We start from the raw sequence: 72,089 nt of genomic DNA on the forward strand, positions 1-72,089 counted from the left end.
AAAAAAACAAACAAATCAGAAATGAAGTTTGGCACACACATATTTTGAGTATGAATTCCCGATTCAGACGCACAACAGCGCAGAAAGATATTTAACCCGCCCAAACCGCATTGATTAAACACTATTTGTGACCGTGCATCACAAAACAAACAAAAAGTCGCACCCCTTGATTTTGCCTAAGGGGAATCGGGTCAACAAATGAATCGGGTCAACCTAGTCAATTTTGAGTTTTTTTTTAAATATTTTCTGAAACAGCTATTCTTCTTCTACAATATACTTAAGTTTGGAATCGTAAACGGAACAGGAAACTGGGTTTTCAGCAATTTTTCTACAACTCTTCGTGGTAGAGTATAGTGTGATCAGCTATATCTCGGAGGCCCATTTTCATTTCTTGAACATTTTTTTGCACACTCTTCACTTTCAACTCTAACTTTTGAAAGGATAACGCTACAACAGGAGTACTCCCCTAAAAGTCGACATTAATCATGGACAGATAGTGTTAGATTTATAATGTGAAGCTAATACTTTGATATTCCTTCATTGTTGTTGCTATGATATTTTACATCTTTTCTTTTCTTTTTTGGTCCCATTCTTCGTACAGCTATCAATGTTTGGATAAGATTAAGCGCTTGAATATACCCTGTACTTCCTGATTTTTTATGCTGGAAAATTGATTTTTTTTCCCATTATCATTGCATCAAAGTGAACTTCAAGAAGTGACCATTTTTCCTTCAAGACGTGCTCACTAACTTGACAATATACACTGAATTCCACATGATAGGTAGCTTGAAAGTACAACTACTTGCCATTGACTTTAGATTTCCTCAAAGGTCCCCGATTCAGAAATTACACCGATTTGTTTTAGGGGGAACTTACTTTTTGTTTAGTGTCTAGAATACAGAAAAGACAGGTCTCATCGCCCTGAATACGGCTTGTTACACAATACGGCTTGTGAATTTCAACAAGTGACCATTTTGCCTTCAAGACGCGCTCACTGCAGGGGCGGCGCGGCCGTGGGGGCCTTGGGGGCTCGGGCCCCCACACTTTTTGTGCACCATACAAAGGAATACATAAGGTGTCATCACTTTGGGCCCCCACACTTTTTCACTTTTTTCAACCGCGAAGTACGTTAGAAGCACTAAAATGGGAGGGGGGAGAATGAGCTGAGCACCTTTTTTTTTTGCTTGTCAGCTGAAGAAACCCGGAAGTGGACGAGGAGAGATGAGCTGAGGACCTTTTTTTTTTGCTTGTTAGCCCATGAAACCCGGAAGTGGGCCCCGACACTTTTGAAAACAGTGCGCCGGCCCTGCACTGAAGCGTGACCCGACAGTTACCCGACAAGTTTACAACTACTTGCCCCTGTGTTTAGATTTCCTCAAATTTCTTACTTCAGAAATTAAAGCGAATTGTTTCAGGGGAAACTTATTTTTTGTTTAGTGTTTATTTTTTTGTGTGTTTTATAATACTGTTGTCATTGTAATCACGTCAACATTCTTATATCATGTTGCTTCGGATTCAACATGAAGCGTACGATTCTGATAAGAAAAGACTTACTTAAATTTGATATTTGATACTCCTAGTAACAAGGCCTACTCATGATTTATTTCCGATATCATGACATAATGTGGATGCATGACACAGCTACACTGTAAAAACATCGGTGTTAGATTTAACACCACGGGTGTTAAATCTAACACCGATCAAACTTCAATAAAGGACCACACCCACAGGTGTTAAAAATGCACTGTGATGGTGTTGAAAAGTGTTCACCTGACACTTCGTGGTGTTAATTTGACACTGTACCTGGTGTTATTTTGACACTGTACTGGTGTTAATTCAAAAATGACACTACATGGTGTTGATTTGATATTTGTTGGTGTTAATATCAATGGTTTAACACCCGTCCAGCTTCAATAAGAGACCACACCAGCTGGTGTTACTTTGGTGTAAATTTATTTTCACATTTTTTCAAAAATCTAGTATTTTAATGTAAAATTCTTGATCGTCTTGTTTAAATTAAAAATCAACAAGAAGTGCAGTTACTAAGAAACTCTTCAAATAACAGTTTAAAATTTGGAAATGACACCCGGAGGTGTTAATTTAACACCATAAATGAGTTCCGAAAATTTAACACCAGCTCGGTGTTCACTACTTAACACCGGACTTTTTGTAGTGTATAATTATGATTAAGAGGTCTAGATAAAGACTAAGGGCGCCGCGTGACAGCTGTGGACATCATAACCCTTTGGATATTCCCTTCGCTGCCTTGAATAAAGAATAAGCGCGCCGCGTTTAGAACAGAATACCTGTTGACATACGGAAGACAGTGCTATTCTTTGTATAGCGGTTAGTTTCGATTCAGAAGTATAGGAATATAAAAACGAGACCAAATTGGTTTAAAAATCATTTATTATGACTAAGCTACTCATTTGGAAATGCTATCATAGCTTGATAAGCATATCTATGCCCGACAAACAAAATGACACCAAATAGGTTTTGCCACCTCAGGTGGTACCAACAACCCATTTTTTTCGGGCTTGGCCATGGACTAATTGTACGTTCCAATGCGACTAATAAACATCGTCCCTGGCATGATCGCTCAGTGATAATCATGATGGCTAGAACTATTTCAAAGGTAGCAAAAGGTAAATGCCCCTATCACGAGTGAAGGCAAGGCGCGTCTGCATGAGAAATATGTATGCGCGTGGCTTGAATATATTACAACTGTACGCAAGCAACATAATACATGTATGTACACCACGCAATTGTTGGCGGGCGTGTCCGCCAGACTACAGCTACAATGTATACCTAACTCTCAGTGAGTATAGAGACCGGAGATCAGTAACTGCAGTAGCTGATATATTATAGTTAAACTGAACCGTTGAATGATTCATACATGTCAATAATTTCCTTTCATAATTTTCTTTCTACACGTTTCTTAATGATGTGACACACACTAGCGTAATACGCAAAGTAGGTAAAGCATGTAACAACAGATAACACAATATAACACTTTCAGATCGCTCGTTTATCGGAAGAGATTGTACAAATTGTACGCTGAGAAGCAAATAAACGGCGGGCTTGCTTTTACCGGTGTATCAAACTGTTCAAGACATGAGCATTTAACCATTTCACTATGGCAAAGAATATGTAGATTGCGTTTGGCTTTTATTTCGTGAAATAAAAAAGAGAAGCTGTGTATAAATGCATGTGTACATATCATATATACAAGCAAATATTCAGGTAATATATATGAAGAATATTGTTATAGCTTAAAGAAAGTATAATAACTATGTGTACAATCAATACTTACCGACTGATTAGGTTTAAGTTGGATGAGACAGGAAGAGTGACAGGTTAGGGCCTATAAAAAGAAATGACGCTCAGTCTGTGTTGCAGAGGTAGATAGTTTATCTGCCGGGTGTGTGATCATAACTAAAGCGAGTGATTCGGCCTAAACAAATTCCTCCTTACGAATTATGAAGTTAGGAAAAAGGATTTAACATTACATGTTTTCCTTGGAGCACATCCCCGAGAAGGACCCCTTTGAAAATCAGCCCTAGTCATGGCTGAAAGAGTATTTTTTTTTTGCCATGACTAGAGAATGAATAAAAGATAAAATAGGGGAGAAAAACAATACGAGGCTTACTTGCAAAAAAATAAATAAATAGATAAATAAATAGTACCCCCCCCAATCCCGGACAGACAATGAAAAGGGTAAAGAATTTAGAACAATGCATGTCAGGAACATGTTACGTATAGAGAGAAAGAGCTGGCTAAGATAGAAAGGACTTGTTTTTATTTCAAATATAAGACAAGCAAAGAACGGTTGATGGATGGATGGATGCGTTACTATTCTTTCATGAATAACTCAACAAACAATTACACACACACACACACACACACACACACACACACAAAGATAATACGCATGTAGTCGTGTGTGACAAAGAGGAGGTCGTGTTATTTTTTTCACATTTCTGAAATTCGAAAAGTACAGACGTGTTTACCGCTGAAATGCTCCGGCTTTTGTTGTCGTTGCTGCTGCTGTTGTTGTTTTTGTTGTTGTTGGGTTTTTTTTTTTTTGGTGGTGGAAAGCTTCAACACTACTATTCATCTGTGTTTTTAAGAAGTATTTTTTAAAGAAATGATGAAGCAGGCAGGTACCAATCGACTGATTGGTTGATTCCTTACTCGTGATCAGGCAGCTATGTTTTGCTAACACGTAAATTTGCTATAATGACCGGTCATATTTGAAGTAGGCCTAGTACTAGTAGTCAGTTGGCCAAGATCCGATAAAGCGATATTGTTACCACTGAGGTGGCAAGTTTTGGTTATGCTTTTAAAATTGGCATGTATCTGTAGACAACATTTTGACTATGAGAGCATTTCCAGAGTTGCAACTTAGTCATAGTCATCGGCCATTGATACCAAGAGGCTCTAACCGTTTTTGACGCTCTCTGACCCAAGGAGGCACATTCTGTCCATTTTATATTCTCCATAATATTTGACCAATTACGCTGAAACTTGTCATAACAAATCTAAAACGAAAAATGTTCCACAAAATGGGATCATCGAAATTTCACTGGGACACCAAATGGGGACGCACTTTGTGAGAATATTATGAAAAACAAATGGAATAGACTACAATTAAATGCAACTAATCAGTTTCAAGTCATATGTGTGGAATCTGAGACAAAATTGTTTCAGTTTGTGTTTTTATTTCATATAAAGAAAGATTAACGAGTACAATTTGAGCCTTATTCTTACCTTTCCCGTTTATTTTGAAGATCTAATCTTACAAGAAACTTGTTATAAAAATTAATCGTCACACAGCACAAGATTGCGCTATACATTTTTCAAACAAAAAATGGTTTTATATAGATTAAGATGGTTGAAATGTTGTTCTAAAAAAGAGATAAAGCTCTATTATTACAATTGGGAATCACAATTTTATACAGAATTTATATTTTATTTCAAAAATTCAATTAAAAAACAAAAACAAACAAACAAACATCACTATAATCCATCATAAGCCAAAACAAAGATTGGTATCCCCCATCAGAATGGAGCTTTTACATTGTTAGAACATAATATAGACCTATAAGTTTGAATAGGTCATGGTTTCTGTCGAGTAATTATGAGGGTAACTGGCTAATGAGCAGCCCTGACTATTAAGGGAGCACGCAGGATCATTTCTAAGGGGCGTTAATAGTTCAGAAATGTATTGGGTTTTTTTTCCTGCTGTGTCTGCCTTTCAGGGGCCTCATTGTTTTCTGCTTCACTTCGTATGGCGCATCCTGGTGAATTACTGCTTTACATACTAAAAAGAGGAAAGAGAAATACATCTTTTTTATAAATATTCTAGGTTTATTTGAGATTATTTAAGATTTTATTCGCCTTCGTCAATAATGTGTTTATTCACGTGGTTTGTGTAGGATAATATGCGTGAGTGTGGGGGGGGGGGGTGGGTGGGTGGGTAAATAAGCGCATTGCACCGTTTAATCTTGAATATTGTGTTTAGTATCCTATACAGTTTCATACAATCAACAATGTATTTTGTCACTTTATGTGAAGTTTATTCTATTTTAGGAATACAATCATATATCTCATTTTCATATTAACGACTTTATGGGACTAACGAATCTTGTATCGTTTTCAGATTTGTGTGGAATAACGAACTAAGGTCCCTAAAAAGGAGATTTGAGGGACATTCAGAACTGCAAAGAGACCATAGTACCTTACTTTCGTTTCTATTTGTTTGACACTTCAATACCGCATGTCATTATAGACATCGATCTCCGTTTGGTGTATAGTCTTTTCTTTATCAAATTTCCGTATTTGTTAATTAAAACAGAATTAAAAGAAATTTGATATCACGTAACATATTTTAATCTCAAGTAAGTCATAAGTGGCTTAGGTTTCATACTTTGAATTTCACTTAGAACAGCTGTGGTACTCACATTGACGGGAAAATATGGGATTATAGTATGCGATTGTAGTAACGATCAAATCCCCGGGATAAGTGGCGTTATGTCGGCACATCCAGATTATACTGCAAAAATATATTTATTACGTAGGTGGTAATGTTGGGATGTGGTTATTGATTTCCTTGTGATGTGAATTCTGTTTTAACCAAATTCGTTGTTAAGGGAATGCACTGCCTGTTCTCTAGACACAACATTCAACTCTAACGTCTTGGTAAACAATCTGAAAAAAAAACCCCACAGTGAATTGCAGCAAGCTTTTGCTGGTCACAGAGATCAATATTTTCACACGTAAGTGGTTATAAGCGTCCTGACCTTTTCTTTTAAATAAAAAGAGCTACCATGCATTCAACTTTCGTAAAAGTCCTTCGTTGCCTTGAGTAAAGGCTTAGAGCTCCATTCGAAGTTGCGTTTTTAAACGCACTTACAGGGCTCACACTTGTAAATATAACGGAATGTCCCGGACCGCTTCACAAAATCGTACCAAAGAAACTAAAATAAATGAAAAAAAAAAACAAACAAATCAGAAATGAAGTTTGGCACACACATATTTTGAGTATGAATTCCCGATTCAGACGCACAACAGCGCAGAAAGATATTTAACCCGCCCAAACCGCATTGATTAAACACTATTTGTGACCGTGCATCACAAAACAAACAAAAAGTCGCACCCCTTGATTTTGCCTAAGGGAATCGGGTCAACAAATGAATCGGGTCAACCTAGTCAATTTTGAGTTTTTTTTTAAATATTTTCTGAAACAGCTATTCTTCTTCTACAATATACTTAAGTTTGGAATCGTAAACGGAACAGGAAACTGGGTTTTCAGCAATTTTTCTACAACTCTTCGTGGTAGAGTATAGTGTGATCAGCTATATCTCGGAGGCCCATTTTCATTTCTTGAACATTTTTTTGCACACTCTTCACTTTCAACTCTAACTTTTGAAAGGATAACGCTACAACAGGAGTACTCCCCTAAAAGTCGACATTAATCATGGACAGATAGTGTTAGATTTATAATGTGAAGCTAATACTTTGATATTCCTTCATTGTTGTTGCTATGATATTTTACATCTTTTCTTTCTTTTTTGGTCCCATTCTTCGTACAGCTATCAATGTTTGGATAAGATTAAGCGCTTGAATATACCCTGTACTTCCTGATTTTTTATGCTGGAAAATTGATTTTTTTTCCCATTATCATTGCATCAAAGTGAACTTCAAGAAGTGACCATTTTTCCTTCAAGACGTGCTCACTAACTTGACAATATACACTGAATTCCACATGATAGGTAGCTTGAAAGTACAACTACTTGCCATTGACTTTAGATTTCCTCAAAGGTCCCCGATTCAGAAATTACACCGATTTGTTTTAGGGGGAACTTACTTTTTGTTTAGTGTCTAGAATACAGAAAAGACAGGTCTCATCGCCCTGAATACGGCTTGTTACACAATACGGCTTGTGAATTTCAACAAGTGACCATTTTGCCTTCAAGACGCGCTCACTGCAGGGGCGGCGCGGCCGTGGGGGCCTTGGGGCTCGGGCCCCCACACTTTTTGTGCACCATACAAAGGAATACATAAGGTGTCATCACTTTGGGCCCCCACACTTTTTCACTTTTTTCAACCGCGAAGTACGTTAGAAGCACTAAAATGGGAGGGGGGAGAATGAGCTGAGCACCTTTTTTTTTTGCTTGTCAGCTGAAGAAACCCGGAAGTGGACGAGGAGAGATGAGCTGAGGACCTTTTTTTTTTTTTTTTTTTTTTTTTTTTGCTTGTTAGCCCATGAAACCCGGAAGTGGGCCCCGACACTTTTGAAAACAGTGCGCCGGCCCTGCACTGAAGCGTGACCCGACAGTTACCCGACAAGTTTACAACTACTTGCCCCTGTGTTTAGATTTCCTCAAATTTCTTACTTCAGAAATTAAAGCGAATTGTTTCAGGGGAAACTTATTTTTTGTTTAGTGTTTATTTTTTTGTGTGTTTTATAATACTGTTGTCATTGTAATCACGTCAACATTCTTATATCATGTTGCTTCGGATTCAACATGAAGCGTACGATTCTGATAAGAAAAGACTTACTTAAATTTGATATTTGATACTCCTAGTAACAAGGCCTACTCATGATTTATTTCCGATATCATGACATAATGTGGATGCATGACACAGCTACACTGTAAAAACATCGGTGTTAGATTTAACACCACGGGTGTTAAATCTAACACCGATCAAACTTCAATAAAGGACCACACCCACAGGTGTTAAAAATGCACTGTGATGGTGTTGAAAAGTGTTCACCTGACACTTCGTGGTGTTAATTTGACACTGTACCTGGTGTTATTTTGACACTGTACTGGTGTTAATTCAAAAATGACACTACATGGTGTTGATTTGATATTTGTTGGTGTTAATATCAATGGTTTAACACCCGTCCAGCTTCAATAAGAGACCACACCAGCTGGTGTTACTTTGGTGTAAATTTATTTTCACATTTTTCAAAAATCTAGTATTTTAATGTAAAATTCTTGATCGTCTTGTTTAAATTAAAAATCAACAAGAAGTGCAGTTACTAAGAAACTCTTCAAATAACAGTTTAAAATTTGGAAATGACACCCGGAGGTGTTAATTTAACACCATAAATGAGTTCCGAAAATTTAACACCAGCTCGGTGTTCACTATTTAACACCGGACTTTTTGTAGTGTATAATTATGATTAAGAGGTCTAGATAAAGACTAAGGGCGCCGCGTGACAGCTGTGGACATCATAACCCTTTGGATATTCCCTTCGCTGCCTTGAATAAAGAATAAGCGCGCCGCGTTTAGAACAGAATACCTGTTGACATACGGAAGACAGTGCTATTCTTTGTATAGCGGTCAGTTTCGATTCAGAAGTATAGGAATATAAAAACGAGACCAAATTGGTTAAAAAATCATTTATTATGACTAAGCTACTCATTTGGAAATGCTATCATAGCTTGATAAGCATATCTATGCCCGACAAACAAAATGACACCAAATAGGTTTTGCCACCTCAGGTGGTACCAACAACCCATTTTTTCGGGTCTTGGCCCATGGACTAATTGTACGTTCGAATGCGACTAATAAACATCGTCCCTGGCATGATCGCTCAGTGATAATCATGATGGCTAGAACTATTTCAAAGGTAGCAAAAGGTAAATGCCCCTATCACGAGTGAAGGCAAGGCGCGTCTGCATGAGAAATATGTATGCGCGTGGCTTGAATATATTACAACTGTACGCAAGCAACATAATACATGTATGCACACCACGCATTGTTGGCGGGCGTGTCCGCCAGACTACAGCTACAATGTATACCTAACTCTCAGTGAGTATAGAGACACGGAGATCAGTAACTGCAGTAGTTGATATATTATAGTTAAACTGAACCGTTGAATGATTCATACATGTCAATAATTTCCTTTCATAATTTTCTTTCTACACGTTTCTTAATGATGTGACACACACTAGCGTAATACGCAAAGTAGGTAAAGCATGTAACAACAGATAACACAATATAACACTTTCAGATCGCTCGTTTATCGGAAGAGATTGTACAAATTGTACGCTGAGAAGCAAATAAACGGCGGGCTTGCTTTTACCGGTGTATCAAACTGTTCAAGACATGAGCATTTAACCATTTCACTATGGCAAAGAATATGTAGATTGCGTTTGGCTTTTATTTCGTGAAATAAAAAAGAGAAGCTGTGTATAAATGCATGTGTACATATCATATATACAAGCAAATATTCAGGTAATATATATGAAGAATATTGTTATAGCTTAAAGAAAGTATAATAACTATGTGTACAATCAATACTTACCGACTGATTAGGTTTAAGTTGGATGAGACAGGAAGAGTGACAGGTTAGGGCCTATAAAAAGAAATGACGCTCAGTCTGTGTTGCAGAGGTAGATAGTTTATCTGCCGGGTGTTGATCATAACTAAAGCGAGTGATTCGGCCTAAACAAATTCCTCCTTACGAATTAAGAAGTTAGGAAAAAGGATTTAACATTACATGTTTTCCTTGGAGCACATCCCCGAGAAGGACCCCTTTGAAAATCAGCCCTAGTCATGGCTGAAAGAGTATTTTTTTTTTGCCATGACTAGAGAATGAATAAAAGATAAAATAGGGGAGAAAAACAATACGAGGCTTACTTGCAAAAAAATAAATAAATAGATAAATAAATAGTACCCCCCCCCCCCCATCCCGGACAGACAATGAAAAGGGTAAAGAATTTAGAACAATGCATGTCAGGAACATGTTACGTATAGAGAGAAAGAGCTGGCTAAGATAGAAAGGACTTGTTTTTATTTCAAATATAAGACAAGCAAAGAACGGTTGATGGATGGATGGATGCGTTACTATTCTTTCATGAATAACTCAACAAACAATTACACACACACACACACACACACACACACACACACACACACACACACACAAATAGATATACGCATGTAGTCTTGTGTGACAAAGAGGAGGTCGTGTTATTTTTTTCACATTTCTGAAATTCGAAAAGTACAGACGTGTTTACCGCTGAAATGCTCCGGCTTTTGTTGTCGTTGCTGCTGCTGTTGTTGTTTTTGTTGTTGTTGGGTTTTTTTTTGGTGGTGGAAAGCTTCAACACTACTATTCATCTGTGTTTTTGAGAAGTATTTTTTTAAAGAAATGATGAAGCAGGCAGGTACCAATCGACTGATTGGTTGATTCCTTACTCGTGATCAGGCAGCTATGTTTTGCTAACACGTAAATTTGCTATAATGACCGGTCATAAGTAGGCCTAGTACTAGTAGTCAGTTGGCCAAGATCCGATAAAGCGATATTGTTACCACTGAGGTGGCAAGTTTTGGTTATGCTTTTAAAATTGGCATGTATCTGTAGACAACATTTTGACTATGAGAGCATTTCCAGAGTTGCAACTTAGTCATAGTCATCGGCCATTGATACCAAGAGGCTCTAACCGTTTTTGACGCTCTCTGACCCAAGGAGGCACATTCTGTCCATTTTATATTCTCCATAATATTTGACCAATTACGCTGAAACTTGTCATAACAAATCTAAAACGAAAAATGTTCCACAAAATGGGATCATCGAAATTTCACTGGGACACCAAATGGGGACGCACTTTGTGAGAATATTATGAAAAACAAATGGAATAGACTACAATTAAATGCAACTAATCAGTTTCAAGTCATATGTGTGGAATCTGAGACAAAATTGTTTCAGTTTGTGTTTTTATTTCATATAAAGAAAGATTAACGAGTACAATTTGAGCCTTATTCTTACCTTTCCCGTTTATTTGAAGATCTAATCTTACAAGAAACTTGTTATAAAAATTAATCGTCACACAGCACAAGATTGCGCTATACATTTTTCAAACAAAAAATGGTTTTATATAGATTAAGATGGTTGAAATGTTGTTCTAAAAAAGAGATAAAGCTCTATTATTACAATTGGGAATCACAATTTTATACAGAATTTATATTTTATTTCAAAAATTCAATTAAAAAACAAAAACAAACAAACAAACATCACTATAATCCATCATAAGCCAAAACAAAGATTGGTATCCCCCATCAGAATGGAGCTTTTACATTGTTAGAACATAATATAGACCTATAAGTTTTGAATAGGTCATGGTTTCTGTCGAGTAATTATGAGGGGTAACTGGCTAATGAGCAGCCCTGACTATTAAGGGAGCACGCAGGATCATTTCTAAGGGCGTTAATAGTTCAGAAATGTATTGGGTTTTTTTTTCCTGCTGTGTCTGCCTTTCAGGGGCCTCATTGTTTCTGCTTCACTTCGTATGGCGCATCCTGGTGAATTACTGCTTTACATACTAAAAAGAGGAAAGAGAAATACATCTTTTTTATAAATATTCTAGGTTTATTTGAGATTATTTAAGATTTTATTCGCCTTCGTCAATAATGTGTTTATTCACGTGGGTTTTTGTAGGATAATATGCGTGAGTGTGGGGGGGGGGGGTGGATGGGTGGGTAAATAAGCGCATTGCACCGTTTAATCTTGAATATTGTGTTTAGTATCCTATACAGTTTCATACTATCAACAATGTATTTTGTCACTTTATGTGAAGTTTATTCTATTTTAGGAAATACAATCATATATCTCATTTTCATATTAACGACTTTATGGGACTAACGAATCTTGTATCGTTTTCAGATTTGTGTGGAATAACGAACTAAGGTCCCTAAAAAGGAGATTTGAGGGACATTCAGAACTGCAAAGAGACCATAGTACCTTACTTTCGTTTCTATTTGTTTGACACTTCAATACTGCATGTCATTAAAGACATCGATCTCCGTTTGGTGTATAGTCTTTTCTTTATCAAATTTCCGTATTTGTTAATTAAACAGAATTAAAAGAAATTTGATATCACGTAACATATTTTAATCTCAAGTAAGTCATAAGTGGCTTAGGTTTCATACTTTGAATTTCACTAAGAACAGCTGTGGTACTCACATTGACGGGAAAATATGGGATTATAGTATGCGATTGTAGTAACGATCAAATCCCCGGGATAAGTGGCGTTATGTCGGCACATCCAGATTATACTGCAAAAATATATTTATTACGTAGGTGGTAATGTTGGGATGTGGTTATTGATTTCCTTGTGATGTGAATTCTGTTTTAACCAAATTCGTTGTTAAGGGAATGCACTGCCTGTTCTCTAGACACAACATTCAACTCTAACGTCTTGGTAAACAATCTGAAAAAAAACCCCACAGTGAATTGCAGCAAGCTTTTGCTGATCACAGAGATCAATATTTTCACACGTAAGTGGTTATAAGCGTCCTGACCTTTTCTTTTAAATAAAAAGAGCTACCATGCATTCAACTTTCGTAAAAGTCCTTCGTTGCCTTGAGTAAAGGCTTAGAGCTCCATTCGAAGTTGCGTTTTTAAACGCACTTACAGGGCTCACACTTGTAAATATAACGGAATGTCCCGGACCGCTTCACAAAATCGTACCAAAGAAACTAAAATAAATGAAAAAAACAAACAAATCAGAAATGAAGTTTGGCACACACATATTTTGAGTATGAATTCCCGATTCAGACGCACAACAGCACAGAAAGATATTTAACCCGCCCAAACCGCATTGATTAAACACTATTTGTGACCGTGCATCACAAAACAAACAAAAAGTCGCACCCCTTGATTTTGCCTAAGGGGAATCGGGTCAACAAATGAATCGGGTCAACCTAGTCAATTTTGAGTTTTTTTTTAAATATTTTCTGAAACAGCTATTCTTCTTCTACAATATACTTAAGTTTGGAATCGTAAACGGAACAGGAAACTGGGTTTTCAGCAATTTTTCTACAACTCTTCGTGGTAGAGTATAGTGTGATCAGCTATATCTCGGAGGCCCATTTTCATTTCTTGAACATTTTTTTGCACACTCTTCACTTTCAACTCTAACTTTTGAAAGGATAACGCTACAACAGGAGTACTCCCCTAAAAGTCGACATTAATCATGGACAGATAGTGTTAGATTTATAATGTGAAGCTAATACTTTGATATTCCTTCATTGTTGTTGCTATGATATTTTACATCTTTTCTTTTCTTTTTTGGTCCCATTCTTCGTACAGCTATCAATGTTTGGATAAGATTAAGCGCTTGAATATACCCTGTACTTCCTGATTTTTTATGCTGGAAAATTGATTTTTTTCCCATTATCATTGCATCAAAGTGAACTTCAAGAAGTGACCATTTTTCCTTCAAGACGTGCTCACTAACTTGACAATATACACTGAATTCCACATGATAGGTAGCTTGAAAGTACAACTACTTGCCATTGACTTTAGATTTCCTCAAAGGTCCCCGATTCAGAAATTACACCGATTTGTTTTAGGGGGAACTTACTTTTTGTTTAGTGTCTAGAATACAGAAAAGACAGGTCTCATCGCCCTGAATACGGCTTGTTACACAATACGGCTTGTGAATTTCAACAAGTGACCATTTTGCCTTCAAGCCGCGCTCACTGCAGGGGCGGCGCGGCCGTGGGGGCCTTGGGGGCTCGGGCCCCCACACTTTTTGTGCACCATACAAAGGAATACATAAGGTGTCATCACTTTGGGCCCCCACACTTTTTCACTTTTTTCAACCGCGAAGTACGTTAGAAGCACTAAAATGGGAGGGGAGAGAATGAGCTGAGGACCTTTTTTTTTTTGCTTGTCAGCTGAAGAAACCCGGAAGTGGACGAGGAGAGATGAGCTGAGGACCTTTTTTTTTTGCTTGTTAGACCATGAAACCCGGAAGTGGGCCCCCACACTTTTGAAAACAGTGCGCCGGCCCTGCACTGAAGCGTGACCCGACAGTTACCCGACAAGTTTACAACTACTTGCCCCTGTGTTTAGATTTCCTCAAATTTCTTACTTCAGAAATTAAAGCGAATTGTTTCAGGGGAAACTTATTTTTTGTTTAGTGTTTATTTTTTTGTGTGTTTTATAATACTGTTGTCATTGTAATCACGTCAACATTCTTATATCATGTTGCTTCGGATTCAACATGAAGCGTACGATTCTGATAAGAAAAGACTTACTTAAATTTGATATTTGATACTCCTAGTAACAAGGCCTACTCATGATTTATTTCCGATATCATGACATAATGTGGATGCATGACACAGCTGCACTGTAAAAACATCGGTGTTAGATTTAACACCACGGGTGTTAAATCTAACACCGATCAAACTTCAATAAAGGACCACACCCACAGGTGTTAAAAATGCACTGTGATGGTGTTGAAAAGTGTTCACCTGACACTTCGTGGTGTTAATTTGACACTGTACCTGGTGTTATTTTGACACTGTACTGGTGTTAATTCACAAATGACACTACATGGTGTTGATTTGATATTTGTTGGTGTTAATATCAATGGTTTAACACCCGTCCAGCTTCAATAAGAGACCACACCAGCTGGTGTTACTTTGGTGTAAATTTATTTTCACATTTTTTCAAAAATCTAGTACTTTAATGTAAAATTCTTGATCGTCTTGTTTAAATTAAAAATCAACAAGAAGTGCAGTTACTAAGAAACTCTTCAAATAACAGTTTAAAATTTGGAAATGACACCCGGAGGTGTTAATTTAACACCATAAATGAGTTCCGAAAATTTAACACCAGCTCGGTGTTCACTATTTAACACCGGACTTTTTGTAGTGTATAATTATGATTAAGAGGTTAAAACAACATATACATTGCGTTGTATGTTGTATTAAAAAAAGGGGGAGGATCAGGCCGTTGAATGAATCCTAACTCGATCGCGAACCTGTCACTACGTATTATAATCACATGTGTTCGCCGCACAGCATGTTTAACTTGTTTTAAATGCATGCGTGATGACTGCATCAAGTTTGAAGTACGCCTACTTGTGTTGATATCGTCTAAATCCTCTGGACAAGCATGTTGCCTTTATTGCTCTGTTTCTATGTTGAGCAAGCCTCGCGCACGCTTTGTTTGGGTGGTTATATTTTATACCGTTTTTTTTTTCGGAAATCTACGCGTACTTATTATAATGCCTTGGTGAAAGAGATCTATAGAGATTGTAAAGTGAGCATATCATCCGGACCCAAGGTCGAGATCAGGCTTTGGGAAATGGCTCAGTTAAGTTTAATATCAGTAAACAGATTTCGAAAATACCTACGAAACAATAATAGTGATGATTATTTAATATCTCTAAAAATACCCCCACACACAACAGTGTTTACACACAATGTATACACACAATCTCATAAGAAAAGATTTATTTCGGGTTGTAGTCCCACTAAATACACGGATATTCATTTGCTTCTATATACTAAAAGAACTATAGGTTACGACAGAAAACAGGGCTGAAATTAGAATGGGAAAAGGAAATAGGCAACGTAATTGACATATTTGACATAACTGCGCGTTTATGGGGAGAACAATTACCTGTTCTGTTTTACAGCCTGGTTTTCTCACTGCTGTCTGGCCTGACACCGTGAGCTGTAGAAAGGGCTTTTTACACTTGTAAAATTTTGCTTAGCCCCGGACCAACGGTGGGGCTAAGGGGGGGGGGGGGGCCTTAGCCCCACCGTTGGTACGGGACTATCCTTAGCCCACTTTCTGTTTACACTCGTTTTTGCCAAAGTGGGCTAGCCCCACCGATAGTACGGTACTATCTGGCCCTGCAAAATAGCAGGGGTTAGCACCGCAATTGCGGTGCCAAGCAAGTGAGTGTAAACAGAACGAAAAAATAATCCTGGGCTAAGCGACGGAGACGAAGTCCGACCCTCACTGACCAATCAGAAACGAGGCAATCAAGTGCTGCCGGTGCGTGCGTGTACGTGTACAGTACACAGCGTAATTATGAATATTCATGTGGTTTGGAAAGTCCGGGGCTAAGAAATACGAGTGTAAAAAGGTCAGTTTTCTCCTTAGCCCCGGACAAGAGATAGTACGGGACTAATTGGCGAGTGTAAAAAGCTGAAAAATTGGTACGGGACTAACGATAGTCCTGGGTCAGAGAAAGTCCGGGGTTAAGAAACACAAGTGTAAAAAGCCCTGAAGTATACTAAGGCCAGTGACGGCAGAACACTGCCATAGCAAAGGAGTTACAGAGAAAAGAGTAGAAGTATAAATGCATGTATTATACTCTAGAAAGTGTGAAGAGTGATGTGGTGTCACAGCGATTTGATGTAGTCCGCCCTCTGTCGTTAGAAACTCTGATCATCCTAGCTGGATTCAAGCAGACGCAATGCTTGTGCATCACATTATACTTAATATTAAAAGTCAAGGGACACATATATTATCATCCATAGGCCTAATCATTCGTTTATAACGATGATAGATATTATGTAGTTCATGTAATCTATAGACGTGAAAGTTAGGCCCTATATTCCAGAGACGGTGTAGATGGGTATAACATACGACGTGTGAAACTGCGTATGCTGCGCGCCAGACGTACACGTATAATATTATTATACTCTAGGGGATGCTGCCATGTTGGCTTTCCATACGACACTGGGAATCCCCACTCTACAGTGACGTAGGTTACAGTAATACTTTGTATAGGCCCCCCAATGCTGCAAGGGGAATCCCATCGAAGCAGACGACGTCGTCGGGAGAGAGAGAGAGAGAGAGAGAGAGAGAGAGAGAGAGAGAGGGAGGGAGGGAGTGATTGCACCAGGCGTCTAGTGAGGATATTAGCATTGCGAAATTTGCAAAACGGGATGATTCTACTTGACAATACACCAGGCAATAGATAGTCAACAGCTGATAGCACGATGTAAATGTAATCGTGGGTAGTCCGATGCTGCAACTGTCGCCGAATGAAACATTCCGGAAAGCTTGCAAGCACGTATAACTGCATGTAGAAATCACAGAAGCCACTGTCATAGCTGTGTGGACGTTCTCTCAATTTGGAAGCCTGATCTGTCGTTTCAAGCCTGTCTGTGAAATACAATAGATTATAACCATTCAGCGAGCAGACAGATCGTCATGTCTCCGTGTTGAGGGTACCGCAAGGAGACGAGTTATGCCTGACGGCAGTGATTTGTGATTAACCGTGTTTACATCGTAAAGGTGGGTACACACGCTCAACAGCTTTCGCTTGTGTGATCGTCAGATTTGAGTTGTCAGTATCGCACATTGATTGCTCTCTGTTTTCAATGGCATTGTCAATGGATTGGAAGTTTGGTCTCTTTTCAGACCTTTCTATAAACATGATACACGCACAGCCTCTGCAAATTCACTGTTTATTGCAATGAATAAATGCAGCCCTTGTCAGCGACTATCTATCTGACTGATGTTTATAAATTATAGGTAGCTATAGCGAACAATTGAATCACATTTGTCGCATTGGCTATAATAGCCTTTGTGTACGGACCACAAACTATAAGCTCTAAACATTGATACAGGAAGGCTTTATTTGCCGCCAAATCTAGACAACACCATTGCAAATAATGAGTATCAGTCCTATATTACACAACCATGGTCGCAGATGGTTGTTTAAATCTCTAGTACAGTGGAAACTCGATATAACGAGATGGTCGGGACCGAGTCATTTTCCTCGTTATAGCCGATATCTCGTTATATCAGTAGGCATAAAAGAAGGCATAAAATTATGACATTAATTTGCACATGTGGGACTACCCATCATATTTCAATCAATACTGAAAACTTGATGTTGTGTGTGAGGGAATTACTCACCTTTATGGGTAAGAAGATGTTTTTGCCAAGGAAATCCAATATCAAGAATGTGTTTCTTATTAATTGTAGATGTTTGAATTTGTAAATTTATATAGCTTGCGATTGTATCAAGATCGTCTGTGGATTGGTATGTGGTTATCGTATGGGTGTGTGTTGTGTTGAAAGCTTGAATATGGTCTGCACAATGCTGTGTGTGTGACATATTCTGTGTACATTATGACTGCGTGTCTGTGAAGACGGGGAATTCCCTAAGTAGAAGGCCAATCACAGCATCAGATTGCCTCACACCTGCTAAACGTGATCATGATGATGTCATTTATACATATGGCCGTCCCACCACATTTTCTGCATGTATCAGCGTGCGTGCACACACACACTTCACACGTACAACATGCAGTGCTAGCTGGAGTGCATTGAAGAAAATGATTATGTGTGTCCAAGACAGTTTTTAGCGCATCAAGCTTTACAATCTCGGAAGATGATAGCACAGGGGAAGTAAAGCTTTACCGACGGCATTTTGCTTTGTACCTCGCTATAGCAGGTTTGATTTTCTATGTTTTTCTTTGTTTGGAAGTCACAAAATTTATCTCGTTATAGCAGTTATTTCGTTATAGCCGATCTCGCTATAAGAGTAGCATTTTACATAGACTTGTGTGGAAGGAAATTTGGGACCGAGAAAATTTCCTCGTTATAACCGATATCTCGTTATAGCAGTGTTCGTTATACCGAGTTTCCCCTGTATAGTATAGTTAAAGCGCAGAGTCATTGTTTAGTAATCAGGATGCTATGGTGATGAGGAAAAAATAACGATGATAATAAAGATGTTGACCTTCTACTGCTGCAACGTCGACGACGACTACTACTGCTGCTACTACTATACTATGCAACGGAATTTTCCGTTGAATTCAACTTTTGCCAGTCCCATGTTTGAAATGGTCATGCAAAACAAACGATATCTCGCATACCGTGTCCTAACAACAAACCAAGGAATCGCTGTTAAACGATCCCAATTGCTATATTTCATTTCATTTCATTTTGATTTGATTTGATTTCATTTCAGACGGAAGTGTGAAATATTTACATTTGCATATAAACAAAGTGAAGTACAATATGACTTTTGCATATTCGAATGAAATTTAAATGCACTCCATTTTTTCACAATGAAACAAAAAAAAATACTTTTAGATAAAGTATCAAGAAATGCTGTGGCAAACTGCAACTGAATCGTAACAAAGAAAAAAAGTTAGAAATGGAGAGGACTGCTAAAAAGCCTAGGTTGTAGAAAAGGGAAAACTATGTAGTTGATGTGTTATGGATTTCTAAGTCCATTGCCATGGACTTTTAAGTCCTGAAATCGACATAGGAAGTCACAACTGCGTAGTGGGCGTGTTTCTAGGGTTAAGATCCGCTTAGGGAAATCTTTTTTTTTTTAATTGTATCCATTCAATTTAGAATCATTATGGACGATGTATCCTCGTGGCATTCTCAATGATGTACCACGAGTGCATCGCAAACATGCATACATCTTACTGGAAGACATTCCAGATTTTCTTTGTTATCTTTTTCATTTGTCTGTTTTACCATTACATCACTTACGTGCACTTTAATTTCATTCTTTTCTGTAAACATGCGACTTTTTTCCTTTCCTGTATACGTTTTACCTAGAAGTATGCATAAAAAATGGATGGAGTCGAAAGAAGTCTAGAATAGTACACGTAATGATTTTTATGTTTTCTTTTTTTTTAAGGAAAGTGATCAGGGGACAGCAGCTGGGGCAAAGATCCTCGAAGATATTGAACTTTCATTTATACGAAAAACGTCAAACTTCTACTGAGATTTTGACATGAAAAGAAGGAAAAAAGTTCTGGCTATTTGCAAAAATAGCCAAATTTACTGCGATGACATTTTTTTTTTCCAACCAAATTGATTGCACAAACCGCTTGATAGATTTACCTGATCTAAATTAAAGTTTGAAATGAACCGGAAATCCTATACTAGTAACGCAATTATTTGTAAAATAATCAATAACGGTGATGATGAAAACTTATTGATATAACTTTAAATCATGAGAGCTGTAATGATTACAAAGATTACGGTATAGCTTCGACTTTTTATTAGTCTGTTTTCTGTGGAGTATAGGCGCCAAAATGCTTTCTATTATTCCAATGGTAAATGAGGTAGAAGAAAAAAAAATAGTCATATAACAGGCAAATAGAGATGACATGGCGGGTCCAAAGTCTTCTTTGCATCTATTAATACACAATATCAGTGTTAATTTGCTTGTTCGTCCGCAATTTTACTTTGCTGAATCATTGAAATGATATATCTCATTTGTTACTTTGTGCAGCTAAAGGCACACACAATGGCTCCCAAGAAGGCATCTAGCGGCAAAGAGGGTCATTTGAAGGTCATTCAACTTTCGACCTTCCGGAACGAACGCGTGACAAGGGCGCATTCCACACTCGATAGGGTCGCCATACTGGTAGAGAGCGGACGTGTCTTTTCATGCAGAATATCGGATATCGCCGATCATGATCAATACGGTGAGAAGTAAGACAATAATAGAGTACTGAAGTGATGATGTCACAATATCTTTTGTTAAAAACAGGTGTGAGCAACAGGTGTGAGCAACAATAGTGTTCACAAAATATTTGGGCCAGGTGAGAACTGTTATACAAAGAATGAATGTTTATGAGTGAGGATGAATGGCTATACATGACACCAAACTTACTCCTTCAACATGTTAGGAGCAAGTATTGTGAGGGCGTAGCTGCTAATGATAATTTCAAACTTTTCTTTTTTTCGGGGGGGGGGGGGAGGGTCTGCACCCTATTAAAACACACCTCTAAAAAGATCCTCCAAATCATCATCGTGTTCCAGCTCTGAAACTATCCTCCTAGAAACACTTGAGTCGAGCAAAAGACCTAGTAACAGTTATGTCCCTTACCGTTCATTCCTATTCAACCTACACTTGCAAAAGCGTTACATTTTTGTTGTTGTTTTGGACAAAGTTTGATCTTTGACGTCGCAATGAATGGTATGGCACATAACTGTCTCTATCGTTCAGTTCAAGTGTTACGGGAAAATAATGTCCCAACGGGAATGAGAATAGAAATGATCCCGAGGATTTTTATTCTAAAGAGATGTTGCTTTAATAACAGGGTGCAGAAAAAAAGGAAAATGTTTAACTCTTTAGCAACTGAAGATTCCGTACATAATGGCCTGTAGTTCCATAGAAGGTACAACAATTACTCTTATTTCAACAACTTTTTAAATTAAATGAAATAGCACAGTGCATTTTTTTGTCTATAATAAGTTATGTTTATTTGAAAGCCTATATTACGACTTCTTTACCAAGATAATTGTGTGTCACAGACGTAATACTGGCTTACTGCTGTTGACCTTTGACCTCTTTTAAATTCCATAATCATACATTCTTTTTGAAAATAATTTTAATGGTAAAACATAATTCTTAAAAAAAAACGGGCGGTTCGGGCTGTTCAGTTACTAATGGGTTACAATTATATTTCATATACCATTATATATCATATATATATTCATATTTTCATGAAGTATCCATGTACGGACCAAGAGGCATCAATACAAGTCAACATCAATTTGATTTCAAGGACCTTTTAAGCATTTTGTTACTCATCATTATGATTGCATGGTTCTGTTGCAGATTTGTTTTTTCTATTACTGCTATATATATATATATTTTTTATTTTTTGGGAGGTGGATCATTTAACATTGTCAACACTTAAAAACAATTTCAGTTGCTCTTCATACAGAGGATATTTTGCGCATATCTAGTTAATTAAACCAGTTACATCTCACATAACGAGTTGCCACTTTGATGACTTCAAGATAATATATGTATACATGTGTTTTTTTTTCTTTCTTTTTTTTCTGCAGCAAAATTCTGCAAGGATTTGTTGGGTTAATTTTGTTTTAATCTTGATGGTGTACACACAACTTTTACTTAATGGAATTTCGTTGCAGTGGAAATGGTTCCACGGGGCTTTGCAGGAACTGTTCAAGAAACCATTAGACTGGTGGATCTTACGGGCGGGAAGGAGCATTTTGTTGCCATGTCAACAGAAGGGAAAATCTACTCCTGGGGCGCCAACAGTCGTCAGCAACTTGGCCGGTGGGAAAAGAAGAAAAACAGGAATAAAGGAAGAACAGGAATGAAGGGCAAATTTTCTCATATCAGGTCAGAGACATAATTACAGAGGATATCCACCCCCAAAATAAATCAAATCTAAAAGAAAGAGAGAAAAAAGGTCTTCATAGAACGTTGCATAAATGACAAAAATCGGATGAGAAATAGGGTAGAAATTAATATTCTCTATTTTTTATGTTCTTTCACTTCTATCTCTAGTTCCTCATTATTTTTCATTTTCTCCCCTCTTTTTCTCTCCGTGCCGCGCAATCGTTGTCTTCCACATACCTTCAATTTCTTTGGAAATTCGTTCCGTTCCCCTTCTCTCGGGATTTTTATAGCTCGGAAGGCCTTCAAGAAATATCCCATTACAATGTAATGATTGTTTGAAGGGATGTATTATTCGTTTGAAACGATTGCCAATAGTTAAGTCTCTTTAGAACCTGCATTTGTATAATCAGTCTGTACAAACCTTTGCAGCGTAATTACAATGTAGGGCCTATAATTATCATATTCAGATAATGAGTAATCGTTTTCATTTCGTGATGTTCCTCTATCTTATGATACTCGTGAGTGTATTATAGTTGAGTGACCTGTGGAAATATACTCATCCATATCTCTTTGTATATGTGCATTATTTCAGTGAGGTTGAAGGTTTGACTGAGCAGAAAGTCATCCAGATCGCATGCGGAGACTACCACTGTCTAGCCCTTACAAGAAGTAAGTAGAGGAAAATTCAAGAAAAGAAAACAACAACAGAATGATGCAAGTTATCAATATCTACTTCTGATTTGGAATCGATTACAACCTTTTTCACCTGTGCATTTGAAATTGATATGTAAGCCTGCGATTGGCGAAGAATGATAGACCATCAAGGCCCTGTTTTATAAAGCTGTTCGTATAGTTACGCACGACTTCACTAACGACTTAAATTATTATGACGAGCCAAGTGGATTTCGCATTAAATCATTGATAATTTCAGTAGCTAAAGTCAAAGTTTGCAGATGGTAATGATTATCTTTACCTTTCAACACACGTTTTTGAGTTGAAAGTGTATTATTGCCCAAATGAAGATGAATATTGACATAGGCCCTACAGTCTTACTTTGTTAAAGATATATATATATATATATATATATATATATATATATATATATAAGAAAAAACGATTGCTACACATATCGGCACTTCATGTTCCAGTCGTTCGTAAAGTCATGCGTACCTGCGTAAATATACGAACAGCTTTACGAAACAGAGTCTCTGAGCTTGTGTTTCTTGGTCTGTTGGTCAAGATAAAGGACCTAATTAACACGAAAAAGCTAATGTTTGAAATATAAATGAATTAACTGATTATTTGAAATACCGGTGGTAAATTTCGAACTAATTTAATAAGTAGATAAATAAACAGAAAAAGGGTAAATCATTACGTAAACAGATGAATGAGTTAAAAGGTAAAAACAAATAAATGAATATAATGCATTGACAAAATTATGCTAATGCATTTCTACAAGCATAAATGTTCCTACGTGTCTGATTGTATGTTTCTATGTGTGTGTGTGTGTGTGTGTGTGTGTGTGTATGAAGGCTTGTCACAGTCTTTGTGATCTTTGGTCTCCCCTCCACAGCTGGGAAGCTGTTCACATGGGGAGCCAACGACTGCAGTCAGCTTGGACTGGACAGTGGCAGCAAGGAAGACGTGTCTCAACCGACGGAAGTCGAGAGGCTTCGAGGCGTTCCTCTGTCGAAAATTGCCGCTGGCGGCACCCATTCGGTTGCAGTAACTACCTCCGGGAGGGCCTTGGTGTGGGGTAACAATGAATACGGGCAACTTGGTCTTTCCAAGAAAAAAGTGAGTAGAAAAAACATCCAATGAATGCTCTGACTGACCTATAGATAATGTTAGTGCTGATGGTAATAGTGGCAATAGTAAATGTAGTAGACTTTAATGATACCAATTCTAATAGTGCAGGTGTAGTGATGATTTTGTGATAAAACCTATTATTTCTATCGTCATTATCATCATCTTTATCATTATGGATAACGATCAAGCCGGCGGAACCGGGAAGGGGGGGGGGGGGTGGCAGGGGGGTTCGGACCCCCACTTTTTTTTTGCACCCTTACATAGGAATACAAAGGGTGTCACCACTTTGCGCCCCTCCCCCCCCCCCACACACACACAAACACTATTTCCTTTTTGTTTTGTTTTGTTTTGTTTTTACCCCAAAAGTTACAGTAGCAAAAAAAGAAAATTAAAAATAGAATTAAACCTTTAACTTGTTAGCTCATGAAACCCGGAGATGGGCCGGCCATATTGATGACCTGGAAACTATAAAAGAAGAATACGATGTTTAAAAGGAAGAAGGAAACAAGAATGACGGCACATCTGTTTCAAAGTAGTAAGGTTATTTATAAGAAGACATTTTCAGCAGTAATATAGTGTATGCACGACACATACGGTCCAACAGGTTCGCTAAAAAACTTTTAATCCGTTTGGAAAAAATGCCTATGAAAACTTTTTTTATGGAGATTTATCATTAATTTTTAATGTATTTATTTATCTGTTGTCAAAGGTGCTTTATTATGTATTGATTCTTTAAGAAATACCACATACTACCGAAGCTAATGGTCGTAGTTGAGTCACGTTTGTTTCATCCTTACAGCGATTGATACTCCCACGCCACTGTCTAGTGCTAGAATGCTCCGAAATGTGCAATCGGTTTCCTGTGGGTTCCAGCACACAACTTTTATCGCAAAAGTGAGTGCAATTCCTGATTTATAAGCCTTTTGCGTGAATATTTTCTTTTTTGTATATCTTGTTTTTATTAGGGACTACGAACACTAATGACCGGATTATTAATACATTCAGAATACTAGTAATAGCTGCCATCTTCTGCGGCTGTATCAACTTCAGAAATATTGAGTACTTTCGCCTGAGGAACACAGTGATAAAATAAAAGATATTCGATCGTTTTGAGACTCAATTTTAGGTGTCCATTAATATCACTCTAAACAACGTTCCAGTGTCATGAACGAGAGTAAATATTTTTTTTTGTCTGTTATTGTTGTTGCTTTTTGTTCGCCCACCGGAGGTGAAGGCGAGACTAAGGGATCCAAATGGCGTCCGTCCGTCATCCGTCACAAATGTTAAAGCTTACCTGCAAGACTCTCTTATGATGCATAACTTGGCAACTGTTACAGCAATGGCAGCCACACTTGGGTGATAGGAGCACTAGGGGTATCTTTATGTTATGGTGTTGTCGGAGGTCATGTAATGATGTCAACGGTCATTTGAGGTCATATATTAAAGAGTATGTGCAAGACTCTTTTCTGTGTTAACGTTTACCTGCAAGACTCTCTGTTGACAAATAACTTCACACAAGTTGCTTGGATTACAACCTAACCTATGCCATAGATGTACTGGGGGTACCTTCATGTTATGATGCCTTTGGAGGTCACAGGATAAGATCAAAGGTCATTTGAGGTCATACGTTAAAGTTTACTTGCAAAACGCTCTTATCACATGTAACTTGACACATGTTGCTACAATGGCAATCTAACTTAGGTGATGGATGCACTGGGGGTACCCTCATGTTATGGTGCCGTAAGAGGTCACATGATAAGGTCAAAGGTCATTTGAGGTCATACGTTAAAGTTTACTTGCAAGACTTGCCCAATGTTAAGTTTTTATGACGCGTTTTGATTATGGCTCATAACTTTTGATCCCTTTGTCTGTTTGTGACCAAACTTGGATGGTAGATGTCCCTTGGGGAGGTGAAGGTCATCACAAGGTCAAAGGTCACATGCAGGGGTCAACGAACTTTAAAGGCCCAATGTTAAGTTTTTATGGCGCATTTTGATTATGGTTCATAACTTTTGATCCCTTTGTCTAATTGTGACCAAACTTGGATGGTAGATGTCCCTTGGGGAGGTGAAGTTCATCACAAGGTCAAAGGTCACAGACAGGGGTCAACAAATTTTTAGGGCCCATTGTTAAGTTTTTCTGGCGCGTTTCGATTATGGCTCATAACTTTTGATCCCTTTGTCTGTTTGTGACCAAACTTGGATGGTTAATGTCCCTTGGGGAGTTGAAGGTCACCACAAGGTCAAAGGTCATAGGCGGGTCAATGAACTTGTTGGAGTTGGAAAAATATTAATTTCTTGTACGCCAATAGGCGAGACACAATTTGGCACTTGCCTTGTTTTTTTCTTTTTTATGGGGGGGGGGGGAAGGGAAATGGAGGGTGGCGGAAATTGAAGTATAGGTGCAGCAGCATTATGTTCCTTCTGTTTTTTTTTCAGTGGTTGCATACCATATGTGACCCTGCACCAAAACAAACAAAAAGTCGTCAGACATGAAATTTTAGTTAAGAGCATATTCCGAAAGAACAGACTTTTAGCTTTAAAATGATGTATAACTCAAATCAAATGGACTCTCCTAACCTATTCTGCCAAACAATGTTCCGGAAAACTGCTAAAAAGCGCATTTTTCTGCCCGTTTTATGATCCTAAATTTTAGCATAATGTAGAAGAAGACTTGCTCTTTCAGAAAATATTTAAAAAAAAATCCAAATCGGCTCGGTTGACACATTTCACCTATTTTTAGTCCTCACACAAAATAAGTGTGTGCGACTTCATGTTTGTTTTGTGATGCACGGTCATATATAAACAAACACTTTTTTTCCAGACTTTTTTTTGTGCACCAAGTTATTTTTCTATTGGCATTCTTTACCGAAGGGGCCCACATTCCACATGCTTTGTCTTTTTAGTGGGTCCCTCCATTTTCCCAAGTTGTGTATTATCTCATCTTTTTCGCTGTAGTTTTCATAGCAACGTACTATTACTATCAGGTTGCACAATTGTTTTACAATTTCAGTTTGACTTTGTTTTCCATTTAAAATCTTGTTCTCTGTTACGAGAGAAAGTGAAATGTCTATGTTGTTTAAAAAATGAAATTTGCAATTTTGAAATTTTGAATTTGAATTGAAATGAAATATGTCGAGTCTGCATTCGTAATTGAGTGTGTCATGTCACGAACTTCAAATCATTTCATTTTAGTTCATTTCTAATTAAACAATCCACAAGTGTCAGTTGTTGTACGATACATGTACTAATGAAAGACTACTCACCATAAAATATGGATTTCCATGATTGCAGAACAAGAATCTGTTGGTCTTTGGAAAAGGGATACCGAGAAACATTTCGGAAGCAGAGAGGGAACTGGAACCCGCCTACAACTGGTCCAAGACAATCTCCAACATATGGTGCACCGCGTAAGAAACGCCATTTAGTGTTATCATTGATTCTTTGGCAATCCTAATGTAAGCCTCCACGGCAGAAAAAAAAAGTCAGTGGACGTAGGCATTACCACCAGTACAAATCCCATTGTGTAAGTTGTGTTTGTGCCTGTGTGTGTGAGTGTGTGTGTATGTGTGTGTGTTTGACCACTTCTCCGGATTTCTTCGGTCTTATTACAGAAAGTAAAGACAGCAAGTTGGTGCATTATACCTCTCCAAAAACCACATGGGTTTAAGTCTCCTCTGAAAGATTTTTTCACTTCTTTTTTTCTTTTGAAAATATTTGTAATGCCAAGAAAGTTATCACCGTCACATTTCCTTGCCCTTACGAAAGGGTAAAAAAGAAAATGACCACTACGCGCGCGCACACACACACACACACACACACACACATCGATGTCTTTGCTCAGACTGGCATGCATTGAAGATGGTGGTGATAACCGTAATCATAATTCATCATTATCTTGACAGCCTTGATTGTTATGATAACAGTGATTATGATCAAATATGCATATTATTGTTACCTTGTTTCAAAATGGCCATCATATTTTTATCATGAGGAGAATTATTATCTTAAAATAAAGTAAGTGGTAATTGGAGCAGTATCATTATCATTCTTGAGCATCCTTTTCGACAATATTAGAATTGCTATCTTGTTTAGCTTCTTCACCATAGCCTGCGAGGAAGGATCGGGCGACCTTTACGTCATCAATCATCGACTTCGATCACTGATCGGAAAACAAGACAATGAACTTGTGCTTAGTGTCTTTGATCCGAGTCCATCGATGGAGGTCGACAAAGAAGGTGAATCCCCTATCAGTTCAGGAACATTTTCAGTCGCCTCATGCTCTTGGCAGAAGAGACATGACGTTGGAGTTACCGATGCGATTAGAAGTTTCAGGTTTGTTTATTTTGCTTCCATATTAAAAGAAAAAACAACATAGTTTCAAATAGTAAATAGATGCCGTTACAATAAAGGACTGTACAGTTGTGGTTGAGGTGAGGATTCAGGATTATAACATTTTTGGTGAGGTAATGAGAAATCTCTTATGATATGAAAGAGCATGTAATTTAAAGGAGGAGGCAACGTTTATTTAATGAAAATTAGCCTTGAAATGGCTGAGATATATAAAAATAAAGCTGTGCTAATAAAATTGACAGGCCACGACTTTTATCAAGATCTCGTTGGATCCTCACCTCAACCAGTACGTTACTGTAGAGTCGTATAAGAAAAAAGAAATACAAGGAGGGTCACCAATTTTCAGTGGTGGCAATGAACGTGTAGTATAACAATGGGCCCCCTTTTTTATGAAAACGAATTTCACACAACATCACACAGTATATTATGAAAATAAAATTAATGTATAAAACGGTACAATATGTTTCACATGTGCCATCATAATTACTTGGTTTGAAGCACGTCAAGAAAAGACGCAAAAACAACAATAGCAATACTAACAACTCTAACAACACTAGCAACAACATCTTGTTGGGGAGATTTCAGTCCTATTCAAATTAATTTTTAGGACAAGAGGAAAATTGTTGTTAATCATCGGATATCTTAGCACACGTCTGTTGCAGAAATGTATTTTCTTTTTTTTTAATGATAGGCTGGGATAGCTGGAGATCATTTTGATTACAGAGAAAGTAGGGAAATATACTAACAACGTATCTTTGGGGCCATGTCAATGATAATTTTATACGTGAATGGTAGCAGATGAATCTTTTGTCTTTTGGATAAGTACTGTGTTCCACCTCAAGCTATAATAAACATGACTGGTAGTAGTATGAGGATAGGGGCTACGATTTAGACTGTTCTCTTGGCTCTATTTTGGATTTGGGATAGAGGAGTATCATTTGAAGATTGCCACATTACATCGCCGTAATCAAAGTGAAATAACACAATAGAATTACACATCAATTTCAATTCAGACAAACAGTACCCCCCTGTTATAAAGAAATTCCGGTTGCAACAAAATAAAAATTCAGGCCGTAACATAAATGTTTACTAACTTAATTATAACGAAATTCCAATATAACGAAAGAAAACTGCTGGTACCGAGGACTTTGTTTTTAATATTAAACGGGAGTCCACTGTATTTAAAAATTGAACATTGCTTTTTTCGTTGCAAAAATATGCAGGTGCTGTTGCCTCTTAAACATATCGTTCGCACCAAATAACATGCAGATTGTTAAATCATAATTGTTTTTTATGTAATTGTCAACGATCCATGTTTTCAGATTTGTGAGTTCGTCATGGAAAAGATGAATGTAATTATTAATAATCGGAGTGTTGAAAGGATGACGTTATCGATTCGTCTGATATTCAAGATATGTGAACGTGATCAGAATCACTTTGTAAGAAACCTAGCATTCTTTATAACTTTCTTACCCTTTGCCCAATGTATTGTTTAAAACATATTTCAAAACTTCTTTTTAACTTCGCTGTGCGTGTAAAGGTTGATTTTATCACGGGGTTGAGTTCTCCGTTTTGTACTCAAATTCGGGTTCTGACGTACAATTCATGAAATATTCTGTCTTTAAAAATGATACAGATATATTGAGTCAAGATGTAATGGTCATTTTGATGTGTAGGAACGCTTTAAGCTACAGTACTGCTCTGCATCCTACTGTTCTTAGATCTCATGCTCAATTTTGTCTGAACATCGGGCGATAACAATACTGCATCCAGGTCGTCAGTACTTACGACACTCCCGATTAGCGGCGGATGTAACGATGGTACGAGGGGAGCTACTTCAGATTGGGCAGAAATTGAGGAGAGAGGCATTCTCCTTTCAGCATTCAGCATGGAGCATCACGACACAGCCCTCAGAGAGAATGAGGCACTCACTCCCCGCTGCGTCTCGCCTCCTCCTACCCACACCGCATCAGCGTGTTCGACTCCTGTAACCATGCCAACAACTGCATCTTACGGCGTCGCTACCATGCCTTCTCCCACTAGCGATGCTTCGCCAGCTTACGGCACATCCAAAGACTCTTTACTCGCTCATCAAACGCCCCAGGTCCCGGATGCAGGCTTGGCAGAACCCAATGTCAAGGCAAATTTGGGAAACGGATGTATAAATGGTCAAGAAGACGCCGGGGAAGTTTCAGCGGGCGATGGCGACGGTATCGGCCAAGATGATGACTGCGGCAGTGCTGAAGCAGCTGCCGTAAGTCGTGGGGCGCGTCCAAAGCACAGACGTACCCCAGCAAAATGGAGTGGAAACATTTGTACATCAAGGAACCTCGTTTTCCTCTGTGCTGATGATGAGGTAAGTCCAGGATGCCATTACTGTCGGCATACAGCCAACCGATGCCTGTATAGCTTGGGCAACCAGAAAAACTCATTGGCATATACTGTGTTACCCAGAGCGATGACGGCTGAGTACAATTTCAAGAAAATTGCTCGTTTTTTTTAAGTCACTTCATTGAAATGAACCAACCTATATGATTAGAGTTTGTACAATAATTCAATTTTAATAATTTATGAGTTTGAAGGACTTTATATCTTACGCTCGTACACATGCTGGACATTGTCGATTTTTTTTGTCCTTCTAGTGTTAATGTTCACGTGATTATGTCAATTTGATAGTGTGTATACATGTGTGTGTGTGTGTGTGTGTGTGTGTGTGTGTGTGGTGTGCGTGTGTGTGTGTGTGTATTTTCTGTGTGTATGTTTGCTTGTCTTTGATTTGTCTACATAGATATTATCGACAGTTAAGGAACATGATTGCGCCCTCAAAGGGATTGCATTGTTTTGGTTGAGTCCTGACTTCATTTTCTCACATTTTTTTTTTTTTTTGTGAGACAATGCGAAACTCTTACAAAGTATGAAAAAGCATGTAATTCCGAGAGGAATTAATTGTTTATTTGATGGATATTGATTTCGAAATGGCTTTGATACCAAAAACAAAACAATTGTAATAAAAGATGGGACCCACCTTTTATCACAATCGCTTTGTTTTACTTTGTTTTTTGGTTGTCTCAGCCATTCCAAAATCGATTTTCGTCAGATAAAGTATAAATTCTTCGTAAAGGGAATGGCTAGTAACTGATCAGTGGGAATCAGTGGCAATGCTGGGGGATGATTGTTCCAGTCCTTGTAGGATTCATGTAAGAGTGCATCGTATATCTATTGTTGCGTGATAATTATTTGCTTCAGAATGGTCTCATGATTATTCAAGTAATGTGCAGTTCAATGTTTCCAGGTTAGCATGCCTGTCCAGTGACAGGGCAATCGTTAACACTACTTGAATATGAGACCATTCTGAAGCAAATCATTTTCACACAACAATAGATACATAATGTACTCTTAAATGAATCCCACAAGGATTGAAACAATCATCCCCAGCATTTCCAATGATTTCCACTGATCAGTTACTCACCATCCCCTTTAAAATGGTATGCTTTGTATTGTTTCAAAAGCAGTTTCTTGGTATCTAGCAAAAAGGTAAAAGCCCAGTCATCATCTCCACCAATAATATACTATGTTTCTAAAGTAACTCCTCATTTTGAATATCTAAGTGTCAGCAAGCAAGTAGCCGCAATGACCAATCACGATGTATAGCGACAGTGACGGCCGAGCTCTTAAAGAGCGCCTCCAGCGCCGAAAATTCACCATCCAAGGCATCCTCCATACAGGAACTGAGAGCTGTGTTTTCTTCTCCGGCGTGCCTGAACGCATCCTTCGCAGTTTCAGAGTAAGATTCGTATAATTTGTACCACATTTGGCACATTTTGCTGTTGCAAGAATCCCTCAATATATGTCCGAATTCAACAAGATGTTGATTTAGTTACATCACTTCAAAGATGTTTTCCTCATTGCGATCAACATGAAAATATGCAGTGTAGAGATGGTTGATGATGATTACTGCGGTGATTACTAGCACGGCCTCTGGAAAAGCAGTGTCAATATTGAAGAGGTTGACATTGGTAGAAAGTATCATTGTGCAGGTATATTGTTAAATCATCTTTTTCTATTTTCTGTTTTTGTCTTATTCTTCTTTCCAGTGATGGAGCTGATCCAGATAGCTTAAGCGTTGATTTGAAATTAGCAAGGACTGTATTCAAAAACATGGAGAACAATGAGAAAATGTTCAGCATGGTGTGTAAAGTAACTCCTTTATCTCATTCTTTAATGAACTTCGATGACACCTATTTTTCTAAGGAATTGAATATACTTTTATAACAACTTTCTTACTTATTTAACGCTGATGCTGAGTTATTTAGTTCATCAAAGTAGTATGCTTATTTATTCATGACATGAATATACTTACATGCTTTGATAAACAACAAGGATAACCCGCCCCATGGCGATATGCGGGCTGTTCAGAACTTATCCACAGTGTGAAAAAATAATGTGAATTCCACGCCTTACATCCACGTGTTCATCTACACCACTTATAAACACTAATCACGTGTTGTTATCGCTTATCACGTGATAATGAGACAGTTCTTATTCAGAGGTTTTTGTGTCGGTGGCCACAGAGACCGAAACGGCAACAGGTTACAAAGGACTCCCGTTATAACAAAGTCCCCGAACGTTTGACATAACCGAACAAATAAGCAATAAAAATCATGTAATGGATAATATTTTGTCCTGAACTTTTACTTCGTTGTACTTACTCCACAAGTTATCGCACTACGGAATACGTGGGAAGGCCTTGGAGTGGTTCAAGACTTATTTAGCTGACAGAAAACAGTTAGTTTCAATTAAAGATAATAATTCAGTTATAAGAGATGTAAAGTGTGGTGTTCCACAGGGAAGTCTTTTAGGGCCGCTGCTATTCATAATATATATCAATGATTTTTCCTTTGTTTCAGAGGTACTTTCCTTTATACACTATGCTGATGACACCAGTGTTTTTCTTGCCCATAACGATATCGATGTTCTTATTCAAAAAGCTAATACAGAGTTGAAAAAAGTGACCAACTGGGTCAGAGCTAACAAGTTGTCATTGAATGTTCAAAAAACAAAATATATGCTTTTCAGCAATACTGTTGATTCTTTGAATTCAGAAATAGTTCTGGATGATTGTAATTTAGAAAGTGTGCCATATTTCAAATTTCTTGGTATTTTTGTAGATAATAAACTTTTTTTGGAAAATACATATTGATCATATTTGCAAAATAATCATCTCTCGAAATATAGGTGTTATGAACAGACTAAAATTTTATATTCCTGAAAAGACATTACTTGTGTTATACTTCTCTTTGATACTCTCTTACCTTCATTATGGAATTTTAGCTTGGGGCAATACACATCAGACGCTACTGAATAGAGTGTTATTATTGCAAAAGAAAGCCCTCCGTATCATTTCCAATTCTCCCACTCGTTCACATACAAATGTATTGTTTAACTGTAATAAGCTACTAAAAATTAACGAATTATTTTTATACAACTTAGGCCAATGTATGTATATGTATGATAACAGTTTACTGCCACCTATCTTTGGTTCTATGTTCCAAAAAAAAAAAATCAATCATTCCATAATTACCCCACCCGACGCTCTAACGAGTTTCATTTACCACTTCTCCGAACGATTCTAGCAAAGAATACACTTATTTACACTGGACCTAATTATTGGAATTTCCTGAACCATGATATAAAATCTGCTCCCTCTATGTACTCCTTTAAAAGAAGATTGAAGTTTTTTCTTTTGCAATCCTATAATGACGACCCCCTGACTTAGATTAGTTCATAGGCTTATTTCGTTTCCCGTCCGCAAAATCTTAATTATTGTTACTTTTGCCTTAGCTTTGATTATGATAAGATCTTCTTTAACTTATACCTCGCAGTTGAAGGGTTTGTTGTATATTCTTCTTTTCTTCTTCTTCTTCTTCTCTTCCTTCCTCTAACCTTCGAGGATCGTTGTCTCTGTTGCTTACTACTGTCTATTTTGTTACCTCTTCGTCGCGCTGTTTATTATAGTCTTGTTTCCTAACGTGTCGTCAAGTCAGTTTTCTTCCCTATAAGTAGTCTTGTTGCTGTCCCAGTCTTGTCTCATGCTCATTATTTCGTTTGTTATTGTTTTGTGTGTAACCGTTTGTCCGTCTGTCTCTTAGTGGGCTGCTAAACTTTTTATGCCAAACTTTTCGTGCTGCTTTGTTGCTATATTTAGTCAAATTTTGCTCGAGTTTTTAATACAAGAGGGGCCCACACTCTACAAGCATTGTCTTTTTAGTGGGTCCCTCCGTTTTTTCACACAGTGCATATTGACAATTCTTTCATTTTCGTTACTTCTGCAACAATTGCAATGTATTGATATTATTAGTTTTTCTCATTATTGTCGGTTTCTTTGTACGAATTTACATACATTGTTTCTATCACTCAAGAAAGTGAGATTTATGTCTGTATGATTTTATTGTGGAAAAACGAATAAATTCGAACTTGAACTTTAACTTGAACCGGAATTTCGTTATAACTGCAACTGTGTTCGTTATAACGGGAGTGCACTGTGGCAATACTCAAATTTAAGCCTCATGCGTGTTTCTTTTTCATAGCCCTACATTTAAATCAAATATAATTTAATCGGATTGAATTCAATTGAATTTACACAAATGGTGTTCAATATCCTCTTTAGGTAAACGAAATCATCTCGAATGATCTTTTGAAGAGCATGCCTGTCCGTCCTTGTGTCAATGACGCCTTTGGATTTCTCCTATCGCTAATGGAATGTCCTATCTTCTACTGCCTTCTCGAGTCATGGATCTACAACACTTTGCTAGTAGTGATGCGGATCCTCACAACATGGATGGATAACGACGAAAATTTCAAGCGTTCACTCGGTTAGTATAGAAAATGGGAAAACACACACACACACACCAACTACAACAACAACAAACTGGAACAGCACCCGCAGAATGCAGACTTCCGCCAAGTAGGTCATTTCTACCCACATTTTGATTTCCGTCCTAGATATATTACAGTTCTACATTCATAACATACCCTCACTGCGGCCGACCAGCCGTCGCTGCTTTTGCCGTAGTTACTGGCCAACCGCGCAATGGCTCTGAGAGTGGGTGGAGCGATGCTGCAGCATTTATGATGGACCCTACGATAGATAAAATTCCTTCAAAAACAATAACAAAAAGACTGCATACAAATTGTGGTGCGGATCACTACCAAAATTGATTATCTGTTCCTTGATTCATTATGAACTTTTTCTGAAAATTTTATTGATTGAAGGTAATTTATAACAACGGGCATCGATCGGGGGAGTGGGGGGGGGGGGGGGGGGGGAGGGGTGGGGATGGGGGCAAACATATAATTTTTCCATCAGAAAACTTTCCAAATACCTCATTCAAAGTATGCACCAGATCGTTGAATTATAATTCTGAAAATACAAAATCTACACCCTCTCCTGCTCGGTCCTTTTCCATAGTCTTAGTAGGCCTACAAATTTAGATTGACAGAGTTCCGAATATTTCATCAAAACTGTGCACCAGATCAGTCACTTTATTTCAAAAAAAATGCAAAAGTTCCCTTGGTGTGGGAGGGGATATCCTTCCCCGCTTGGTTTCCCTCCGTGGATTTAGTAAACTTTTGGTGTTGAGAAGATCCCAAATTCCTGTGTTTACAAAAGATTTTCATTTGAATTCTAAGAATGCAAAAGCTCGCTATTATGCAGGGGCGGGGATCCTGGAGGGAAAAGGGGGCAGTTGCCACCCTTATGAAAATGTGGGGGGGGGGGGGGGGGGGGACAAACATACCATTTGTGACCGTGCATCACAAAACGAACAAAACGTCGCACACTCTGATTTTGTGTGAGTACTGAAAATAGGTGAAATGGGTCAACCTAGCCGATCTAGACTTTTTCATATTTTCTGATGGGGCAAGTCTTCTTCTACATTGTGCTAAATTTGGGATCATAAAACGGGCAGGAGAGTGTGTTTTTAAACAGATTATCTCGAACATTTTTTTTTTTTGGTAGGATAGTGTGATTAGGCTTGTCTTAAGAGTCCTCTTTTCATTTCTTACAGACCGTGCACACACTCTTCACTTTCAACTCTCATAACTTCTGACAGGATGATGCTACTGCTTTGAAAGTCGGCATTAAGTATGGACAGAATGTGTTCATAAGGCATGCTCAATTTCAGTTGAATCTGATAATTCCTTCATTGTCCTGTCTTTTTACTCGAGTGGTACTTCACACTTTTCCTGAGTGTGTGCTTTCTTTAGATAGGTTAGGAGAGTCCATTTGATTTGAGCTTTGCATCATTCTAAAGGTTAAAGTCTGCTCTTTCAGAATCTGCTCTGAACTAAAATTTCCTGGCTGGCGACTTTTTGTTTGTTTTGTGATGCAGGGTCACATTTTATCTCGAAATTTCCAGAGGTTCGAAAAATTTCGTTGCTTTCTTGACGCCAAAAAAAAAAAAAAAAAAAATGTCTACAATATTTCACCAATTATTATGTGCTCCACATGGTTGAATTTCAATTTTGAAAATGCAAAATCTCCCTCGCGTGGGAGGGGCTGGGGGTTACAGTTTGCAATATTCAAAACCCCTAAACTCCCTCCATAGTTACAGGCCTGCTACATATTTCATACTCTTTTGTTTGCAGCGCGCTCCTGGAAACGGGAGCCTCGTGGATTTGGACGGATGGTAACTCTTTTCCGTGATTCTCTGCAAAGCTTCAGGCAATTTGACGGTGACTTGCAACTTATAACTTATTTTCTCTGGGCGTTATCCTCCTTGAATGAGGTAATCATTAGTTAAGAGTTGCGGTATATTTTTTTTTTTCATGGTATTGATCTTTAATATTACATAGGTATTATGCAAACGGTGCGTGTATGTGTTTAAGCGTGTCTGCATTTTGGACATATTCCAAATTAGGGTGTTTGTGTGCGCGGAAAATAGATCTTCTAAAAGATAAGTTCACTTTATGTGTGGATTGAATGAATGCATGTTAGCAATACTAGTAAACACAATGTCTCAAAGTTTGAGGAAAATCGGACAATCCGTTCAACAGCTATGAAGCTTTGAAGTTTCAGTGCTGCCATGGTCCATTGAAGAATAGATTAATATACAGTTTGTGATGTCACATATGCAGAACGTAGAACGTGGAATGTAGAAAGAAAATACAAAGAAAGTGTAACATATTTTGCTTGTCTCGCATAAAAAACAATTAATTTGCATTTTTCAGGAGACAAGGGTAATGATAATTACTCCTTATGTATACTGTTGAAACAATCTTGTCCGAAAATTTGTGGAATTCCGTTTGTAATTAATTTCATTTTCTTTACAGTGCTGTCCTTTCCGATTTTTCATTCGCCTTTGATTCTTACAGATGAACGTGTGCCATGATATCGTTCCGGTTTCAAAGTTTTACCTCCCGGGTCTATACACGACCTACGAGGAGTGTGAAGCACTGATGTGTGACGTGTACTTTGGTGTGCAGAATCCAGCAACTGTGAGCGCCGAAAATTTCCAACAAACTTTACTTACTTTCATGATTTCAATTACGTAACATTATTTCGTTGGATTGACTGTGGTAATAAATAAAAATCTTAAATCATGATTATATAAGTTGCACTCCATGGAATAAAAAAAAAAAGGAGAGAAAAAATTCAGCAAAACCAGACGCGCTATATCCAATTTGGAATAAAAATTAATATCGAGTAAACTGAATACAGAGGTGATGAGGTAGGAGGATGGGTTATGTTCAATTCAGGAAGATAAGAACTGAACGAGGGTATATCAAAGTGTCAATAAGAGGTCAAGAGATTATTATCTCGCCATAATACTATGATACTAGTATGGTGTATCATAACATACAGTGTACTAGCATTTTAAACATCAAGTTCAGAACATATCCGTATGTCTCACAACAAGAGTCGTCGTCCGTTATTTTATGTGGATTAGTGACAGCGTTACGGTTTGCTATTCCAAACGTACATGTACTTGCAGATCCTACCATTCCTGGCTATCCCCCACAAAGCTGTCCTGCGCTTGTTGGTGATATGTTAAGCAATTAACCCTATCAAGCCCAAGCTATTTTGACCCCTCGCAGGCCCAAGGTGGGCACATTGTGCCCCCCCCCCCCCATATAACTTTTTTTAAATTATTTGTGACCGTGCATCACAAAACGAACAAAACGTCGCACACACGGATTTTGTGTGAGGACTGAAATAGGATAAATGGGTCAACCTAGGCAATCTTGACTTTTTCACATTTTCTGAAAGAACAAGTCTTCTACCTTATGTTAAAATTTGGGATCATGAAACGGGCAGGAAAGTGTGTTTTTTAGCAGTTATCTCATACAGTCTTTTGGTAGAATAGTGTAATTAGGTGTGCCTTTAGAGTCCCTTTTTCATTTCTTAAAAAAATCTTGTACAGACTCTTCCCTTTCAACTCTAATAAGTTTTGAAAGGATAATGCCACTGCTTTTAAAGTTCGCATTCATTATGGACAGAATGTGTTAATAAGGCATGCTCAATTTCTGTTAAATCTGTTAATCCCTTCGTTGTTGTTACTCTGATTGTTTACATCCCGTTTTTTGTCCCATTCATCGCACAGCCAGCAAGGCTTGGTGAAAATTTTGCGCTTAAATAGACACGGTACTTCAGAGCCTCACTTTTCAGTTCACACTGGTCTTTTTCTGAGTGAGTGCTTTCTTTTCAATATTTGTATAGGTTAGGAGAGTCCATTTGATTTGAGTTATACATCATTTGTTAAACTGCACCACAAAACAAACAAAAAGTTGCCGGACATGAATTTTTATTTAAGGGCAGATTCTGAAAGAGCAGATTCTGAAAGAGCAGACTCTAAGCTATAAAATGTTGTATAACTTAATTCAAATGGACTCCTCAAACCTACCTAAATACTGGAAAGAAAGAACACACTCCAGAAAAGTGTGAACCGAGAAAAGAGGCTCTGAAGTACAGGGTCTATTCAAGCGCGTAATCTTTACCAAGCAGTGCTAGCTGTGCCGTGAAAGGGACAAACCATAGGATGTAAACTATTAGAGCAACAACAATGAAGGAATTATCAAATTAAGCTGAAATTAAGCATGTTTTATCAGCACATTCTGCCCATGATTAATGCTAACTTTCAACACAGTAGCGTTATCCTTTCAAAAGTTATTAGACTTGAAAGTGAAGAGTGTGCAAAGGATTTCAAGACATGAAAAGCGACCTCTATCAAGTCACACCTGATCATTCTACTCTTCCCCCAAAAAGGGTTGTAGGAAAACTGCTAAAAACACTCTTGACTTACTTGACTTAAAGGCGTAGGACGGTGTGTCCCTTTGCACTCCTCCGGGTGAGCTCATTCCAACCTCTCCTGTCCTTTGCCTGGTTTTCAAGGCTCAGTAGAGTTGATCCTGTATCACAGCGAAGTTGGGCTTTCGATCTGAGGGGAGGGCGACCAGGTGGTCGTGCTGTGTGGAAGTCGTTATAGTAAGCTTCACGTGGCAGGCGATTCTCTGGCATGCGGATGATATACCCAAACGCTTTCATTCTGCGTGAGGTGATTTCTTGGCTGATGGATCTCGTGACGTTCAGAGACTTCCTGATGTCCTCATTCCTGATGCGGTCTAGAAGCTGAACGCCTGCAATGGTCCTGAGGCATCTCATCTCAAAGGGTTCCAGTCTGCTTGTGTCTGCCTTCATTAGGGTCCATGTTTCAGCACCATAAGTGGCGATTGGTCGGATGAGAGCTTTATATATTCTCACTTTTAAGGTTCTCAAGATGTTTTGGTTTGACCATATTGTTCCTTTGAGACGGCCGAAAGCCCAGGCTGCAAGGGTAGTCCTTCGGTTTAAAATCATTTGTTACTGATAGGACCGTGCTGCCAAGACAAATTTGTCTGTCTTTTCAATCGCTTCATCATCTATTGTGATGTCACCTTGTTCGCTTGACATTATTCGGCACTTTGAGATGTTAATTTTCATTCCCCATGCTTTACATGCTTCTTCCAGTTTCTGTGTAGAAATTTGTAGCTTATCAAATACAAGGTCTAACAGCGTGGTGTCGTCGGCGTAACGTATGTTTTTGATATGCACTCTGCCCATGTGGATTCCACCATCTGATGCCTTGATGCCATCCATCACAAATTCGAGAAAGAGGTTGAAAAAGCTGGGGGAGAGGAGACATCCCTGCCTTACACCTGTGACAACATCAAACCATTCAGTGATCTTTCCATTCACAAGTACTGCACATTTCGATTGATTGTAGATACTTTCAATCAGGTTCACCAATACACTGTCAACTCCAATGGAACGGAGACACTTCCACAAGGCATCCCTCCAGATAGTGTCGAACGCTGCCTTGAAATCTATGAAGTTCCAGTGAATCGGGATCCGCCCCTCTCTAGCTTTCTCCATGATTAGGCGTACTACAAATATGGCATCTGTCGTTCCTCTGGAAGTTCGGAAGCCGTATTGTTCTTCTGAGAGGTAACTGTCGATGGTCTGTTGTATTCTGTTCAGTACCATCTTGCATAGCACTTTCCCTGGTGTGGATAGTAGAGTGATAGCCCTGTAGTTTGCTGGGTCAAGTCTATCACCTTTCTTGTGTACTGGGGTGATGAGTCCCTTGCTCCAGTCTTCCGATGTTTTACGTTCAGCCCACGCAGTATTAATGATCTTAAGGAGAAGTTGATTCATACAGGGTCCTCCGGACTTCAGAGTTTCTGCAGCTATCTTATCCAAACCGCAGGCTTTATTGTTCTTCATTGCTTTGACGGCTTTTTCAACTTCTTCAATAGAGAATGGCTCGCTAGGTGAAACTGCAGGAGGAGGATCCGGTATAGTCCGGAGAATGTTTTCATCTCTTGGGAACTTCACATTCAGATGAGACTTGAAATGAGATTTCCAGCAGTTCAGGACTTCAGCAGGAGCAGTCTTTAATTCTCCATCCTTATTGTTAGCAGTCGATTGAAGTCTTTCTTTTTCTCCAGCTAATCACCTGACCCTTTTGAATAACTCATGACTGTCATTTTTTTTTTTGCATAATATTTTATGCTATTTCCATTTCTTGAAATTCTGAATTGAGCAGATTCTTCTTTCACCGTTTCACATCACGCTTTACTTTCTGGTTCAGACATTTGTATTTCTTATTTTCTGAATTTGGATGGTTTAAAACTGTAATCCTTGCCTTCCTTCTTTCTTCACAGGCGTTACGCACGTCTTCAGGCAAACCTTTGACACGTTTACCAATATTAAACCCGACAACTTTTTCAGTGACGTCATTAGTTGTGTCTTTGAACTTCGTCCATAAGGTCTCAACATCTCTGTCCTCAAGCTGAAGTAGCGGTTCAAATGCTCCTCCAATCCTTACTCTAAACTCTTCTGCGATGGCAGGATCCTTAAATCTGCTCACATCAAAAGTTTTTGGAAGACTCTTCATTCGCTTTGACTTTGTTGGTTGTAGCTCTATGTTTGCCAATTTGTGCTGATGAGAATGATCTGCAATTGTGGAAGAGTTTCATACTTTCTTGTTTTGTAGCCATGAAGTCAATCTGGTTTTTGTAGGTTCCACATGGGGAGATCCAGGTTGTCCTCCTACAATCTTTGTGTGGGAAGTATGTGTTGCACAGGACAAGCTTATGAAGTGTGCAAAAATCCAATAGTTTTTCTCCCCTGTCATTCCTCTGGCCCAGTCCAAACTTGCCTAGGGTGGGTGCCCATGTGCTGACATCAGATCCTATTTTTGCGTTAAGTCGTCCATGACAATGAGCTCCTCTTTCTTTGGGACTTTTTGGATGTGATGGAGTAGAGTGTCGTAGAACAGGTTACTGTCTTGCTCACTATGGGCTGATGTGGGGGCATAGACCTGGATGATGGTCAGAGTGCCTTTCTTCATCTTAAACTTAGCTGTTATAAGTCGAGATGAGACTGCTTTATAACTAACCAGGCTTTGTGTCATTCTGTTTGATATCATTAGGGCGACTCCTTCCCTGCCGATGTTGTCTACTCTATTGGAGAGGATGACTGTGAATTTGTCCTTGGTGATGAACGTCTCTCTGTTTGTCAGATGCGTTTCACTGAGGCCAAGGATATGTATGTCGAATCGCAGTGCTTCTTCAGTGAGAATGTCCAGCTGGCCATCCGTCCTCATGGTTCTCACATTTCATGTGCCTATGTTGAGTATGTCACCACTCCTGTGTTTATGGGAAGTGATTCATGTATATGCATCATGCTTTGTTGGTTACGTTAGATCCTGGCACTTGTTCCTGGTCGCTTATTTACATTTCTTAAGTGGGCTTCTTTTCCTGCGTTGTTCTTTTTGGCGCTGTTCCTTGCAGATGTCCTCTTTCTATCGATCGTAAGAGTCTTCTTCCGGGGGTGGACTGTTGTTCTTCCTGCTGTCTTCACTCTGGGTACCTGTAAGGATGGCAGCCGTAAAGTGTCGTCGACCGGCAGATTCTTAGCACCCCTGCCACCCTTCTGCCATGGGGTGGCCACCGGGACTCGGGGCCGTGGTTTAGGATCAACATTCATAATGAATTGGATTAGATTAGATTAAGTTTCCCGAAGGAGTTGTGGCTATTGCACCGAAGTGCAGAAGACTGGGCACGAGGCCAATGAATTCCCAGCCGGGTGCAGCGATGGTATGCTGTGTCCGGGAGAGAGCTCTTGCCCCCTCCGAGGTTTGATTCGGGTTTTCCTTCCCTATCTAGAGCCCCGTTGGTTCCCCAGGCTGTATATAGAGCCCAGGTATCCAGGTTAGTACCACGAGGAGGTGGGGATGGATCACACACAGAGAGGCGATTATGAACTGGCAGGCTGATAAATTGCTACCAGTGCATACAGCAGGAGAGGGGAAATACTAGAAGCGGGCGAGGGTATGGAATAGGAAAAAGGGGATGGAACATGCAGGGAGCGAGCAAATAGGAAGCGGAAAGGTGAAAAGGCGACTACTGCTGGAGTTGCGCATCTGCATGCTTTACTAACACACCTTAATGTTAAGATACCAAACTGAAAAGTAATGTTGAAGAAGGATTGTTCTTTCAGAAAATATGAAAAACTCAATTTTGACTTGGTTGAACATTTTCACCTTTTTTGAGTCCTCACTTCAAATCAAGGGGTGCGACTTTATGTTTGTTTTGTGGTGCACGGTCATATTTGAAAGCTTAAAATCTGGTCTATCAGAACATGCTCTTAAAGCAGAATACTAAAGGAAAAGCATATTTTGTTGGATTATTCCCCCATTTCAAGCTTAGAGCATGTTAATCACAGCGGCCTTTAATTCATCCATTTAGAAAATTGCGTTTTGGAGAACGGCTGCTTAGAAAAATTGTATCCTGAATCTTGTTCAATCGGAAGATCCGTGGTTATTTTGGGGGCGTGTCCATGACGTCATGGGGTGAAGGGCAAACCCGGAAGTATCACACAACAGCCTGAGCTTACCTATGTATGTTCTCGATGAGAGCGAGATGATGAGGCTCGTACCCCGAAATCCCATGACATTTTTTTATCAGAATGTCACAAGAAAATTAAATGAAATTGTTTTCTGCTTCAAGTCTCCTGTGAAACCACACATTTCCTCGTTTAAATAGAGTCTGTTTATACGTGTTATTTAGGCCATGAATACAGAAGTTGTCAGGCCTAGTGCCTGTAGTGGTGCTTAGTAGTCGATCAGTCACATGCATGCGCCCATCACCGGCCGCGTATGTCTCAGTGCAGTAGCCTCCGTGTATCAAAGAGCGGAGAAGCCTGGGCTTCGTACCTCTTTGGTACGTACAATGTACTATATCAGCAGTTCCTTAGTGGTACTACAGCTGTGTACGCCATTTTAGCGAGTCTTTTTTTTTCGCGAATCGGGACTTGCCAATAATTTCGCAAGTGCTTAAATTCGTGGTTGGGGAGTACACTACGGAAGGGGGAAATATATACGGAAAGAGGGTTAATAATATTAACTCTCTTTCCGTATATATTATTTTCTCGTGTTTTTAAATTCGCAAAAAGCTCCAGGTTCGCGAAATTGGCGAAAATTAAAAAAACCTCGCGAAACATTCGGCGTATGTGGATCGCTAATACTAGATACTACGCAAGGCGCGGGCATCGGCTAAAGTCGAAATCTTCACTAGGCCGGCCGGCCTATCTGGTGATAAAATAAACGATACAGAGCACTGCGATTTTCATCGATAGTGATTAAACTTTAATGGACTCGGTGAAGTAATGAATGGATCGCGCAGTGAATTTGTGAGGGTACCTAGCTAGATAGAATGCTGTTGAGCTGTGAACGGGAGTACGGAGTGAGTGTGATGTTTAAGATAATACGTAGCCCGAACAGACGCTGCGCTAATTTTACAGCGACTGGGCTGTGTTCCGTTAGGCCTACTGCTGCTGTGAAGTACGAGTTCAAGTCAGCACTAAGCTCGGTTCATTTTCAGTTCAGAATAAAAACAACTCTTACCAATCTAAATTTTAAAGTCTATCTGGCATCGGTCCTGCGTCACCAACATTGTTCCCTGGCCTGCCGTGTGGCAAGGGCTCGTACTGCCAATCTCCACTAAGTCCGTCCGCTTCAACCGGACCGCCCTGGGCCTTCCCCACTAGCTCGCCCGCAGCGTCTTCCTCATGCGCCAAGCCGTGCCGCTCGTCATCAACATCTATCTCCCCAACTTCACCAGGATCATCATCACTAGTTTCATCATCGCTATCATCACTAGTGTATACTGTATCACTCAGTTAGTCATCGCTTCCACATTCAAATTCCACCAAGAAATCATTCTGATCATCACTGGCCTTAACGTACGATGTCATTATCGAAAAACAAACTTTCAAAACTTTATATGCAAATACTATCTACAACAACCTGTATAATACAATGCATGCATTATGCGCGCGGGGGCCTGCGACGCTCGAGACCTTGCGCGATTCCCTTCACCCCATGACGTCATCGGCAAAGCCTCGAAATTTACGCTGTGACCTAGATTTCAGGGGGGTTACAGGTGTAAATCTTCAGTATCCTCTATATTGTAACTCCACTTCAAAAAGGCCATTTTAAACGATGTAAACGACAAATTGTTCTATGTGTCCCACTCTTTGACTTCATATATAATATAATATCTTCAGTATTCCCTTTAACTAAAATTTAATGTCTTGCGACCTTGTTGTCGTTTTGTGATGAAGGGTCACATTTTGATGTATCATCGTCATATTTGGCACATGGGTAGAGTAACTCATACTCTACATGACGTACATTTGACATTTCTGAAGGTCACCCATAGAGGGCGCTGTTTACCAAAATATAAGGAAATACATAGGAAATATGCTGAAAACATGATTTTTCTGATTAATGTCTTAATTCCCATTATAGATGTCTAATATGGATCAATCATTTTTTTTTTTGTCACAAATGATAAGCAAGTGGAATCTTATTATTTGCTATGATTGAAATTTCTCAAGGTCACCACGTGGGGGCGCTATTCATATCAACATAAAGAAATACATTATGAGATCTGAAATGAAATTTTTGGGATTGGTACATGTATAGTTATGACATTTCATATTTGCATATTAGTGGAACTTTAAAATTGCAAATTGATAATATGATAAACTAATGATATTCGAGACAACTTGGGTGAGGGAATCAAAATGACACAAAATAGAAGGGCAATCTTTAGAAGATATTATTGTTTTCATTTATCTCTATCATATCTATTGTTTTATGCGTTTGTCACATAAAAACGAAAGAAATAATAAGAAAAATTTTCCAATTACATAATTACTTCAAAGGCTCCTTCAGCAAATTTCAGCCAAGAAACACCCATTTTACACACTGTTATGCTGTTAAATGAAGTGGGAACAGAAAAAAAAGATGCAAAATCTGACTTACATGGTTGTCAGTTTGTGGTTGCCATGGCAACCAACAACATCAAATATAGATAAATTATGTATCAAAATGTTTGCAATAAGATTTTAGGAAAAGTCACTAAATTTGACTGAAATCGGATTAAGGGCGAAGGAGTGGTAAAGGAAAATCTAGTAGGAGCACAAAGATCCCCCTTGGGCTTTATAGGGTTGATGGAGAGGTGCTTATCGAAAGTTACAAGATCTACACGGTGATCCACCTCTCTACCGGAATCTAACCATCTATTCCCTGTATCATTTTGATTTTCCCTGAAAATTTGAGCTAAACCTGTTCTTGATAATTTTTTTGAGTTATTTTGCAAACAAACCATCAGGCTTTGGCAGAGGTAATGAATATAATCTACAATAGATTCTTTTTAATAGATAGGTAAATAATGTCATTTTTGCTGACAGAAATGAAATCAAACGCCGTCTACGCTATTATTTTGTTTCAGGAGACGATATGGCTGAAAGAATACCCATTTCTCTTGAATCTGAAGACGAAGATTCGAATCCTGACCGCCCATGACACACTGAGACAGAAGGTTAGTGCTATAATGATCGTGATGATAGGCGTTAATAACCATTTTTCATTTTAGCATCCGTTTTTGTTTTAAGAAAATAAAGTACGATATTGAACAGTTGAATACAGTTTACTTTTTCAATTCAATAATATTCAATTCAATTCAATTCAAAGGTTTTATTTTCACTCCTTTCAACAGAATGTACAAAAAGTATGAATTCGACATGCGTTTGAAGGAATGATACATAGATAGCAAAGAATAACATTTGTCAATAGTCAATACAAAATTAGGCATTTTTCATACAAACATATTTATACATTCTGCGAAAAAAAGTGGAGGTACCCAGTCAAAAGACTATGCTTGTACAATGTGGGCACCTCAAAGGAGAAAAAAAAATAGGTGAAAACTTAACTACAAGTGTGCGTGATGAAAAAAGAAGTGGAAAGGGGGAAAGGGGAGGAAACAGAAATACAAGTAAAGAGACGAGACAACTAAAAACAAAAAGCCTAGATCAATCAATACATTCAAGATCAAACCTACAGAGACTTTTGATTTGATTTCATTTTATTTTATTGGTTCCTGCATTATATCATTGCTCATGCAGATACATAAACGTACATTAATGGTACCATACATATAAATGGATATACATGAACATTAGTTGCTAACAAAATGAGTTTTTTCATTACCTTTAGAATATACAGCAATACATTTCTTCATTGCCTGTACAATGTCCAACAGAACAGTGATGCAATGAATAACGCAGAAGGGCTACAGCTTAAGCATTGCATGATTTGCATGCAGCTCTCGTACGACTATTGACTACAAGCCATAATTATTAGAAGTGTAGAGCGTTGAAAGCGACGAGAAGGTGATATATACAATTGTATGGGATTGCTTATAGCAGAACACAATCTTTTCTGTGAAGGCACGTGTAATAATATACAAGTTTGCAATAAGAAAAAGCAGGGGATGTCACTGATGTGGAATGCCGCGAAAGACGCGACCTAACATGCCTATGAAAAATCAATGGCATCCTGGTGCTTACAAAACCTACTTACTATAAAAGATTAACAAACAAAATTAGTTTCTTTCTGTTACATTATAAGACTTAAGGAGGAATGATTTCAATCTTCTTTTTAAAAACAAAGAAGGAGCTTTTTTTTTTAATGTCTGGACCAAAGGAGTTCCAGAATCTGGGGCCTGTATGCAATGTCTGTTGAGCTAACACAGTTCTATAAGTAGGGGCATATGAAATTCATTAGACTGTCTTGTTGGGTAACTATGGTATGTCAGGTTACGAGGACACATAAAATCAAATATAAGCGGAAGAGAGTTGTCATTATAACTATACTTAAATTGTCCTAAATGAAATGAAAACAAATCTTTAATTTTCAAAATCTTATTTTCAAAAAACAAAGAAGCTGTAAGAGAGCAAGGAGCGGCATTACAAATGATTCGAAGTGCCTTCTTTTGTAACAATGAAACCCTATCTAATAATGTCTGATGCGTGTTTTCCCATGCCAAAATTCCATAATCTAAATAAGGTAATATCAAAGACGAACACATAAATCATTAATATGAACAATAAACAACAACGGCCCCAATATACTACCTTGTGGCACGCCACAAATTAATTCTCTCATGTCAGAGTTATAATCGTTTATTGAAACTTATTGCTTACGATCATTTATATAACTCCTGAACCACTCCAAGGCCTTCCCACGTATACCATAATGGGACAACTTATTAAGCAATATGTTATGATTAATAGTGTCGAAGGCCTTGGAGAAGTCCAGGAAGATACCGATCAAATGAGAGTGATTATCTAAAGCATGTGCTACTTTATCAATGAAATTCAAAAATGCATGAGAGGTGCTATGCTTTTCTCGAAAACCAAACTGGGAGTTTGTTAAAACACAATGCGTCTTCAGAAAATTCATTGTTCTGTTATATATAATTTTCTCTAATATTTTTAATAAACAAGATAATAAAGAAATAGGTCTATAATTACTAATATCTAAGTTATGTCCATTCTTAAACATAGGAATAACTTTGGCTATTTTCATTTGTTCCGGAAACTGACCATTTGACATTGCCAAATTGAAAATATACCACAAAGGATCCACAATAGAAGATATTGCTCCTTTTAAAATCAAATTGCTTATATCATCATAACCTGCACTCTTTTTATTTTTCAAACCAGAAACAAAATCAATAACCTCATACCTAGTGGTAGGAGTAAAATATATAGAATGTGTATTGTACTGATTCAAAAAAATCAGTAAAATGTTTATCGGTATTGGGAATTTCTTGAGCAATATCTTCTCCAATAGTTGTAAAATATTTATTGAAATATTTGCAATATCCTGAGAATTATCAATATCCTTGTAATCATATCGAATTTTCAATATACCAAAGATTTCGGTAGATATATTCATAGCTTGTTTTAATATATTCCACGTGCTTTTTATATCATATCTATATCTCTGCAATTGCTTATAATAATATTTTTCTTTTCTATACGTAATATTTTTGTGAGGGTATTCTTATACGAAGTGTATTTCAAACGTGCTTGCTCAGTTGTTTTCATCTTAAATGAATAAAACAATTTTTTTTTCTATCAATAGATCGCAAAATGGACTTTGTAATCCAAGGAAGTCTTGGTGTTGTTTTATAATTCCCCCGTTTGTATTTTCTTTTGGGAATTCAAGTATCCAAATGATTATTAAAAACATCAAAAAATTATTCAAAGACAAATCAATGTCATATGTATCAAACACAAATTCCCAATTAGCATTATCTAAAGAAGCACAAAGAGAAAACAAATTTTCTTAAGTTACTCTACGCCTATCCTGACGATGAAGTGGATTAACATTAATTTGATTATACTTAAAATGCGTCATAACAAGAAAAATGATCAGTCATATCAGACAAAATTATAGAAGAATCTGGGAGAGTTAAAACATTACAAAAAATATTATCAATCAAAGTAGCCGAATGATTAGAAACACGAGTTGGTTTGGAAATTAGAGGGAAAAAAGAAAAGGATAAAAATGTATCTAGGAATTCATTTGGTATGTCATGTATGTTGTCCGTTGTATGTTTTAACAAATCAATATTAAAATCACCGAGGAGTATAAACACGATATAGGAGCCTGAGTTAGCAAATAAAGGATCTGTGAGCAACTCGGTGAGATATGATAAAAAGAAAAATCTTTGTTATTAGAAATTGGAGGTCTATGAATAATACCTATCAAAATATTTTTATTACCAGGAACATTGATTTCAACAAAAAGGGACTCCACAGTATCATTCATTTTGCTCAACTTTTCACAAATAATACATTCAAAACTGCTTAAAACATATAAGGCAACCCCACCGCCAGAACGATCAAGGGTCTGTTATTCACAAAAACATTGTATCCTTCAAGCGAGAAAAATCGTTTGGGGCATGAAGATAGGAACGTTTCAGCTTGTCCTATCACTGTAAATAAAGGGTTATTTGGGTTTGAATATCCAATAATAACTGTAATTCATCAAAATGCTTACTTAAACTTCTTACTTCCTAATTCTTATATTCAAATGTATCAACGAAATACGAAGTTCTTTAAATTGATTCAAAGTAACGTAACTACATAATGGGGATTGGGTTAAATCATCAAACTCATACTGTATTTCTTCAGCTGTTGAGTTCATATTTTCGGCAACTAACTATCATAAAAAGATGTATGCGAATTAGAAACTACATCATCTAAGAAATCATATTCTGGTGTAGTAGGTCTAAACAGATCTTTTCGAATGAAATGGAATGGCTGAGATAATACAGTGCTCTGATTTACTTTTACAGGTTGAATTTGCATTATCATCATAATGTTATATTGTTATTACACAAGACATCTTGTTTGAACAATGACAGTAGTATTTGCTATTTGTATGATTATTTTTATTTTGTAAGTTTTGGGAGTCATGTTTACCTGCCCTGACATGAAAATAATGATGATACTAAATGATTAATGTATTCTAATTCATAGTTATCTGTCTGTTTTATTTTCTTTTTCCAAGCGGAACTAGGCGCTGCAAGTGGGGTGGACAGGGGTTAAGATTCTGCATATCAGCTTGTTAAAGCTGGCGATTTCGTCCAAGCGTAGACGTGGTAGAATCATTGATAGGATTAGTATTAGCGACGGCATGACTTTATAACGGGTCATAAACTGCATTGAGTACAGTTATATCATTATCAGTATAAGAGTAATGCATATCAAAATCATTGCTGCCGAGTTTGTTAAAGGCTTGGACTATTCAGAATGGAACAGTGGATGAACATTGGGAATCGGATTTTCTTGCTGTGGTATGAATGAAATTCGAGTATCGGTGGTATAAGGGACATCAAATGTTTATTTATTCTGTGTATTGACCTCAGGGAACTGTTACTTGCCTAACATATGTCGTAAAGGAGATATGATATGACTTCACTGGAATGATCAGAAACTGCTATATAAGTTACGATGTTGTTTTCCATGCTCCCCACAGACAAGTATTCCAAATGCTTCCTGAAAAATTGTAAAGATACATGATTCATCATAATAGATCAAAAAATTGGACATCTGGCGTCAGATAATGGCCAATCGAATGAAATTCACAAGGGCCGAAATACGCTGTATCTCTCGGACAAGGCAAGGTTTACATGGCAATCTAGTATTTCTGTATCTTTGTATCATTGTATCTCAACATTAAAAAACTTATGATCTTTGAGGCGTATTTGCGTTGTCTGATACTGGTCGCTAAATAGATGAACTAAATTAATGCAACTTGAAGATGAAAATGATATGTGATATTTTCATGCTCTTGGTATTTTAAGCAGTGAAATTGAAGGATTACCAATCTATAACAATAATATGAATATGACATATTTTTTTCGAGACAGTTCGCAAGGAGGTGTTCGCAGCTGCAGTGCAGCTGACAAGATATTCCGCATCTCGGCAGATCGGCAAACTATTTTCAACGAACAGTTGCGTCTCTACCTCTCTTCGGTCACCGAGAAAGATGTACAGCGCCCTCTCTATGTGGAATTTGCTGGTGAAAAAGGGGCGGACTGGGGAGTCTTGAGCACGGTACGGAATAAATCCAACATGACAAAAAGCTGATGCTTCCTGAAATCTTGGGCTTGATTAGAGATTATCTTCATGCATGGTAAAAAGAATGTAAATCTCGGACTTTTCTTGTAATTGAATACAACGAGACACGGTGGCGAAATGATTTTTTTTTTCTTCCACATGACGAGAATGTTAATCTAATTGTTACAATAATTGTTGTAACACCTATACGGATTGAACACATGGGAAAGAGTTAGGAAACGTTACTATCATAATTTCAATTTTCTCGCATCTCGCTATGATATAGGAGTTCTTTACGCTCGTGTTTGCTGAATTACTGGACCCGGAGCGTTACGGTCTTGTCCGGCTCTTAGACGAGAACGACCCTGCAGTCTCCCACGTGTGGTTCCGACAGGTTTGACATTGAATCTTGGTTTTGTATTATTTCTACCAGGGGGGGGGGGGGGGGGGGAAGCAACTTAATAGAAATGAGTATTAGCAGCGCCTTCAACGGGCATGACATTCACTTCCAAAGATTACGCTATTATAATTATTGTAAAGGTCGTTGCCTATACCGAGTGATGATCGTTTAAAATTATAACGAATACTCGTTAATGCAAAAATGAAACAAGGTTGGTTATTCCGAAGGTTCGTTATTCCAAAACCCACAAATTCCGTATACCTAAATGTTCGTTATTCTGAAAGTGATAAAGGGTGCATTAATCGAAAAATCAGAAACGATCGCCGAGATATCAAACAAGGCGTCTCTAACGACACAACTACTTATTAAGGTAAATTCGATTTCGTTTAGCGGGGAGTAACAAGTCACACACACTGTACTTGGGCCTTCTTTCATTGTCTAGGGGATCCCCCTTCCCCTAAAAACAAAAACAAAAAACAAAACACTAACAACAAACAAGGAAAAGAAGAGTTAGACACCAACGGAAGATCACATTTGTAATCACGTTTCTGAATCATCTGTCCGAACCTGATTACACCAACCGCATGTGTACACCTACACCGTAATTTATTATTTTTCTATCAGCCTGCCAAAAAAAGTCATTTAATAAACGATTGTTTCTGAAACAGCAATGTCTGACCAAGGAGGTACAGTGTATAAGGCTCGCTTAGTATCTCATTTGTCCGGCAATCAAACACGCTATTCTTTATTATGTTTATTATTATGATATGATATGATATTATGATAGATTATGAATATGTGGGTAAGTTTTCGCATGTACAATGAACATGTACTTCACCTCGTCATGTGTTTAGGGGGCAAATTACTCATAATCGAAAATAACTCCCCTGCAAACACAAAAACAAAACAAATCAAAAACAAAACAAAACAAAACGAAAAAAAAGAGAAAAAAAATCAGCCACAGACGAAAATTAACCCAAAGTGATTAGATGAGAAACAAGTTTAGAAGGAATAATCAAATTTTCATGAGTTCTAATACACATGGTGTGTGAAACAGTGGGAAGCATACACCAACATCGATAATTACACATCGGAACATTTATTTCCTCCTCGTGTTTTGCATGTAGGATTGTGACGACTTGGAGCTGATTCGGATCCTTGGCATTCTCGTCGGACTGTCGCTGTACAACAAAGCCGTCGTCCCTCTACCGTTCCCTCAACTTTTCTACACCAAACTCCTCTCAGGAGGGTGAGTAATAAAGAAAAGAAAAGAAAAGAGCCAGATATGTTCGAATTCCGGATTGTAAATCAAGCCCTGAACTATCTTCTTAACTCATTACCCTTTCTAACCAAATACTTCAGGGGGACTTTGTTTATTTGAACTTTCACTCCAAGACCAAGCCGACGTTCATACTTAAGTGTATAGATTCGTTTATTTACGTGCCTGTTTTCGTATTTGTTGCCCTTATGCTTTTTTTTTAGTTATCGGAACGAAACATTGTATAACTGTAAAGCATTGAGTCTGAAAATTTTTAGTTCATTTCGTTCGTAAACACATGCGAGGAAATACACAAGGAACGATAAAGAACGAAACGCAAACAAATGCTTCTCTCTGTTATTTCTCACAAGCAGAAGTTGAGTATTGGTGTTCAACAAGGGTCAAATACCTAGAGCGTAGAGTACACATAGAAAGGCAACGCCTTACCATGGAAAGGTTTATCATCAATTTATGATGATATGTACATAATATTCATTGCTTAGGCCTGAAAACGAAATGGACCAACTACTCGAGTTGGACAGTGATATGGCCATGCGGTTAACGAAGCTGAGAGATGGAACAAAAGAATACATCGAAGAAAACACCGTCTACATGGAGATCGAAACAGAGGATGGCCAGAATATCCCGGCTAGTGAGGACATGTAAGTAGCTCTACTTTTGGTCAGCCTCGGCTTCGAGTACTAGTAGTTTATTTAGTCCTCTCTTTGTTACAACAAAATGTGAAGTGTATGTTACGTTTTTCTCGACAAAATAAAATTTACTTGAATTGAACTGAATTGAATTAGGTTAAGTATGATCCATTTTTCGGAAGGAGTTGGTGGGGATGGAATTGAAGGTGATTGCATTTGTTTTATAGATATACCCGCGGACAGTGGTTGCAGTGACAAACACCAAAGCTACCAAAATTGCTTCACAGTCTTTTTATATATCCATGTATTTATTCATTTAATTAATTAAATGATTAATTGAATAATTTATTTATTTATTTACTATTCAATCAGCAACCGTTATGTCCAGCAAGAGGTGCGGCGTGCTCTTGCAACTGAACAGATGTGCGCCTTTCGGAAGGGATTCTACCTTGTCTGCCGCCAGAGCATCCTCCGCATCTTTCGTCCTGTGGAACTGGAAGATTTCGTTCTTGGACAGCAACGCTTCGACTGGAAAGCGCTAGAACAGGTTCGTTGACATTTAATACTCGAGCAACCAAATATTTGAAAAAGATAATAGTGCACTTCGGCTTCCATCAAAAGGATGATATATTATTCATGTGTATAATATGTGATGCAAATAAACAGTAAGAATAAAGTAATGAGCTTATGACATTTTTTAAAGTTTCTTGAAGCTTAGACGCAAATTACAAAGGCTCATTGTGACTTCCTCCAAAATCTACGATTTATTCTCCGCAAATAATTGGAAAAGTAAGCATTTATTGCTTTAAAAATGATGATTCCTGTATCGTTTAGGGTAGTTGCGAAATAATCTCTCCTTCATTTTTTTTTCCTTGTGGAAGTATTGTACAACTTATTGACATACCCTCTTCCACTACGGCTTTGTTATGATCCATGTCACTATTTTATCCAATCCTCATTATTGAGGACAATTTGGCAATTTCAGAAGGAAATTAGGAGGACTTCAGTGTGTTTAAATTGCAAAATATTAATGGCTGTAATGATCAAGCAATGCGACGGTGTCCCCGAGCCTCAAACGGAGCTATGTTTTGAGAAAATCAAGAACATTATTTTTACTTGTCAGTAGAAACAAGCCCTTTCCCTCCATAAGAAAGTGAAATATTTCAGGACTGTAACAATATTCAATAATCCCATTAGCATTTTCAACGGCTAAAACGATGAACAGAGTGATGACCCAAACTCTCTTTTATTCTTTGCCACCATTAGAGCACGAGATACTGCATTCCCTACCACCCATCTCATCAAACCATCACAATGTTCTGGGAATGTTTCCATTCTCTTGAGGAGGAACAGAAGAGGAAATTTCTCAGTAAGCATAATTAATCCAATTTGTCAATTTCAAGTGAGATTATGTTTCCAATACCACATTTATGTTGGTACAGGTTCAAGGGGGAATATACATACAATATGTACCACAATACTAGATATTGTACATACAGCTACATGTGAAACTATCAAATGTTCAGATTAACTGTGTCATTAGAAATAAGGGTGATTATAAAAAGCAGCTCCGATGATTTACGGTTTTATTATATTACGTATGCAATTTTAGAGTCTAGCGGCAAAAGTTGGGCTATTTAGGAGCCAAAATTCCTCCAAGGAAGACTCTAGGCATTTATTATGTTAACGCAACGCGTGACACCAGAGCTGGGGAATGTGTCAGAGGAAGTGTCGCCAGAATATTAACTTTGACAAAATTGTAATTATGAACTATTTCTCCTGTTTGTTGACCTAGAAGTCAAACAATAATAAACATGAAAGATTATTCTGGTTTAAGAAAAAAAAAAAATACAGTCCGGTATAGATGACATCACCTTATCTTCCAAAAATTGTTACTGTGGAAATCTCTATCGTTGTCAAGCGAAGATTTTAACTATGATTAAAGCAACCTACAGGTGAAAGGAAAACAAAGCTATATATAATACTTGGTAGTTGCGTTACAACCAAAAAAATAGAAATTTCATGTTCTTAGTTACTATATACATGTACTAGCTTTATGATGAAATTCTGAATTTCATCCTCCAATACTTATTTAGTCATTTCCTGTTCTTTGAACATTCCCCAGAAGTTCCCGGTTGATTTTTGACTTCTGATTACTCACTCACACTCTTCCCCCATGCAGTCTTTGTGTCTGGTGCGGATCGTGTGCCCTGCGGCGGCTTGGCAGATCTCGGTCTAACAATCGTGCATCCCGGTCCGTTTGACGTGAACTCGCCTCTTTCTCACACCCTCCCACAGGCGCTTGGTTGCGACAACCACCACTTCCAGCGCAAGCTGAAATTACCTATGTACCAGGACATGGAAACAATTAAGGACCGACTGGAGGTGGCGCTTTCCATGTGCCAAAGTCCGTTCCATATCGCCTAAATTATCTGCAAGCCTACATGTCACACCATCCTGTTGACCGATAGAAAATTCGAATGCCATTCAACATATCGCCGATTCCGTTAACATTAATTGAGACTTCTAAATCACAAATTAGCTGCAAGCCCACATGTTACACAATTCCTGTCGACCGATAGAAGTTTCCAATGTTATTCGACATATCGCTAATTCCATTAACATAGATTGAGACTTCCCGAACGGGGACGTCCCGTAGTGCTAAGCCCTAACTCGCCAGATATGTCTTTTCATCAGTCAAACAGAGGACCCAGTTGGTAATTTATATTTCACCATCGTTCTGACAATTGCACCTGTAATTAAAAGATTAAAACAATTAATTACCCCTCGGCACAACTCGCCTTAACGGCCACCACGGGCTCGGAGGAATTCACAGATGATCGAATTTTCCCCTCTCCAGATCGGCATCTTATCTGTGTCCATGCAGCCATCCTCATAGCACAAAGTGTCCCTTGGGCATCCTACATTGTATCCTATCTATACCTAATGATGCTGCCCAAAGTTGGGGATCTTAATTGCCTGTATACCTTTTGTACGTCTTAAAGGGACTGTACAGTACTGGTGAGGTGGGGATTCATGTTTTGAACATTCCTACGTGACATAATGAGAAACCTTTTATGAAATATGAAAGCGTATGTATCAGGATTCAACGTTTATTTGATGAAAATTGGTTTTCAAATGGCTGAGATATCCAAAAAAGTGATGACGATAATAAAAGGCGACAGGCCACGCCTTTTATTAGGATCTCTCTGTTTCACCTTGTTTTTTTGATATCTCAGCCATTTCAAAACCGATTTTCATCAAAATAAACTTTTGATACCCCTTAGAAATACATGCTCTTTGACATCTCATAGAGAGATTTCTGAATATCTGGCAAAACGTTAAAAGCTAAACCATAACCTCAACCAGAACTGTACACACCCTTTAAGTCAGAAGTCCCTCACATCCTTCTCAATGAGGCTCATTGAATGACACCCCCCCCCCCCCGTCTCTCTGTCCCCGTATCTGCCCCTCCAACCTATGGCCCAGAGTTCACCTGTCTGCACACACCCCTCCGGGTTTAGTCAGTCACCCATTCCCAAGATCATCTGAAGTGACGCCCTAGTCTGGACTCCGTCCCCTTTTCCTTGGTGCGATAAACCAAGAGAGGGCGCAAATTTTCTGATAGCGATAATCGAGAGACTGCGCGCCCAACGAAAAAGTGATCCACGATGATTTTCAGACTATCTTACATGTGTGTAGAGTTTCAGCCCATGTTGATGTATATAAAAAAGACATCAAATTTTTTGCCATTTATCATTTTGAATATTCTGCAGTTTGTTTCATGCAATTAAAAAAAAAAATCAGGAAGCAAAAGAGCTCAAATCCAAAAGTTGTTACGACATGAGTAAATATTTTCTTTACTGTTTTTAGTGTTCTCTGACTGCCATTTATCCCTCAATCTTCTGTGTGTGTGTGTGTGTGTGTGTGTTATAATGTCAAACAAACGGTTTAGGAGTAATGTCTACTGATCCCAGTAGCGGGAGAAGTGAGGTAATGCAGGCTTAGGATTAGTTCACCCTCACACTTAAAGACCAATGCTATCTGACGAATTTGTTTGACAAATTCATGAAATTTTGTGAACTAAGACAAATTTTTGATTCTTACATTCTCCAGTCGATGGGCGATGGGGACGAATGTCAATGACAATCGACGATTTTGAATGCGATGTCTTTGAAAACGGTTGACCAAAAACGATTTACAATGACGATTGACTAAATTGAAGTTAGGATTTGCATTCTGTGAGTTTCTCGGGACGAATTTTGAATGAAAAATATTTTACATTGAATTTTAAAAGTGCGAAAAATGATCCAAAAAAAATTGTTGTAGTCAAGTAATATTTGGAAAAATGACAGAAATCATTGTTTTCATAAGTCTTTACGCAGACCAGTACTAGACTAACTCTCCTATGAAATCTCGACGGACATTATTCTGTGAAAATTATTGAAAACAAAAATCACGGTTTCCTTTATACTTGCCTGTTGGTGGTAGCAGACAGAAGAAGAAGAAAAACAAAAAGAAGGTAAGCTGTTCAAAGAAAAGTTACAATTAGCCCAAAGAGTTGTAACCGCTCAGTTCGACAAAGCGAGTAATTGCTATTTCCACTACTTTCATTGAAAAAAGTTACTATTGATCGAGTTTGATAGAAGACATGAAATTAATGTAGGCCCTATGTGTATGATGCACATGGGGAAAAATAATTATCTGTAAGATTCCAATATTTGATATCATAAACTTGTTGGTATAACACTATAATAGAGTGTATATTGATTATGACTGCATGTGTGTGTGTGTGTGTGTGTGTGCATATTTTGTACAATAACATTTCTCTGTCTCTTATTTCCTAACCATCCTTCTGAAATAATCATCAATATCATTCTTTCTCTTTCATTTGTTCTATCTTTCTCCATATTACTTTCATAAAAACCTTGTCTATGAATGAGATTTCAATGTAGATGAATAAGTTATGCAAGGTGTTTTGAAAAGCTTTCCTCGTTTTCACAATTCGGCGCAAATGCCTATACGCAACATAAGAAGCGATGATTCCAGTCCTTCACAAGGCCCCCGGCCACGTGGACAATTAGTATCTGGATACCATGTCCAGGTCATTTACAATCTCCGCCTGTCTTTATTATATTATTTTCAAAGGTTAATGCTCCGCATGAAACTAATCAGGTGTTATGGGCCTCTTCATCCAATCAACTATGACCCGAGGAGCTACGTTTTAGCTGCTTAGTTTTCCTTTTGGAATTACATAAAAAATAAGAAAATATGACACAATGTAGTCATTATGAATATGACATATTATGATACTTGTATTAACAAAAATAATAATGTACAAACTAATCAACTATGTATAATAGAACAGTTTTTAATTTCGAAAGCAGAAATCTTCCACATCAAATTAATCAGGCGTTGCATAGCAACGCAACAATGGAGATCTCTTGAAATGGAGTGATCCTGTATACAATGGTATAACATGTTAATCTGCCATACAGATCATTCTCGCAACTGAGGAAATCATCGACATTTTCACGAGATGTTATTTTGGCAATATGACAGAGGCTATTGTAGTGCACTATTACCCTAATGTATGGCGACATTTTCGCATGTTGTTAAATTCGCAGTCCAACAGTGACTCGTGAAGTGATCGAAAATTAAGCCTTCGAGGGAAAAAATATACAGTATTAGCTGCCGAGTTGTTAGTGAGATGAATTTGATTTTATAAACATTTTGACGTTGTCTAGTTGCTTAACCCAGGTGTAAGTCAAAGCCATGTTTGAAGACAACATAATGAATTGAATGATTTCATGTCTTTTTAAGGAGAAATTATTAGTCTCACTTTTCATATTCAGTTTTCATTCCAAAGTTAAACTTGCTCGTCCAATGTATTTATTTATTCACTCATTAATTTGGCCATGCGAAGGTATTGTAATATAACTTAGACGTACAGACAATTTACAATGTATCCTTATTATACAATTATACAGCTATGATACAGATATGCACTGATGTAAAGAAGTGACACATAGACCAGGGCCCCGTTGCAAGAAAGTTGCAATCAATTACAAATAATTGCTAATTTTGAAACAACCATTCTGATTGGCTAAGGGTCTGCCCTATTAAGAAGACATGCATGCAACAATGATTTTGATTGGCCAGTGACAATCAGTTGCAAGTTGCGTTTAAACGCAAAGTTTCTAGCAACGGGGCCCAGGGCTACAAAAGTAAAATTCTTTTGATACGTGAGCTCCCATGTGTCACGGTGACTCTCCTAGCACATAAAAAAAAAAATGTTCATACAAACAAAGCGGATGATTCACAAGGTATTCAGGTATCAAAATTCATTTTGTCCCTCGCCAGTGCCCAGTTCCCCCCCCCCCCCCCCCCGGGCTGCCAAATGACAATGTGATTTGCATAGAAAAAACGCCACCACGCTAATTAATTTTGTCGGTAGAATTGGCAGCCAAAAATTTGAAGACTTTCATGTTCATGTGTTTGTTTGTTTGTTTTTTATTTATTGTTTTTTGTCATCCGATTGACAACAGAATTGTCATTGGGTCACCCCCTCCCCCTTATCGAAAATCTAGGTCCACGCCTGCACAACATGGATCTTACAATACGTTAGAATTTAGACACTACTTGTCATAAGGAATTAGGCATTTACGCCGTGATGATGCCTGCACTGATTCCCGTTTTTCATGATAAGCGTCATTGGAATAATCATATGACTTCCTTCACCATGAGAGATGTGTTCCCGATCAAGTCTTTTCTTATTGCTTTCGTCGGTCGGTGAGAAGACTCGGAACGGTGCCTAAAAATGCAGTAACCAGTTTCAAACCCACACAGAAGAAACTAGTTTTCACCCCGAAGATTGGCGCATGCGTTAACAAAAACCGTCCTAAACGGAAAAATGCAACCAATCGACATGATTACATTTTTTTCCCATTATGACGTCGTGATTATGTCAGAGTAGACGACGCCCGTAAGATAAGATCTGCCCAATCGTTTCAAACCAAAAGTCTACGTTTACAGGCAAAGACAATATATAATTATCTAGTAGCTCATTATCTGACCCAGCGCGAAATTAATCATCCGCTGTGCAAGCGTGGACAAACCAGGTCATTTTTGCCCTCCACGATAGAGTATTAGTACCTGTAAATGGGCGTGCAAGTATTTGTAATCATCATCTAGAACTTCGTGCTTCTTGGCTTTGGCCAAAGAGATAATTTTCTTCTGATGGTGACCGGAACATTCTTGGTTGCCTAATTTTGTTAACCAGAAGGCATCAACGTTACTGAACATGCTTCTTGTTTTTGCCATTCTTGGGAGCCTAGCCTCCACCAGCTCGGTTGAGGCATCTCCCTGCAACATTTACCAGCTATCGGCCGACTGCAAATCTAGGTCCCTGCGGACCGTACCCGAGAATATTCCTTGCAACATTGTCCGAATCGCCCTGCAGATGAATCGCCTTCCAGCCGTAGACGCTGACGATTTCGGATGTTTTTCCTCGCTGCGACAGCTCGACCTGTCAACCAATGAGATTCGTGTAATTCATCCTGCAGCATTCGCACACTTAAATTCACTCACAGTTCTAAAACTATTTGATAACTTTCTCCCCGCGGTTCCCTCTGTGGTAAATATGGATAAACTTTTGGCCTTTAACATCGGTAAGAATCTGATCAACGACTTGAGTTTCGAGATTTCTCCCGCTGTGTCGAGAATGATAACGCTGAACGTTGAAAGAAACAATATCAGGGAGGTACCACAAATTGCTTTCTTAGTGGAGAACATTTGGCTGAGGAACAACTTGATTACAACTTTTGTTCCATCTCAATTCTCTAACATACAAGGAGTAGTTCACTTGGACCTCAGCATCAATAGCCTTGCTGTCATCTCTGATTTCGGACCGATGACAGCTCTAAAGGTCTTGAAACTTGAAGGCAATCGAATCGAGCGGATTCATGAGGATGCCTTTGCGGGGCTGTTGAGTCTAGAGCGGCTAGATCTGAGCTACAATAGACTCCAGAGTGTCAACAGCTTGTGTGTCCTGGCAACGGTCCATGACTTGAACCTACGTTCCAACAGAATCCAACTCTTGCCTCATGAGTGTTTTACGAAGTTTAATAACCTCAAGTCTTTGATATTGATCGATAACCATCTGGCTTCTTTTGATTGTTCTGCCGGTGTATCACTTCTCCCAAGTCTACTTCTCAACCAGAATAGGATAAGCAGACTTGTCATATGCGAAAATGTGACATTGATTACATCAGCCCTGAACGCCTCACGAAACCCAGTTCGTTCGGTAACAATTAGAGGGCAAACAATGATAGAAGACGTCTACATCATGGCAGGCATTCTTGAAGAGATCGTCTTTGACTCGAACAGCAGGGAAACTATACGCTTTTTGATTCTGACACAAAATCGACTTAATAACCTCGATTTCCTGCAAGACTTTTCCAGGCTCTCGTTACTCGACCTCAGTTACAATCACATCCGCGTCTGGAATAGTACACATTTTGAAAATTGCACTGGTGTTTCCACAGTCATAATGAGCCACAACGGACTGCAAGAAATATCCGATTTTACGTTTTTCCCGCAAATGGAGGTACTTGATTTGTCCAATAATGTGATCCGATATATACATCCAGGTGCGTTCAACAATATGCCGAGACTCAATTCTCTAGATTTGTCGGGAAACAAACTTCAGGTCATGCCAAATCTCGGTTGTAGAAAACTTCAATCCCTGAATCTGAATGGCAACGATTTCCGATACCTGCCATCATCAGCCCCACTGGAGGGATTACCGGAGTTAAGAAGACTGTCTCTGCAACACTGTCATTTAGTGAGGCTTCCTTCTTGTAACCTGCCGAAACTGACATACCTTTTATTGCAACACAACAATATTTCTCAGGTAGATTGGGAAATGTTTTCCGTTCATTTCAGCGACGTCACATACCTAATACTGTCAGATAATACCATCACAAAACTCTCAGCTCAACTGCCGCCTTTTCTTACTCATCTTCACATAGACGGAAACCGCCTCACTTCAGTGGGATATGGTTTGGACGCAGCGCTGACAGATATGAATTTTTCTAGCAACGCAATCACAACGACGAAGAACATGACCGTGTCAGCAACCTTAAGAGGTCTTTGGTTGGGGGATAATCTGCTGAGGTATATCACGCTAGCGTTATTTTTACGTGCTCATTCTTTGAACTTTCTCGACCTTTCTGCTAACGTGATATCTAGCCTTTCCAGCAATAGCTTTGAAGGTCTATCAAACCTTTTCAGTCTTTCCTTAAGAAAAAATAGGTTAACTTATTTGCCACCCGGTCTATTCTTTCCGTGTTCTAAACTAGCGCACCTGGATGTATCTGCTAATCCATTGATGAACGTCTCATACCAATTATTCCACGTCCCTCTCAATCTTAATTTGCTTGACCTGTCTGGCACGGATCTATCCCTCCGTCAGCTACAGGCACTCGACGGAAATCCAGCTCCTGGTTACGTTCTTCTCAACAATTGCCTCGGACTTTATGAGCTGGCAGAAGAAATCCAGCTACACCTTTCCAACCCTACGAATACTATAAATTTGGAACTGACATATAATAGATTATGGAGTCATTTCCCTATTATAACCTCTTCCAACATTAGGATCTTGGGGTTGTCCCATAATAGATTTGTACGTTTACCGACTCAATTATTAACAAAACGCATTCACTCGTCGTTACAGGTGTTAGATCTGTCAAGCAACAGAATCAAATGGCTTCCAAGAGATACGTTCTCACGTCTACCCAATTTGAGAGATCTTTATCTCAGTGACAACGAGCTGCAAGCCCTCTCATCGACGTCATTGCCATCTTTTACTCGCATCTCTACACTCGATGTTCGTCAAAACAATCTTACGAGCGTTGACGAAAAGATGTTGCGTTATGCATCACGTAACATGAATTTCTTGGGAGAGGAAAACCCTTGGATTTGCGACTGTCGTCTTCGATACCTACAAATGTGGCTGTGCCACCTTTCTGAACCCTTGTCTTGTTCCTCTCCAACGTCCCTTCTGCATCAGAGTCTGTTCTTGACACGACCGGAAAGCCTCAAGTGCCGGCCGGAAATCTGCGCTGAACAAGATGCTACGTTGATAGCCTTCGGCGGTAGCACTTCACTAGTTCTGTCATGCCCAATGAAGTTCGTCAGTCCCACCGCTATCACGTGGGCAATTCCGGGGGGAATAAGCATAAATATTACCCATAACACCTCCGAATCATTAAACAACGTGCGAATGGGGTCGCTCGGAAGCTTGTTGTTCGATGGCATTGGACTTGACAATGAGGGGAAGTACGCTTGCCGCGTTCTTGACGAGGGACAACTCTACGAATACCGTTTCCAGCTGACCGTCCGGCCGACGAGTCCGGCAGAAGAAATGCGCGCCTACCTCGACATCAACTCCACCAATCAGTTTGTTCTGGCATCTCTGTGGCAGAAAAGGCTGCAGTGTGGGACAGAGACCGAAGGTGAGACTCTCGAAACACCCACGTCTAGTTCTGGGGGCAATGATCTAAGCAGCAAAAGTTGTATTTTTTGCTCATCTCATGTCGAAGTTCTGGCAATCTCCTGGATCTCTTTCCTTGTTTTACGCTATCCATAAAAAAAATATACACCCTTGATATTACCTAATACGTTGGGAAGAGATGGAAGGGAATATTTTGGCCTATTCTCAATTGAAACAGACGTTATCTGGAAACTACAAAATCAACTTCCAGAGTTGTTCAATAGATCAAAAGACCATGATATCGTCGGAACTTTGGAACAAACTGAAATCTTTAATCCGTGACTATTTAATACTCCCGAAGCTATTTCATAATAATCATTCTAGATGAAAGTTCCTGCTCTTTGTGCACATTAAATTACTTGCAAATACATTATTTGTAAGAATGACCTCATTAGAAAATGCATTCGGACGTCTATAGGTATGTTTAGTAAGTATCACCAATTACAAAACTTTCAATCAATGCGATCATTTATGCAGGTAACTAATCTTGCGTATTAACATAAATAGGGGTGCAAAGTGATTATGTTGTATTAAAATCACAAACCCTATAACGATTATCTTTCTGCAATACGTGATTTGTTTTTGTTTTCTTTCTCTCTCGTTGCATGATTTTATAACTTATTTCATTTGGTGTCATGATGTTATAATAAATTACATTTTTGCTATAACAATTTTTTGTTGTGAGTAATGAAGATATTTTCTTTTCTAGTTCTTTTTTGTGATCTCATCGGGGCACGGACACTATATAATATTTTTTTTTTTTGGCTGAATCTCATTGCCATGTTTAATTGAATAAAAGACACTAAATGACTATACGTAACAGTGCAAGATCAGAGAACAGAATGTAACGCTGTCTTCTAAACATTTTCCGTCAACTGGTCATAATGGTAACGGTATACTTCTTATCGAGTGATGGAATTTCACATTTTGTGTGTGTGTATTTGCGTGAGTGCTTGTTAATGTGCATGTGCATGTGCATTTGAGCGAGTGTGTGTGAGTGTGTGTGCTTGTGTAAATGTCTTTGTGTGTGGGCCCACGCTCCGTGAAATGGCGATCTTCTTAAAATGCTCCAAAGGCACGGTTTCAATGTCCTTGGTGCATGAATTGGACTCCAGTGACCGAGGTATAGTTGTAAATTGTATAGTTTTTATAATCTTGAAAATTATTGGAGTTGTAAGTTATTGGATTGTTGTTGTTTTTTTTTTTGAAAATGCGTTTGGTATACTACGTTAAGATTAACAGTTTTATGTGTTGATAGGTTTATTGGTGTCGTGTTATACTCGTATTATAGGGCCTCATTAACGTCAAGCTCTACTTATGATGACAGTCCCCTGTATTGATTTCTCCTTTGTTTACTTATAGAAACAGTATGCTTTTAACATGTTGCTTTGATTCATGTTAATACAGACTGATGCCGTTATGAAATTGACAGTTGTTATATTGATTCGTATGTTTTGCTCTCCTTTTTTGCATACTCTGTATCACTTTGTTTTCATTTGTTATTGTATTTGGAGAGAGAAGATGCAGAAATAAACCGCACCGAATGATAGTTGTAAGTATAGCTCCTAGTTCTAAAGGGTCATTATTCCGCAGGTACATTTTTGGGTTTGGGTTTCGGTAATCTGAAACTGAAAGAAGTTCGTGAATACATAAATTTAATAACGTTATTCTGAAAAAAAAAAGTATGTCCCCCCCCCAAAAAAAAAAAACAAACGAAAGCAAAATACAATTGTATTTCCGCATTAATTTCCAAAATGATGTTATCTCAGGGCATAAGACTATAACGTCTTACCTACATCTTGAAAACAACTCCATTCAGTCTGGCTAAGTGGTCACAGAAAAATGCCTATATGGGTCCGTTTCATCAAAGTTCAGCCTTTGAATGCTCTTGGCGACCGTATAAATGAAAATATTTCTTGCTCAAAACTGGCAGGACAAGTAACAAATGAATTCGAATTCTATACATGATATTATATAAATACATGATTATATGAATACTTGAATATTTATGTTCTTGATTACATTGATTAGAAAATGAGATTAATAAGATAAAATTATAAACGAAAAAAAAAACAGCAACAGAAAACAGAAAATCAAAAGGGAGGGAGAGCTCATTCCAATCTTCCATGAGTTGATAACTTAATATTATTCTTAATCATTCATTTGTTCAAACCTTACCAATGCTTCCAATCTTATACGAAAATACACTCGTTCTTGATTATCTTTATGAAAAAAATTAGATAAAAAGCAGGAAAATAAAAAAGCAACAGAAAACAGAAAACCAAAAAGGAGAAAGAGCTTAATTTAATCTTCTTTGAGTCAATTACTAGTTTCTCTAAGCATTTATTCGATCCCACTTCACCACAGCGCTTACGACCCACCCCCCCCCCAAAAAAAAAAAGAATCTGCTTAATTTTAAGAAACCTTCCTTCATAGGATATATTCTGTTGCGAGAATACAATGAACAACTGTTTATCTGTGACGTGTGAATACAGAGGCAAATCGGATGGGGTTTCTGGAAGATGTAAGGAATAAAAGACAGTTTCATAAAATGAAATTGCAGCAGGGTAAAAAAAAAGGAATAATATTATATGATACAGGGCGTATCAAAAAAAAACGTTACACTTTTAAAAAAATTGTCTAAATTACATTTCAAAATGTTTGGAAGATTTTTTCATATTCATGGATGCCCAATAGTCTCATCTATCAAGTGCAATCAACAAAACAAATTTTTGTTCACGCTTTGCTGAACGCTGACGCTCTTTGTCCAGAGTGTGAAAAATGACTTGCGCCAAAGCAAAAGAAGATGGAAAATTCAGCCAGCAGTCCAAATAAGTGCTCCCATTCAAACAAATTGCTCTTTTGCTTAACGCTTTGATAATGTTATGATAGTCTGAGATTTTTTTGTCAGCTTTATCGTAATTTTAATGATTTCATTTCTCATCAATTGGTGAGAATAAGAGTGTGTAATTACTTCAAGACCTTTAAAGCACAGTTTTCACAATACACGGACACATCAATACCATATGCCAGTTAATCATTAATGTGGTAGTAGTATACCAAATTAATTAACATTCAAATCATTCATCCCATCAATCAATCAACTGATTGAGTGACCAATTGTGACCCGCTACAACAAAAGGATCTGAAAGTCGGGGGAGGACAATTTTCTTAAAATGGCATGATATCATTTCCGTACTCTTCTTATTTAATTTCATATATAGCACAACTCATAAAAATACTCGGTTGCGGAGAAATTGATGATTTTATGAGCGCATGTCAGGTGGTTGAGGAAAACAGACTTTCGAGAAAAACGCCTTCAAAGTTGTTCTTCCGACGCTATCATGGTCATGGGGAGGAGAGACGGTTTTCACCGCTTGACAATAGAAGGCACGCTCCTAGCGACCTTTAGCGCCAGCGGTCTACGCAAGACCAATCGGTAATCAGGATGCCATGCACTGACCAATAAGATCACTCCCTCGTTGCTAGGGGCGGAGTCTAGCAGCGGCGCTAAATCCAAATCTTCGGACACGTTTCTCTTACATTGAAATTCGAAAAATCATGGTCCAAAAAAATGCTAATTTCTTGCCTTTCCTTTGATCATTTAGATTCGACATTTCGGCAGATGATGGACAAAACATTAGACTACAAAATTATGCCAAAAATAGAAATCTGATTTTTTGACCAATTTTGATGATGTGACTTCAAATTCGATTTTCTCGGCTCGGCCGTCAGCGACTTTAGGATCCTTTTGTTGCAGTGGGTCACAATTACTTAATCAATCAATCAATCAACCCATCAATACATCAAACGATATATCAGTTAGTCAGTCATTGCGTCGTTCAATCAATCAGTGAATCGACCCAATTATCAATTAATCACTTTTCAGTCATTGAAATAATCAATCGACTGATTGAACGAATAAACTAACAAATAAATCAGTTTTTCAAATATTGATCAGCCTTTAAGCCACGAGGGGGGGGGGGGGGGGGGAGGTGATATTCCCTAATTCCCTATGTCGATCTGCCACTTTTTATAAAACATGCATACAATTGTGACTGACTGACTGATTGATTGATTAAATGAATGACTAATTGATTGATTAATTGATTGATTGAATGAATGATTAATTAATTGGCATGATTGATTGATTGATTGGATTGATTGTATTGATTGAATGATCTGAGGATGCATTAATTTTGTGCTTTTCCTCTTGACTGAGTGACTGGCATGTGGGTTCGATATGTCTGTGCATGATTTGTGATAACTGTGCTTAAAAGATCTTGATGTTGTTAATCAACCTTCCATAACACAATGGAATCATTTAAAACGTGACAGGAAATCGCCAGAAAATTCCTAAACTATCATAACATAATCAAAACTGTGAGCAAAAGAATCTGTTTGAATGAGAACACTTATTTGGACTGCTGGCTGAATTTTCCATCTGCTTTCAATTTGGCGCAGGTTATTTTTCACTCTCTGGACAAAGAGCGTCAGTGTTCAGCTAAGGGCGAACAAAAACTTGTTTTGTTGATTGCACTTGATAGAAGAGACTATTGGGCATCCATAAATATGAAAAAAATCTTAAAGATATTTTGAAATGTAATTTAGACATTTTCTTTTAAAAGGGTAATTTCTTTTTGATACCCCCTGTATATATGATTATACCAATACCTTCTAGAGCCCACTACCTGTATAGTTGTTTTGTTTTTTGTTTTTTGTTTGTGTGTGTGTGTGTGTGTGTGTGTCTGGAATATGAAAAACAATTTCCACATAAATAGAATGTATGATAGGTTTCTCGAAACGTTGGTAAATGCAATATGGAATGACAAAATAATGAAATCATTTCAATAGTTTAATGGGAGCACGTACAAACACACCATGATATCATTGAGTTTAGAGAAAATTATTGAGTGTGATAAATGCATTAGAATGATTACTGCTCAATGTCAATGGTATAACGCCCGTCAAGTGTCAATAGGAGACAAAGTGTCAATAGGAGACCAACAACTGGTGTTACTGTGGTGAAAATTTGTTCACAACTTTTTTTTTTTCAAAACTCGGGGATTTTATCGGAAAGTTGAAGTTCAAAATTAAGAACAGTTACTAATGATATTGAAAAGAAAAAAAAAGTTTAATATTTTGAAGTGACACCCGACGGTGTTAAATTGTCACCGCAAATGAGCACCGGAAATTTAACATCAGCTCAATTTTTCATATTTAAAACCCGACTTTCTGCAGTGTCTTCAGTTGGTATTAGCAACTCTAACTCAAGAGATGTTTGGAAATCTTTGAAGCTTACTACTCCTGGCAGAATATAGGTTAATCAATAGACTGTATTATAATTAATATACTTGTAATAGCAAAACAAAGAAATAAAGAAACAAAGATTCGCTAGAAAATATCACCAATTAAACAGACAAATGAATGCTTTTCATGAATTTACACAACTACACTCGTTTATTCATTCAACAAGACCTTTAACCTCACACTACGTTATTTCTTCATGAGGTATCACGATGGCATAACCACATGAAAACTGAAGTACGCTCTAGAGCATTAAATTGTTCTATCAATGTCACTAAAAAAAGTTACATGCGCTTTCTTCTAACTATTGCAAACATGATTATGTAGAAGGAACTTCAGATCGGTGAATAATAAAAACATGTTTGGATGACAACGTCTTTTCCTCTAACCAATTTTTGGCGTGCATGATATGTGAGGATTTCATCTGCTTTTTAGCCAAGGGCTCTTTTGCTATTAGTTCTTCCTCTTCTTGCCTATGATAATATTATGTGATGTGATTTAAGCATTAACACGTTCAGTCCTCGGTCTCATTTGAAGTCCCCTCTATCTGTCATCAAGAAGCACCTTTTTTAATTTTATCATTTCTTACACGAGGGGATAGGTGGCCCTGGTCGCTATACCACACTGATTGTTCTTGTTCCGTGACATCCAGACGTAACCCTCCATTCCCCAGCTCGTGCCCCAGCTGTAATGGAAAATGAATAATGATAATAAGAAAGTCCTCTTTATCAACTTTAAAGGACCAGGGTTTCTGACATTTTAATGCACGTTTTCTTTTTGAGGAACGACACTATGAACTGAAAGAAAACCCAAAATCTTGTCCAAGGTTGACCTTTTCGAACGTAAAACTTGCTGTTTAGAAATCAAAAGATTTATTCACTAACCATTGCCCTCCCCGATGACAGGAAGTCTTATAGAGAAGCTCAGTTGCAATTTCGATTTCATTTCGCAGGAAATTTATTATTTCATATTTCTAAAGTATGCAACTATAAAATATAAGCAAAGCATACATTGTGGTATTAAGGAGTATACAAGACTAACTTTAAGATGACAAAGTATTTGAAATAGAAAAAGATGATGGAACCTGCATGAAGGAAGTAAACTTGTTGAGCCGCAGGTCCCAAAACAAGTTAAATAGAAAGGAGAATGGATATTTGTGACCCGCTACAGCAAAAGGATCCGAAAGTCGGGGAGGACAATTTTCTTAAAATGGCATGATATCATTTCCGTACTCTTCTTATTTAATTTCATATATAGCACAACTCATAAAAATACTCGGTTGCGGAGAAATTGATAATTTTATAAGCGCATGTCACGGCCGTCAGATGGTAAAACGGTCTATCTCGAAAATTGCTGTTCTGAGAAAAATGACTTTAAAGTTTAGAGGTTTGAGCTTTAGGAGATGGGTATAATGCATTTTTAGCAATGGGACAAGAAGAAGCGTATTAAACACTGATAACTGAAGAATTTTGTGCTTATTTGGGGTTTTAATTATAAAATAAATGAGATTTTTGTGCAGATAGACTGTTTAACCACAGCACATGTATACACTGCCGCTACACATCATAAGATGGTAAAATGGTCTATCTTCTAGATGGACCACAAACACTATGTAAACTGGTCTAACTCGAAGATAGACCATTTTACCATCTGACAGCGATGATTTAAAAAATCTCAGTTAAGAAGGTTATATGGTTTATGTAAAAGATAGCTTGTTTTACCTCCAAACGATATTACCGACAATGGGCTAACTCAAAGATAGACTGTTTTACCATCAAATCTGAAGGAAAAATACAAAAAAGTACCAAGATAGCAGAAATTA

General features: G+C 38.1%; 4 protein-coding genes across 4 annotated transcripts in view; 3 read left to right on the plus strand and 1 right to left on the minus strand.

The window, feature by feature from the left end:
• The first annotated feature begins 17,221 nt into the window (after window positions 1–17,221).
• LOC139723815 (E3 ISG15--protein ligase Herc6-like) lies at window positions 17,222–24,233 on the plus strand. Its single transcript, XM_071635022.1, has 5 exons — window positions 17,222–17,569; window positions 20,544–20,739; window positions 22,199–22,412; window positions 23,005–23,081; window positions 23,986–24,233. The coding sequence occupies exons 2-5, from the start codon at window positions 20,559–20,561 to the stop codon at window positions 24,231–24,233; spliced, it is 720 nt and encodes a 239-aa protein (XP_071491123.1). The 5' UTR covers window positions 17,222–17,569; window positions 20,544–20,558.
• Window positions 24,234–25,026: 793 nt separating this feature from the next.
• LOC139723816 (E3 ISG15--protein ligase HERC5-like) lies at window positions 25,027–56,832 on the plus strand. The gene is made up of 16 exons (XM_071635023.1): window positions 25,027–25,115; window positions 27,515–27,630; window positions 28,316–28,555; window positions 30,347–30,929; window positions 32,182–32,357; window positions 32,668–32,761; window positions 35,241–35,445; window positions 37,220–37,359; window positions 37,946–38,068; window positions 46,913–47,002; window positions 52,384–52,491; window positions 53,625–53,746; window positions 54,259–54,417; window positions 54,778–54,952; window positions 55,672–55,774; window positions 56,588–56,832. Exons 1-16 carry the CDS (start codon window positions 25,056–25,058, stop codon window positions 56,830–56,832), a joined length of 2,739 nt encoding a protein of 912 aa, XP_071491124.1. The 5' UTR covers window positions 25,027–25,055.
• A 4,876-nt stretch (window positions 56,833–61,708) lies between these two features.
• On the plus strand, window positions 61,709–65,056 carry LOC139723818 (uncharacterized). Its single transcript, XM_071635024.1, has one exon. It carries the CDS (start codon window positions 61,709–61,711, stop codon window positions 65,054–65,056), a length of 3,348 nt encoding a protein of 1,115 aa, XP_071491125.1.
• A 5,355-nt stretch (window positions 65,057–70,411) lies between these two features.
• Window positions 70,412–72,089, minus strand: part of LOC139723855 (cathepsin L-like peptidase) — an 11,717-nt gene continuing 10,039 nt past the window's right edge. The window contains exon 7 of the mRNA XM_071635061.1: window positions 70,412–70,952. Coding sequence (XP_071491162.1) covers window positions 70,853–70,952 — 100 coding nt within the window. The 3' untranslated portion in view covers window positions 70,412–70,852. The remainder of the gene's footprint in view (window positions 70,953–72,089) is intronic.

Source organism: Diadema antillarum, unplaced genomic scaffold (genome assembly GCF_040938485.1).
Source record: "Diadema antillarum isolate AM-2024a unplaced genomic scaffold, OU_Dant_1.0 scf00000201, whole genome shotgun sequence".
NCBI lineage: Eukaryota > Metazoa > Echinodermata > Echinoidea > Diadematoida > Diadematidae > Diadema > Diadema antillarum.

Excerpts from the sequence above, each read along its gene's own strand:
- LOC139723816 (XM_071635023.1), top strand. The coding sequence starts at position 25,056 with ATGCTCCGAAATGTGCAATCGGTTTCCTGTGGGTTCCAGCACACAACT. Across the intron at positions 25,116-27,514 it reads ACACAACTTTTATCGCAAAA|AACAAGAATCTGTTGGTCTT; the intron begins GTGAGTGCAATT and ends CCATGATTGCAG. Across the intron at positions 38,069-46,912 it reads GTGTGCAGAATCCAGCAACT|GAGACGATATGGCTGAAAGA; the intron begins GTGAGCGCCGAA and ends ATTTTGTTTCAG.
- LOC139723818 (XM_071635024.1), top strand. The coding sequence starts at position 61,709 with ATGCTTCTTGTTTTTGCCATTCTTGGGAGCCTAGCCTCCACCAGCTCG.
- LOC139723815 (XM_071635022.1), top strand. The coding sequence starts at position 20,559 with ATGGCTCCCAAGAAGGCATCTAGCGGCAAAGAGGGTCATTTGAAGGTC. Across the intron at positions 22,413-23,004 it reads GGCAAATTTTCTCATATCAG|TGAGGTTGAAGGTTTGACTG; the intron begins GTCAGAGACATA and ends GCATTATTTCAG. Across the intron at positions 23,082-23,985 it reads CTGTCTAGCCCTTACAAGAA|CTGGGAAGCTGTTCACATGG; the intron begins GTAAGTAGAGGA and ends TCCCCTCCACAG.